The 72,089-nt window shown below is 41.8% G+C and overlaps 1 protein-coding gene across 2 annotated transcripts; it reads right to left on the reverse strand.

Moving 5' to 3' along the window:
* Positions 1 to 3,306: 3,306 nt before the first annotated feature.
* Positions 3,307 to 48,255, reverse strand: LOC119559654 (programmed cell death protein 6). Of its 2 annotated transcripts, none has more exons than XM_037872701.1 (3): positions 48,108 to 48,254; positions 47,679 to 48,054; positions 3,307 to 3,485 (listed from the first exon to the last, which is right to left on the reverse strand). In XM_037872701.1, the coding sequence occupies exons 1-3, from the start codon at positions 48,164 to 48,166 to the stop codon at positions 3,384 to 3,386; spliced, it is 537 nt and encodes a 178-aa protein (XP_037728629.1). In that variant the 5' UTR covers positions 48,167 to 48,254; the 3' UTR covers positions 3,307 to 3,383. The 2 variants fall into 2 exon arrangements, with proteins under 2 accessions (XP_037728629.1, XP_037728630.1); XM_037872702.1 differs by lacking the exon at positions 3,307 to 3,485 and adding an exon at positions 45,555 to 45,876 and having other exon boundaries at positions 48,108 to 48,255.
* Positions 48,256 to 72,089: the final 23,834 nt, after the last annotated feature.

Below are 72,089 nucleotides of genomic sequence, written 5' to 3' on the forward strand. Positions count from 1 at the left end.
TTTGTAAGGAAAGTTGTCAAGAAAGGTCAAGTTTTGTTAAAGTATAAATGTACTAATGAAATGATTGCTGATATTTTGACCAAAAATCTCCCAAAGAAGTAACATGTAGAATTTACTGAGATGTTACATTTAAATTAGATTTTCATATTTTGTAAACATGCAAGCATTGAGGAAGGGTGTAGAAAATAAAATGCGTTTTTAGAACTCTGGCAATGCTGGCATGTACTCTAGTGTCATCTCGCTCTTACGAAGATGGAGCATCGACAATGTATGATAATTGTATTCTCCTTTTATGTTAGTTGCAAATAAACTCTTCATGTGAACGCACGCACGGCGGCTTCAATTATAAGATTTGCCAGCTCAATAGATACCAAGCTTACAATTTACAAACTTTAAAGTTTTAAAGTCATCTTTTTTTACAAGTTTTACACAAGTGAAAGAATTAGCATCCACCTTAAGCTTGGTGGACAAATATTTTAAAACAGCATTCGGGTCTGTATCTGTTGCAAACTTTCCGACATGCAAAAATTTCTTGGTCGGCAAGACAAGAAGATCTTCGGCATTAGGAGCCACTCCAACAACATGTTTATTGGGCTTGTTGTTGTTCCTTCTCTTCTTATTTCGGACTTGTATAAAATTTCCTCTCTCAATATCCAGAGCATGATTAGAAGGGTCAATGACCTCGGAAGACGTAGCAGCAGCAGCCGCGTATGACTGGGGAGCTGCAGCTACGTTGGTAGGCCTCGGTAGACGATTTTTGGAATTTAATTTTAAGTTTTGAGACAATGTATCATCTTTAGGGTTGAAAGCCTCCAAGAATTTGTTATGAAGGCCCTGATATAAGCGCTCCAGGGCTTTCAATTTATCATCGAATTCATCAATTTTAGATTGCGAATCATTCGCAACCACACAGCTATCACATTGCCACAGTATGTTTGGATTTAATAAAAGTTTGAGCACATCGTCCGGTAGGGCTACGCAAGAAGTATGATAGGCGCGACGGCACAAAGAAGAACAGCGAACAGCATCCAAAGCGCGAAGCTGGGACAATGTAATATCGGTATTGCACTCGGGACAGCGGGGAAGTAACATAGCGAGAATTTTAAGCACGTCTGAACGCAAAGAAAGCTAAATAACGACTTTCTTTTACAAACCGAAGACCTTTTTTTTGGTCACATTTTAAATTGCATGAAATTTTTTTTTACGTATACTATCCGATAGAAAATGAAACACGTGTATCATGATTTGGCTGAAAAAAATTATTTTTTGTTAGAATTTCTTAAAGTTTGCAAAAATCCCCAAACGCATTGTGCGCTCGTAGCATAAATCACAAGTCTTGTTAGAAACAATTCAATATCTTTAAAACGAACAAGGAAGAACCCTGTAGTAGAGCACCTCGACTATCAGATACCTGTTACTCAGCTAAAGGGACCAAAGGGAAATGGAGATATGCAAGCAGTAAAGCGATATTGAAATGCGCCACCTACCCGCGATCTCAATATATGGTTAAGTGGGCGGTAGACAGATTTAAGCGTTATAGGCGTTAGAGTGGGCGTGGCAAACTTTTTTGGGGTCAATCGATAGGTATTGACGGGACTAATACAAATCAGTTATAATAAATTGTGGGCGCCACAGATTTGGGCGGTTTTTGGGCGTTAGAGTGGGCGTGGGACATTCGCGTAACAAACTTGCGCTGCGTACAAGGCTACGGAATCTAAACTGAAATCCCAATTCTCTACCTTTAATAGTTTCCGAGGTATCCGCGTTCATACTTACGATTTTTTGAAGTTTGTGGGCGTTAAAGTGGGCGCGGCAAACTTTTTTTGGGTCAATCGATAGGTATTGATGTTATCAATGCATCAAAACTGTTGGAGCCACAGTCTTGTGGGCGTTAGAGTGGAAACAAACTTGCGCTGCGCAAGAAGCTCAGAAATCTGCATGCCAAAGTCCCAATAGCCTAGCTCTTATAGTTTCCGAGATCTCAGTGTTCATGTGGACAGACGGAAGTGGCTAGATCGACTCGGCTAGAGATCCTGATCAAGAATATGTATACTTTATGGGGTCGGAAACGTTTCCTTCTGCCTGTTACATACTTTCCGACGAATCTAGTATACTCTACGAGTAACGGGTATAAAAATTAAGTCAACTGCAGCAGGATATACAGATTTCAAAATGAGAAACTTTTTGAAATTTGGAGTTTTTCTTTAATTTTATACAATTCTAGTTAAAAAAAAATATTTCACTTATTTGCGTAAAAAAAGTTTCAGAAAATCAAAAATGTGAAAAATTAGTTTTTGCAAAATCTGTTCGGTTTGTAAACGAACAGCCCATTTAGTATCTAGGGTTGGAAAAGCTTCCTTCTAAATTTAAATACATTTTAGCGAACCGAGTTCAGAATAAGATAAATAAGCAAGCAGCGCTTAGGGGGCGCCGGAAACTTTCATACGGTCAGACGGATAAAAGGTTTCGGACGGTTTGTGGGTAATTCACTTTTTAGATCAATCTATTTAGGAATCCGACACATTTTCAGTGAAAAATTTTGTATTTTCACTTTAGAAATTCGAAATCGCTCCCTTTTTCTTGTTTCTTACTTTTCCCCAAGTACAATATACCCTATTCTTTTAACGGGTATTTACATTTAACGGGTGTAATAAAATAGAATAAGGCACTTAATATAATTTGATTCGGGCCTCGCGCTAGCTTAACCCGGCCCTGACCGCCCGCCTATTAAGTAACTTTTGTGCGACTTTGTTATTGATAAATACATTTATTATGCATTTATAGGCACAAGATGTCATTAAGCCGGGCAGTTGGGGGGTCCATTTAAGAGTTATAAGCCAAATAATTGATCTTAACAGTCACTTTATCTTTTCAAAAAATATTTACTGCTAGTCGTATAATAAAAGTATATATTTAACTTGTATTTCAGAACATTTATTTTGGTATTTATATTTGCTTTATTGAATCGCTTCTTTTTTCTTGTTGCTTACTTTTCCCCGAGTACAATATACCATTTTTTTCCGGGTATTTAATTTTAACGGGTATAATAAAATAGAATAAGGCACTTAATAGAATTTGATTCGGGCCTCGCGCTAGCTTAATCCGGCCCTGACCCCCCGCCTATTAAGTATCTTTTGTGCGACTTTGTTATTATATTATTATATTATAAATACATTTATTATGCATTTATAGGCACAAGATGTCATTAAGCCGGGCAGTTGGGGGGTCCAGTTAAGAGTTACCTACCATATAAGCCAACTAATTGATCTTAACAGTCACTTTATCTTTTCAATAAATATTTACTGCTAATTGTATAATAATAGTATATTTTTAGCTTGTATTTCAGAACATTTATTTTGGTATTTATATTTGCTTTGTTGAATCTATATTTTTAAAGAAAAAACCATGCTTAAAAATTGTTCATAATGTATGGTTATGATCCCATCCAAATCAGTGTCGTGCTGCCGGAATGCAGTTGTTAACGTCTGCAATAGAAATTTGTGATTACATTAAAAGACAATAATGATTATATTATTTTATTTTATATTATATTATTTTTTATTTATATATTTATATTCAAAGGGATAGGATTTTTTTCTCTGCCGGCACTCTGCCGACATACACAGCAGTAATAAACGGTCACAACTAACTAATATGCATGAGGCTAAGCTAAATAATCAAAAATATATGTTTTACTGCTTGTGGAAGGTGGTGTATTCAGGCCGCTTATCTAGCCAATTACCAAACACTTTTCTGTGTATGTTAAGCCAAATTTTTTTTTGCCCTAATTCTAATAAAACAAAGTTGAGTTGCGCAGAATTTCAGCTTTCAGGCCATGCCTAAGGAAAACTGCTGTAGTGGCGTAGAATCGCAAAAAAATAAAATCATAATCATATTTGCGGTTCTACAGTACACAACCACTCTAAATTAAAACAAGGAAGAACGCTATAGTCGAATACCTCGACTATCAGATACCCGTTACTCAGCTAAAGGGACCAAAGGGAAACGGAGATATGCAAGCAGAAAAGCGACATTGAAATGCGCCACCTACCGGCGGTAGACAGATTTAAGCGTTATGAGCGTAAGAGTGGGCGTGGCAAATTTTTTTTGGATCAATCAATAGGTAATTGACGAGACCAATACATTTCAGTTTTTTTTTGTATCTAGCATGAAAATTGTGGGCGCCACAGGCTTGTGCGGTTTGTGGGCGTTAGAGTGGGCGTGGCATATTCGCGTTACAAACTTGCGCTGCGTACAAGACAACGGAATCTAAATCTGAGGTCCCAATTCTCTATCCTTGATAGTTTCCGAGATATCCACGTTCATATTTACGATTTTTTGAAGTTTGTGGGCGTAAAAGTGGGCGTGGCAAACTTTTTTTTTTATCAATCGATAGGTATTGATGAGAACAATACATTTCAGTTAATATTTTTCATTCTAGCATCAAAACTGTAGGAGCCACAGTTTTGGGCGGTTTATGGGCGTTAGAGTGGGGGTGGAACCCTGCTGAAACAAACTTGCGCTGCGCAAGAAGCTCAGGAATCTGCATGCCAAGTCCCAATAGCCTACCTCTAATAGTTTGCGAGATCTCAGCGTTCATCCGGACAGACGGACAGACAGAAATGGCTACATCGACTCGGTTAGTGATCCTGATCAAGATTATATATACTTTATGGGGTCCGAAACGCTTCCTTCTACCTGTTACATACTTTCCGACGAATCTAGTAAAACCTTTTACTCTACGAGTAACGGGTATAAAAAATGTAAGGGGTCATAATTTCATAAAAATAAAACAAGATAGAGCTCTACCCGTCACTCAGCCAACGGAGGGAGATAGAGATATGAAATTCGCGAAGCTACTGTTCCCAAGATTGCACACTTTATTGATTATAACTATTAACCTAGTGGTCGGATTTGAAAATTTTTTGGGATTTCTATCTTTAAAAGTTTGAGATCTCAGCCTTTATACGGACGGACATTCAGACGGGCTAGATTGACTCGGCTAGTGGGCTTATAGGGTTGGAAAACTTGGACTGAGGAACTTGTGAGATGGTTCCAAAACCGCCTAGCTGAGGCAACCGAGCGAGTCACAGGCTGCGAATAGCGGCCGACCTCTCTCGAGGCCAACTGTAAATAAGCTGGTGGGGGAAGTCAAACACGAAGTCGTGGACGGAAACCCCAGTAAATAAACAGTCCCGGACTGCCAGCGGGTATCCTGCAACGAATCAATACCGACTATGCAAATTGTTCAGCCACATCTAAATAGTTGCTTTACACAAACCCATACCCAACATATCACAGACCAACCTCCCCTCCCAAAACAACAGCTCACTCCGGGCCGGATCAAAAAGTATCCCAGTCTCGAACGGTGTATTCAGGAATATGGCGACCCCCTGTTCTAACTATCGCCTTACCCGCGCATCGCGGATCTCTGCGCGGGCACACCTTTCTCCTTCTCCGCAACTCGTGGGACCAAATATGGACAAAAAAATTAACCAAAAACAAAATACAGAGACGGGAACTTTCAAAACACCCACGGAAATGCTGAACACTGGTTCCAACATCCGCACCAGCACGGCTTTCCCTCATATGCCTGTGCATGGTGCGAGAAAAGCCAGGTTCGTCGCCCTGCTGCATGGACGCGGGCTGGTACCAGGGCAGCGTCAAAGTGATGGCCTGTGATAGTCACCGGTCGGCTGACCTATACAATCAGGCGAGGTCTACGAAGGGGCAAACATTGTCGCACTAGACTGGTGTGACGTCCTCAGTAGGGCCCGAGATCGGAAAAAATATACAAGGGCGATTCCAACGCTGCTGGAAGCTCTGCCGGCAACCCAGCCGAGCAGGTAATATTCGAACCTGCATATTAGCCAAAAGTCATCTTAGTATATTTCTGCTTCGCAATGACAGCAACGGAGATAACACCACATAAGGATACTATCGGCCTACTTGGCCTTTGAAATGGAAAGCCCCCCAGATGCGCTGGTCAGAGGACTGTCAGATTAAAACTTGGACTGAGAATCGCGGATCTCTGCCCGGGCAGACCTTTCCCCTTCTAAAGAAGGTAGAATGCGCAAGGAAGGTGCTTCATAACTACGGGCAGGATAAGCTTACCCAAGAAGGGGCTCAGGCGAAAAGGCAGCGATCCCTAGATCTTACCGGACCATCGGCGAAGAGATCCAAGATCCAGCCATCGGTCTCTTTCGCCGAGATAACCAAGGACAAAATATACAAGGGCGACTCCAACGCTGCTGGAAGCTCTGCCGGCAACCCAGCCGAGCAGGTGCTTGCTGAGGAGTTGAAGACACCCGGTGGGCCGGAGGACGGCTACTCCACCGATTCTTCGCTAAGCAGAGAGATGCGAGCGCTTGGACCGGCAATCGAGGACGTGAACCTGATACAGAGGAGGTCGACGTCACTGTGGTGGAGGTTGCAGCTGTAGATGTCGATAAGACTTCTGCAAATCGACCTTCACCACAGTGAAGCAGCTTTTGCTTCGCAATTACAGCAGCGGTGATAACACCACATAAGGATACTATCGGCCTACTTGGCCTTTGGAAAACCCCCCGATGCGCTGCACTATGGGGAATTTGACCATTTTTTTTTGGCCAAAACCCATTTTTTAAAAGTCGTTAAAAATTAGTTTTCTTTATCAGAATGCATCAAGATATCATCAATATCTAATTTTATTAAGTTATCAGCTGTTAAGGCCTGTTTTTATTTCAACGAGGTGGCAGCGCTGGCAAAGCGCCTATTATTCTTAATAGTTTAAATTATCAAAAAGTGTAAAACTAAACAAAGCACTGAAGTTTTTGAAATACCATCCTATCAGAGGAACTTGTAACTTGTGTTTGTGACCTTGATATTGTACTTATTGATTGTTGTGCTCGTATATTCGGGTTCTAGTTCTAACCTCAAAAAAAAACAAAATCTTTAAGTTAATTTGTATTTTTAAATGGAGCTACAAAGTGATTCCAGCTGTTTCCGCCTCTGAAACCTTTTTTATCTTGTAGAGTTTGTTACGTACGCCCTCCCCCATACCAAGATTATCCCCGGCAAAACAACTGCCATAAGTTGAGGGTAGGGGCCCCTAATGACTAACGCTCCGATTGATAAGGGAAAAAGCAAAAACAATTCGACAACTCATGGGTGTCGCGTGGCCAGAACAACGACCACGATCGACCTGCTCGTAACCGTACTCCAGTAAGGTGGCAAAGTGCACCCGCCGGCCGTTGACTCCTAAAATAGGGGAAATAGAGAAACAGTACCCCTAGGTGGGAACACCTAGTTAACTCATCCAATATGGGGGGCTAGCGAAAGCTCTAGTCCGGTATAAAAGACCCCAGCCAAATAGAGAAGTAAGACAGAAATTGTTCTGATCTCTCCCTGACAGTCGTCTAGAAGTACAACTTCCATCAACACAGACCACGACTAGAAGAAGGCTGGTGTCCAGAAGGATGTCTTGACGTTTTTTTTTGTTTTTTTTTTTTTTTTTGAGGGCGATTTATACTTGATTTCGGATAGTATTTTTTGGGCTTGTTTATTTATTTATTTGTTTATATCCTAGCGCTACAAGTGCACACTTATAATTATCGCGCTAGTCACATTGAGTTGATATTTTATATTATTATTATTTTTAAATCATTTAAACAATTTCTCTCGCTCTCTTAATTAATATTAATGACTAACATCAAATTTTCTTAGTTACTATTGTTATTGTTTTTAATATATTTTTTTATTTTTTTTTATTTTATTTCATTTCATTTAATTTTTATACTTATCTGTACTGGTATTTTAAAAGATCTTTAACTTTATTGTAAAATTGAGTTGCGCTCCTAATTTTTTTGTATTGGTGCGGTAGATTGTTCCATAACCGGATACCATTTATTAAAAATTGCCTTCTGGAACACAGTGTTTGTATTCGAGGGCATATGTAATTTTTGGTTCTTACAGATGTGGCTGGGGTAAGTTTATTGAAAAGATATTTTGGTTCTCCACTCGTGACTATTTTGTGAAAGAAGATTAAAATTCTGAGATCGATCCAGGAGGTCAAGTTAAGGTCAAGTATTTTATATGTCAGTTCTGATACATGGTCAAAACGTCTTAAGTTAAACACATAACGGACAATTGAATTGAAAGCTACAGTTAATGTGCGCAAATCCCGCGCATCACAATTTCCAAAAATTTCTATGCCGTAAAAGAGAGTGGGCAGGAGGATAACTTTGGCGATTAATAGTCTAACTTCCTCAGTTAGGAACGATTTAGAGAATGAAAATTTTCTTAACAGAGCATAGGTACGCCCTGTCGCTTTGACTATATGGTTGCTCCATGATAAAGTATTGTTAAATGTTATCCCTAGATTAACTGCATTCACTTCATAGCTTATCGGCGTATGGTTTATATATAATTTTTGGAGTGAAAGTGTTGAAAGTTGCTTTTTACCAATTACCAAGCACTTTGATTTTTTAGGATTTATACCCAAGCCATTTTCCTTTGCCCATTTTTCAATTAGCCACAACATTTTATTACTTATTCTAACACAGGCATGTATTTCAGTTACGGGTCTACTAACATATATTTGGACATCATCAGCATATAAATGTACTTCACACTCAGACAGGATACTAGGGAGATCATTGACATATATAGAAAACAATAAAGGGCCTAGCACAGATCCCTGTGGCACTCCCCTGGATAAATTCCGGAGAGAAGAAACTTGCGTCCCAGAGACGACAGCTTGATATCTATTCGTTAAGTACGACCTAATAAGTTTCGTCGCATTAGTTGAGAAATTAAAAATATTCCTAAGCTTGGTACAGAGAATGTTATGATTCACAGAATCAAAAGCCTTACTGTGGTCAAGTAGCGTCAAAAACGTTACGCAGTTACTGTCCAGTTTTTGTCTTATATCCTCAACAATATTAGTGATTGCAGTAATACAACTCCTTTTCTTACGGAATCCGGATTGTCTTTCATCAAGTAGAGAATTGTTAGCTAAGTATAGTTGAATCTGTGAGGACATAAGGTTTTCAAAGACTTTTGATAGAAAAGGTAATATTGAAATAGGTCTATAGTCATTGTTTAGCTTAGGAATTGGAAAAATTTTGGCGTTTTTCCATATTGTCGGAAATGAAGACGTTGTAATAGCCGTGTTAAAAATATATGTAACATGGGGAGCAAAAGCTTAACAAATTTGGGACTCATATTATCGAGACCAACAGCATAGGACTTGACATGCAGAATACTAGCTAGGACAGCACTTTGGTTTATACATATAAAGCTAAAACTATTATCACAGAGGGGTTGAGTATTCAGGTACGGATTGCATGTTGCTTCAGGTACATCAATTTCCAAAAACTTTTTGTTTAACAATTCGACATCCACCTCAGACTCTGTCTGTTGCTTACATTTTCCAATACCTAACCGTTTTAGCTTGTTCCATCTGTTTTTTGAGTTAACACAGTTATTAAATTGTATGTTATAATGCTCTTTCTTTGCAGATTTTATCTTTACGTTTACTTTTACCCTAGCCTCTTTGTATTGTTTTCGTATTTCATCAGTTTTGTATCGCTTCCACCGGAGGTAAGCTACATCTCGCTGACGGGTTAGGTTTTTGATTTCACTACTGAACCATGGATTTTGCATTGGCTTAATCACCTTGGTCCTTAGGGGCACAAACTTGTTGAACAAATACTGGACATTGTTGGTTAAAACCTCTAATTGACAATCTACATGACGAAGGTGGTAAATACGTGACCAGTCACAACACAAAAATTCCGTTTTTAATTCATTATAGTTTATATTTTTATAATCTCTATACGTAAAAGAATTGATTTTGCTGTCAAAGGTCAAGTCGTATGTTAAAAATATTAAGTCATGTCTGGAGAAGGCTGGTACAGAAACCTGGTCATAATGTATGATTTTGCTAGGGTCATTGATAAGAAATAAGTCAAGTAATGTATCACAGTGGCTGCTATAGTGCGTGGGGATCGTTTCGTTTACGGAAAACAAACCTAGGGATTTAAAGTTATCTACGAGATGGCTTTCTGACAATAGGTTGCTGTTAAAATCTCCTGCCAATATGATGTCAGTGTATTCCAACGGAATGTCTGAAACAACATTAAGTAATGACCCGTAGTCAATTGTCCGATTCGGTCTATAAATGCAACCTAGAAGGGTTCTTCCATGGGATTTATTGGGAAGTTCTAATAGAATGTATTCAATAGTACTGTCACTTGGCTGTTTAAGTACCACCTTACATTTCAGCTTCACATTCACGTATATAGCCACACCTCCTGCATGACCAGTACGATCGGACCGATAAACATTGAAGCCCTCACAAACAATAGACGAATCACATAGATCATTTACAAACCACGTCTCAGACACACATATCACATCGACATTAGACTGAGTGAAAAGGAATCTAAACTCGTCAATCTTCTTTAGCAAACTTTGTGCATTTAAGTGAACGATTCTGAGACCATTTTTATAACTACTTATAGTTTTTATCATGGCACTAGCTATGGAACAAACTTCCTCATCCTGCATTGTTGTTATCAATGATTATTAGGGGCGCAATCTCAATATTCAATGCGTATCTTATACATTTCTTAAAGTAAACTAGTTTTAAACCTATCTTAATTAAGAGGATACGATTTATACGCCTAAGAACGAAAGCTACCAGCTTCAGGTCCAGCCGAAGCGTTAGTGAGAGATGTAGAAAGTGGATCGGGCGAATGATTAATGGACGAAAGTTCCTCCATACTGTTGATGCAACATACACCCTCTCTTCGAGCGCAGCGCACGTGCACAAGGCCGCGTCGTGTAAAGACAGCCGTAAGGATTTTATGTTTTTTCATACGCATAGCCTCTTTAAAGATGAGATAATGCTCTTTTAACAATTGCTTTTATATAAATTATCGCTTCTGAATTGAAACCCAGAAACTGCAAGCTGAGTTGTTTCTTGTGCTCGCGCCTGTACATTCCGACTTGACCAAGCAGCTTGATCTTTTCGCGTGGGTTTATCATTTTAATTATTATCACTGGATTCACATGTGTTTGTTGTGATTTCCTTGCTCGGAAGATATCGCAGACTTTTGGTGGTGGAGTCAGCTGGAGATTGAAGCATAGCTTGTGATAGAGAGCTCTGAGATCTTCACCTTCGACATAGGGAACTCCATGAACTCTCAGATCACACGAGCTAGTCTCCCTGCATTGCGTTGCCAGCCTGGCCTCCAGTGCACCCACCCTCTCACCTGCTGCTTGTAGATTTTCTACCTCCCGGTTCAGCGTCTCAACGCGCTCACCCATTCGGTCCCTCATGTAGCGAAGATCGGCAACCTCGCGCTCCAACGTCAGGACACGAGCATCCATTTGCTTTACTTCCCCGGCGATTATATCCAAGCGATCCATAAGGCTTCTGAGCATTCGCTGTTCAGCTTCCCGAACGGCCGACTCAATTTTCTCGGTTTGTTCCTCGAAGCGAGTCTTTAGGAGCTCCAGAAGCTGAGGCGAATTTACATCCGAGATGCGTTCGCTGGCAGTTCCAGCATTGTTGCGGGTACGTTTTGTGGGTGGAGCAGAAGAACCCATGACTTTTTTAAAAGTATTTATTGTTTGATTTGATTAAAGTTAGGTGTATTTGTCGGTTGTGTTTGTATTGTATCTTTCGGATTTAATCTTTAAGTTTCAGTTGTAGCTTAGCTTGCAACCACTCACTGCTTTACCGACAAACTGCCTTATCGACAATAGTGAATAGCTGCCTTATCGGCGATAGCGTAGCTGATAGGGCAACCTTTTTCTCTCTTGCACTCCGAAGATGCTGCCGCACCGATTGTCTCTCACTGAAGGTGCACGCACAACCGCACTTGTTGTTTAGCAAGAATTTATTTTCTGGTTTATAGTGTCAACTTTGTTTATTAGCACTATGTTGTGTTGTTCGCGGATAGAGCTGGTGGTATATTAGGCGGTTATAGACTTTCTTCGCGACGATCCATTGGCACACGAACGTGTGAAGGGGAGGGAATATGGCCAAAACATAGCCCGATCGTATTGCGATCAAGCGACAGCTAAGCTTATAGGGCTGTGTGGACTGACGACTGACGAACTTTATGAACTAATATTATTTTCCAGGCACTTTTTAATATTTATTTCCGTTATGTTGGAGAGGAGAGAGGCTTACCAAGATCCCACGACCCGAATACGACGTAGCTTATGCCGGCAGTCCCTGTCAGGACTCGGGCACTAATATGCCCACGTAACAAGTATTTCATTCTCATTGAGCTCGGTTAGTTTAAAAGTGCACTTTTGTGCACTTTCTCTAAAATGTAGCTTTAAAGGCCTCTACCTAATATGGTATATTCTCGCATTTTTGTCTGGTAAATGCCAGTTTCGATGTTATCTTAAGAGAAACAGTGTACAATTATAATTCTTATTAGATAACTATTATTTTAAAATTATTTTACATCATTTCACTTACTTAACGTTGATATAAAGGATTTTAGTATTTTTGTTAAGAATAATAGTGATAACAAACAAAAAAATTAAAATTTTACTTAAAAAATGTGTGTGTTTGCCCAAACAATAACGACAGAGGTGAGTCTTTATTTGATTTTGTTCTAAATTCGAACCTATTCTTATGCAATAGGGGCATTGTCCCTACCTTAATAACCAAAACCTGTCAAACGATCATAGATCTAACGTTGGTATCAGATTAACACGTAGGCGCAGTCAAAAACTGGGCAGTCTCTGACGAGCATTTTTTTTCAGACCATAGATTCATAGAAACAATATTGTCCCTTGATTCGCCCTTGCCGGTCAGTTTCGCTAACCCCAGACGAGCCGACTGGCACAGGTACAAAGAAGTTCTAACGAATATCCTCCCCATGGAACCGCCAGAAAGCATTACAGGACCCACAGGAGCTGGATAGAACCGTAGATAAATTCACAGGAGCATGCAACACTGCCTTCAAAGTTGCATGCTCAGCTTCCAAATCAATGTGTATTATATGTGGCGTTGCGAAGCAAGCTTAAAAACTTTGTCTTTTTCCTTCTCTTATTTCGCTTCTGCCGGTTTTAGGGATGGTTCTTAGAAGGATAAATGAGGTCGATATTTCTTATATCGGTACCTCGAGAGTTATCGAGTGCTTATATATAACATAAGAAATTAAAAATTAAATTTAAAGTATGGCGGCAACATTCCTCCTCCTGTAATTGATCCTAGGCGGTCAGTTACCATCTTCTAAGCCGAAATCTAAGACCGCAATCTAGGTGGCTGGTCGATCGAGGACCCCATGTTGCGTTTCAATAGTGGCTCGACGAACTTGTCCGTCCTTGGCGGGGATAGTGTTGGTCACGCGGCCCTTAAGCCATAAATTTCTAGGCAAGTTTCCGTCGACGAAAACGCTACGATTCCGACTGATATAGGTAACATCTTTCGAACCACTTTGTCCGTCACCCAGCGTTGACAAAAGCGATGTCCAAAAAGTTTTTCCTCTTTCCAATGACGTCTTAAATTAATCTTCTCTTCCTTGATTGGTTTGTACCTATTCGATGAACCCATTAGCAGGTGGTTTGGAGTCAGCGCGGAGTCGTCCCCGGCGTCTAGGCTGACGAAAGTTAACGGACGTGAGTTTATGATGAACTGTGCATTCATTAGAGCACACCTCAGGCTTTCGTCGTTGAATGAGTAATTCGGGCAGATGCTTTTTAGGACTGTTTTGGTTATGCGGACTAATCTTTCCCAAGCACCGCCCATATGAGGTGCTCCTGGAGGGTTAAATTGCCATTTAATGCCGTCGAACTTGATTGCAATTTTATCGAAGTCAACCTTGATCATCTCCTCTCGTAATGCCTTCACTGTAGCCTTAAAATAAGTGCCATTATCGGGATAAATTTATCTTGGTGTCCCACGAAGTGCCATGAAATTCGTGTGGGCGATCTCGAAGTGGACTACATGCAGGGTTAAGCAGGTAAACAGCGCAACCCAAACAACAGCGGCCCAAAATAATCAACGTGCACCGGCACGTGAATGGTTTTTCGAAACTGGTAGTCCTAGCTTTTGGAACCGGGGTCAATTGTGGCATTGCGAAACGAATTTTACATAACTGGCAGGATTACGGATTTGTGCAGTACTCTTAGGCGCAGAATATAAAATTTGGATTTTATATCATTTATCACGGTTTCGTGAGCGAGGTGATGATATTTTTCGTGATAGAACTGGACTAATAAGAATGTTCCTCGGCTCTCTGGGGGCAATATTATCGCGTCCATAGTATATCCGACTGCGCTCACTCGACCTTTAGTGCGAAGGATTCCGTTGTCGTCCAGATATGCGTTTAATCCAGTCAATCTACTTTTTGCGCTTATTGGTTTTTTATTCATCAATGAATGGATTTTATCCTTGAACTCAAGCCTCTGTGCTTCTTTGTATAGTACGCTTACTTGACGTGAAATTCGATCACTGCATGTCATTCCCTTTTTTTTTTTTAATGCTTTGCAATTTATTTATTTATTGAAACTTCTCCTTTTGGATACTAACAATAAGTGTATCAAATCTTAAACTAATTAATCTAACTAACAGTCATATGACTGATATTGTACTAAAGGGGGCCCGAAAGTTATTGCTGGCTTGGCTGGTCGTTGCGTTGTAGACGGGATCGGCTGGAAACCCTAGTCAAGCCTCTTGCGAGGCGATTGGGGTGCATAGAGAGTCTTTCATTGTAGGACTCTTTTTGTTTGTCTATTTCATCTTTTACGGTAAGAATGCCTAGGTCCCTGTGGATGTTTTGCCCCAGTGATAGTTCGCAGGATTTTCGATTGAACGCGATGTATAATGTCTATATTGCTGCTGCTGGCGTTCCCCCACATCTGGGAGCCATATGTCCAGGTGGGCCTGAGAGTGGAGTTGTAGAGCAAAACCTTGTAGTCCAGACGCAGGGGCGAACGAGCGTTAAGAATCCAGTGGAAGCTGGTGGCTTTTAGTTTTAGATGTACTTTCTTGCGTTCGATGTGTCTTCTCCAGGTTAGTCGTCTGTCAAGGTGGACGCCGAGATATGTTACATCGTTGACTTGGGGAATCTGCGTATTATTCAATGATAGTGGAGGGCATGTTTGCCTGTTGGGAGTAAACGTTGTGTTTACATTTTTGTTCATTTATTTTAATCCGCCAATCAGATAGTCACCTCTCTACTACGAGGAGGTGGTTTGCTAGCTGTGTTGTGGCTCGGCCAGGGCACCTCGAGCGACTCAGCGAACGTTGTTAGCTGCTCGTTCGTGGGAATATCCGCTGTGTATAGGAGGAACAAAGAAGGCCCTAGCGCGCTTCCTTGCGGGACTCCAGCATTGATAATGTAGTCGTCGGATGTTGTTGTGTTACACCTTACTGCGAAGGTTCTGTTGTATAGATATGACTCAAGAAGCTTGTGAGTGTAATCAGGCAAGTGTGTTTTGATTTTGTGCATGAGGCCATCTAGCCATACTCGATCGAAGGCTTGAGATACATCGAGGAATATTGCGCTGCAGTATTCCCGATGCTCAAAGGCTGTGCGTATTTCTGATGTTATTCTGTTAACTTGTTTGATTGTTCCATGGTTATTGTGTGCTCCTAGATATTAAGCGAGTTAGAAGGCATTTTTCGAACAACTTAGACAGACACGATAATAAACTAATTGGTATGATGACGGAATTGTGTGGTCTTCTCCGCGCTTCGGTATCATAATGATAATAGATTTTTTCAATTTTTTCGGATAGTAGCCGAGAGTTATGATCCCATTGAAGAGCTTACAAATAACCTCAATGGCAGAGTTTGGAGGTTCAATTAACATTTTTGGGGTTATTTGGTCACCGCCAGGGGCCTTTTTCGGTTTCAGTTCCCCAATGACTTTCGAAATCTTCGTTTGGCTGAAGCAATGGTGATAAGGAACCAGTGGCAGGGTTCACCTGAAAGAAGTTTATGAGATGTAAAGCAAAAGTTTCGGTTCTATCTTCGTCGCTGCGGACCCAGCAGCCAGATGAATTTCTTATCGGAGTGCCTGCTTCGATTGGAGAGCTCAGATTTGAGTGGGCCCTCCGCAGAGGATGTTTTGTACTGGTTGGCGAAAGTTTTTTAATGCACCGCAGCTGTGTATTTTCTGTTTCTTGCTTTAGAGCTCGTTTTAGTGTGCGAGTGGCTTCCTTAAGACGTTGTTTTGATGACGGCGATCTGTTGGTTTGCCAGGCTCGTCGCAGGTGCCTCTTTTCTAGGACTAGCCGTTCAATTTGCAGATTAGTTTTGAAGTGGTTGGTTTGCACGTCCCTGCCTTGTGGTGTTGAGATAGTGGCTGCCTCCACGAATACTTCTTCAGGAGCATCGGTAGAGCAGTCGATGTCCGCTTCGATGTTGAAATGAGGGGTTAATTTGATGTGTGAGCCAACATACTTTTTATATTTTAACCAGTTTATTCTGTGCAACGTCAGCCTGAGGGGGTGATCTGTGGTTTTTCTGCTTTGAAGAAGAGTTATTAGCACTGGCGAATGGTTTGACGACAGGTCCGAAAGCGCTTTGGCGCTTATTATATTGCGGAGAATGTTTTTTTTTACCGCAAAGTCTATTGGGGATGCCAGGGGAAACATAGTCTAATTTGTTGTTCGGTTAAATGATTGCATTGTATAATTGCCTTCCTTTGGGAGTCACAGGGCGTGATTCCCAGTGCGTGTGTTTGGCGTTATAGTCCCCTGCAGCTATAAAGCGATCTCCAAGCAAGTTGTAGAAGTCCATGAATTGTCCTTCAGAAATTGTAAAGCGAGGCGGGCAGTAGACAGCGGCTATGGTGAGGTTTCCGTTGCCTGACTGCACTTTGATAGACGTGGCTTTCAAGTAATTTGTTGCAAACCTTTGCTGAAAGTGGTGCTTGATGCGTTCCCTGATTAGGATTCCGGTTCCGCCGTGGGCTTTACCATCTGGATGGCCTGTGCGGTAGAAAGTGTAGTCTCTTCTTTGGAAGTTGTATTTGTTTGTGAGGTGCGTCTCTACCAGTAGCATAATGTCGATATGATTATCATTCAGGAACTGTGTAACTTCAAGGCTGTGCCGTGAAACGCCATTGGCGTTCCACATTGTTATTCGTAGACTTGCAATTTGTTATTTGGACTGGTTAACTGCAAGTAGCTGTAGCACCATGTTCTGGTTTTGAACCAGTGTTTGCATGGTCGTTGTCATGAATGACATGAATTCCATCATATTTTATTGCATGGTGACCATCATAGATTTCAGAGTGCTTTGTGACTGTATTTGGATCTGCTGAGCGTTTTCTAGATTAGACTGGAGTGGATTTTCCTGCCCTGATCGAAGGGCATCGGCGTATGAGAAGTCCTTCTGGGGATTTAGTTGACCAAATGAGGTTATTTCAGCCGTGCCGAAAAATTTGTCCGGCGTCGTACGCGAGTAAGTGTACGCATTTTGAGTATTCTGATGACGCGTTGCTGTCACTTATCGCATGCGGTCCTTCATCTCCTTGTAGATCGGACAGCCCCTGTACTTTGCCGTGTGGTTACCTTGGCAGCTAACGCATTTTTTTTTTGGGATCTTCTTTGTTGGCAGGGCAGATAGCCGAAATGTGGAAGTCTCCACAAGCTACACAGACTGTTCGAAGTGAACAGTATGCCCTGGTGTGTCCATACTCCTGACAATTTGTGCATTGCACTGGGCCGTTCCTTTTATGTGGCTCTTCCACGTTAATTATTCGGTGCAATAAGTATTGCAGGTTATAAACGGGGTGCACTTCATTTTTCTTCAAGACTCTGCTGTCTGGCTCCAGCTCGACCCTGAAGAGTGGTTGCGGCTCTTTTTTCCTGGTTATTATGTTACTGACGTTCTTTGCAGAAAACCCTTTTTCCTTGAGAGCATCGATAACGTCCTTGGCGGTTACGTCGGGCTCGATTCCTTTTAGTATCACTTGCAGGCCCTTGCTGCTTTTTAGTTGGTACGTGTAGTAGCTTTTCCTAGCTTCCTCCAGGTATTTGGACACTGCTCGGAAATGTTCTTCAGATTTGGTCTGAAACTTGGTTTCATGGATATCCCCTTTTGTGACCGGAATAACATGAAAGTTTCCGTCCCCGGTCAGCGCAACAATTTTGTTGACCATGGCGTTCGAGATTTTCTCCCTAATGTAAATTGGTGGGGGCTTAGGTTTCGGTTGGGTCTCCTGAGCCAGTTGTGGTTCATTTTCTGCTAGAAGCGCAAATCTATTGCTGCTGGATCTCCCGGGTAATTTATCTTCTATTTGGATACGGTTTGTTTTTGACTTATTACGCTTGACAGGGATGTACCGATCTAGTCCGGTCTGTATGGCCGGACCCGCTTACTGAATTTTGTTTTGGTTTTGATTTGTTGTCGTGGTTTTTGTTGCCGTTGTATTTAGAGCTGCGGTTGCAGTCGATTCCGAAATAATAGCTGTAGTTGTGGTTTTTGTTGGTTTTTTTGCCGTAGCTGTAGTTGTTGCTGACGAATTTAGTGCGGATGCAGAAGTTTTACCGTTGCATGTTGTTGGTGCGCCAGGGGTCGAAACTGATGGTGGGGGGTTTTGCATTGTTGACTCCACGCCGTCGGAGTAGGGGTAGCCGTAAGTAAGCATGGTGAGCAAGATCGTGCTATTTGGCTATCGACCGACAGAGGGTCGTTTTTTGCACTTCGCTATCACGCGTTGAGACATACGAAAAGTAGCCGTCTCTTTCGCGGAGCTGTGTCGCTCTTTATTTTGTTCGTAGCTCATTGAGCTTTTATTAGCGTGGCACTTATTTATTATTATAAGATGACAAATTTTATGTGCTAGTTAAAGACATTTCACCGATTTTGTGAGTTTGAAACCTAAATTATTTTGGGACTAAGCGTCTTTTCGCTTATTAGAAATTAACCAGTTTAGTTTTTGTGTTTTGTTTGCATTTAATTTATCAACTTTCTTGCACTTTTCGCGGAGCTCGCACAAGACACGTCCGCTCTCTTCAGCGGTCGCGGTGTATCATTCCTTTGGCATTTAGCTTGAAGTCGTTGGATATATAGAGACATGTTTGCGACGGCTCTGTATAGGCGCCGCCAATAGGAAAAATATTCCACGTCGAGTAAGACTTTATTCGCACTACGAGTTGTGAAGACGTGTCTGCGTAGTTCGGTCGTATCGATCTCCGTTGCTCGTAATGGAACTGTTGGCAACTTACTGGGTTCGCTTTTCAAAAACTCTGGCCCATAAAGTCATGTGTCCACACAAGGGTTTTTGATAACCTTCGTTGCCCCGTCTGCGTCGTTGAGCTTTGATGGGATCCATCGCCATTGATCCACCCGAGTGGTCTCCAGGACTTCGCCGATTCTGTGCATCACGAATTGTTGAAAGTTGCGAGGATCCATCACCAGCCATTGTAGAACGGTTCGTGAATCCGACCAAAACGTAAGACAATTTTGTTTGCTAAACGTGAGCCCTTCACGGCGGCTTGTACCTCCATACGCGGAATAGAAAGTGGCTTTAGTGGCGCCACTTTGCTTTTCGCGGCTACTAGCATATCGGCTACTAGCATATCGTCCACCTCGTCTTTTTGTGACACTCGCAGGGTAGCAAACAGCGGAATAAGCATGCTCGCTAGCGTCCACGAACGTGTGCATGCCGATTCGGATTCCAACAGACATCCTTGGGGAGAAGCATCTCGGAATATTAAATGTTGCCACTTAAGGCAGCAACAGCTTCCATTGATTCCAGTCCTCCAACAGTGATTCTGGCAGCTCTTGGTCCCAGCTGATGTTTGCTCGCCAGATTTTCTGCATCGTATGACACGACAGTAGGCCCAAGAGGTCGAAAATCGACATGAGAACCTGAAGGACTTCTTTTTTCGTTGGGACTGCAGGATCGGTAAGGACGTCTCGCTTAAGTCTTGAGAATCAGCAAACAAACTTAAATACATCTTTATGTGGGTCCCAATTAATACCCAAAACCTTTTCTGTAGCGCCGAACTGCACTGGCTCCTGTTTTTTCGCGTCTCCATCGTTCTTAAGATACGAGAGAACTGTACTGGAATTTGACGCCCAGTTTCGAATTTCGAATCCTCCTCTGGAATGGACCTCTCTTACTTGGCTGGATATTTCTATGCCTTTTTGTTCATCACTCATACTGTCGATGAAGTCATCGACATAGTGCGCACGCTGAATCGCATCCAAGGCTAACGGGAATCGCTGCTGGTGGACTTCGCGCACGTAGTGGGCTATGAATGGTGCACAACTGATACCAAAGGTCATGGCACGCATGTCGTAAATGTTTATCTTATTTCGGTTGACATTATACCAAAGAAAGCGCTCAGAATGCATGTCTTCGTGGCGAATGTTAATCCTGTCAAACATTTCGGCGATGTCGCCGCTTACGGCGACTTTTCCGACTCTAAAGGCTAGGAGAACGTCGATGAGTGGGTTTAAGCAGTCCGGTCCGCTTAACAGAAAGTCGTTGAGGAATACTCCGTTTGTTTTTGCTGCCGCATCCCAAACCAGCCTTATCTTTCCATGCTTATTCGGATTTAGAGCTATAAATATGGGTAAGTACCAAGTGCGAGTTTCTTCTTTCTTCGCCTCCTCGTCAGATAGTTGCTTGGCGTATCCTTTGGCAAGAGGGTTTTTGATTTGGTCGTCGATTTTTGTAAACAGATCCGGTTCGCTCAGAATTCTGGTTCTCATGCATTATAGGCGCTTTAGAGCTGTAGTGCGACTCTCGGGAAGTTTATGAAGATGAATCCGCCAAAGAAACCCAACTTCGTATTTGCCACATTTGTTTTGGCAAGTCTGCTCTAGGATTTCGACTGCTCGTTTGTCCTCGCTTGAAAGCAGTTTTTTAAGCGAAATTGACTCGAGGTTGAATTGTTCTTTGACTTCATCGTGAAGCTCTTGCCAGTTGCAATCGCAGTGGTGCATAGATACGTGACGGTTTGAGTTTGCTGATGCCTGGATAGTCCACCTTAACATGCACTTTGAGGCTATTGGGTCGTTCCATTTGCTTTCGCGGATCCTGCGAGGAACGGCTATTTTCCAATTGTTGGTTCCAATTAATAACATTGGCTGCGTGGAGTAGGTCTCTAATGGCAGGTCCTTTAGATAGCTGTACTTACTGCGCAACTCATCCCTATCTACAGTTTGCTTTGGGAGTGCAATGTTTTTTACAGTCTGAACGTTGTTGAGCTAACGCCTGAAATTTGGATTGATGCTCGCACGGAAGTATTTTCAAACCGAATTGTTTCTCCAGCCTATTGTAAACACATCGGTGAAGGTGTACCTTTTATACTGAGCTTGTCAAAAAATGATGCGTCTATAAGGGTCACAGATGATCCTTCATCCAGGAAAGCTAAGACTTCGACTTTTTTGTCATCATAGTGTAGAGTTACGGGTACGATTCGGAAGAACTGGTTTCCTTCTATTACGCCTTGGTGTGTGCTTACATGTCATTGATTTCCCGTTTCGTTGGCTAAACACATGGGAACATTTTCCGAGTGGAGTAGAGGGTGATGCTTTCTTGCACAACCGTTTACTCCGCAATCCTTTGGTCGACAATTGTTTCGATGAACCTTCAAGCATCGAAAGCAGGCCTTTCCGGCTTTAGCGACTTGCCATCTCTGTTCTACGGCACTGGATTTAAGTTTTTCGCTTTGTGTTAACCAATGATTTGTGGATTCGCATGCAATGCACTTTGGATTAGCCTGTTGCTGGGCTGTGTATGTAGACTGTCGCAGATCTCTTCACGAGATGGCTAGTCAGTTTACTATCAGCCTAATATGGGTTCCGGGTCACCGGGATATCATATGCAACTGCACAGCGGACGAGCTACCCAGGCAGACCACCATCATGCCTCTCCTTCCAAAAAAGGAGAATGTCGGCATGCTCATGGCAACTTGCAAGCTGAAAATAAAAAACTATTTTAACAAACTAGCAAACACATATTGGCAAAACGCACCACAGTGTCGTATCTCTCACCAGACATGGCCTGTGATAAACAGTAAAAAAGAACTTCGGAACTACTCAAATTCAGCCGCACAGAGCTTGGGATGCTAGTTCGAGCTCTTACAGGCCACTGGCTCGTTGGCACACATGCCTGCAGGCTAAAAGCCCCAAAAAATGACTTCTGTACAGGCTGCTGAAGTGTGTCAGACTATAGTCCGATAGCCGCTCTAACCTAACCTAACCTAGGGTCGGAAAAGCTTCCTTCGGCCTGTTACATACTTTCCGACGAATCTAGTATATCCTTTTATTTGTTCAGAGCCAAGATAATTCTATATTTGATAAGTAGCAAAAAAGTTTTTCCGGAATCGTGTCCATCGCAAAACCATTCAAAAGGGAACACCAAGTTTGCTGCTAAGGAGTGTTGAATATTGTTAAAACTGTATCCTTAAAGAAAATGGTAAAATCAAATCGCATTTTCTACAACAAGTAGACAAGTGTACAAGTGTATATGACTTCATAATTTAAATAAGATAGAACGCTATAGTTGACTGTCAGATACCCGTTACTCAGCTAACCAGCTTAAAACCAAGAAACGGTGTTATGTCTATTGACCAATTTAAAAAAAATTCTATTGCATATATTATTATTATTATACCCGTTACTCGTAGAGTAAAAGGGTATACTAGATTCGTCGGAAAGTATGTAACAGGCAAAAGGAAGCGTTTCCGACCCCATAAAGTATATATATTCTTGATCAGGATCACTAGCCGAGTCGATCTAGCCATGTCCGTCTGTCTGTCCGTCCGGATGAACGCTGAGATCTCGGAAACTATGAGAGCTAGGCTATTGAGATTTGGCGTGCAGATTCCTGAGCTTCTTACGCAGCGCAAGTTTGCTTCAGTAGAGTGTCACGCCCACTCTAACGCCCACAAACCGCCCAAAACTGTGGCTCCTACAGTTTTGATGCTAGAATAAAAATTTTAACTGAAATGTGTTGTTCTTATCTATACCTATCGATTGACCCAAAAAAAAGTTTGCCACGCCCACTTTAACGCCCACAAACCGCCCACAAACTTCAAAAAATCGTAAGTATGAACGTGGATATCTCGGAAACCATCAAAGATAGAGAATCGGGATCTCAGATTTAGATTCCGTAGCCTTGTGCGCAGCGCCATTTTGTCACGCGAATATGCCACGCCCACTATAACGCCCACAAACCGCCCAAACCTGTGGCACCCACAATTGTTATGCTAGATGAAAAATTTTAACTGAAATGTATTGATCTCGTCAATACCTATCGATTGATCCAAAAACAAATTTGCCACGCCTACTCTAACGCCCAGAACGCTTAAATCTGTCTACCGCCGGTAGGTGGCGTATTTAAATCTCGCTTTGCTGCTTGCATATCTCCATTTCCCTTTGGTCCCTTATGCTGAGTAACGGGTATCTGATAGTCGAGGTACTCGACTATAGCGTTCTTCCTTGTTTTTATATTGCATCAGCAAATGGCAAAGTATTTTTGACATAACAGTTTAATAAGATAAAGAAATACAAATATGGTTAATATTATTAATAGAAGTGTGTCCCTTCCCCAAGTGAGTTGGACAGCTTCCACGCATTTATTATTCAGTCGGGTTTGCAAGCCCCTGTTGGCGCTGCCACAATATGAGGTCGCCAGTGAGTACCTCACGAATCTTCGTTCAAAAATTGGACTCGACTTTCGTATGTCCTGGTGTTTCTAGGGGTAACGTCGTCTGAATTCAACGGTCATCATTTACTATAAATGCTGGTTTGAAGTTGAAGATACTCCAGTCTCATGACCATTGATTCTTATGGTGAAAATCGATTTCCCGCCTGACAATCTGTACGCGTACATTTATCGATTTCTTTTAATAAGAACATCTTCTGTTTGGTATGATGTACAGTTTTGGTCGGTCGCACTTTCTTCAGACGAATACTAATTTTATATACCATTTCTACCGCGGAAAATTGGATGTCCACTTTGAAGCAGGTACGAACTCAAAGCAAAGCTGTTGACAGTAACTGCGGCCACAGGTTACTGATCTTGCACATCAAAGATGACTGACTCTAATTGTGTTTCTTGATTCGACGTTATTTTTTTTAAAGAAAAAAATAAAGATATCCAGTTAGTCCACAACGCCAACGTTTTGGCAGAAACATTCAAGAGAGGTACAGCTTCCGGCCACCGCGTAAATCTATCAACCATCGTCAGACAGTTCCGATAGTTTATTTCGTTATGGCATAGCATCGATGTCTCTGGTGAGAGGTGGTTGTGTTAATGAATCTTAGAGCGCTGTCAAGGTAAACAAACTCTGCATTATCGAGGGCCACACGAACTTCAGGTGCACTTGACGCACTGTTGATCGACCACTAGGGATGAGACAAACTGTGAATGAATGTAAAAACAGCATTGCGTAAAGTTAGGGTATAAAAGGACGAACGCTTCCTGTAGATACATCGAACTCTTTGAAGTTTTAAAGATGCGGCTCCCAGCAAAAGGTGTAGCAGCTCTGGGCTTAACGCTTGATCCTCTTTAATTTGCGAAAATTTTATGGTTGTCGGCATTGTTATAGAGCATAATCTTGAAAGCTGCTTTGCGACTGCATTTTCTGATCCATTCACAAAATAGTAGTACAGAATTGGTAAATGTAAGCCAAATGTCGTAGATATCTTAGTGATGCTTTCTCTGATCGCTGCTGAAATGTGTAACCAGCGGCTTGTGATCCGTTCTGATGACAAAAATGAGTCCGTCAACAAGGTGTTTGAAATATTTAATGGATTCGCATATAGCGAGTAATTCTAGGTCGTTCTTCGAGTAATTTTTCTCCGTTGTGCTCAGATTATTCCATCAATTTTCGTCTGTGCACTGCTCTAAAACTGCAAAAATTGCGAAATCGGAAACATACAAGCTAACAACCAGCACCCAGCGTAGGCAAAGCAGGCCAATCTTATATTTTACCCATTCCATTTTATATCTTTTCACTAAGGCATGACTCCTGCAATTTGTGCGTGGTCAGCGGACTGCCGGGCATCCGGCCATGCGTTTGACTTTTTTTTAACTTTAAGTTTTAGTTTCTCATTTGTTTTGATTGAATAAAGAGCTTACGCTCCAATTGATTTAACTCCGGCAATTGCCGTTAACATTTTATTATTTCACACTGTCCGAGTCTCTAGGCCAGCGGTTTATGAAGGGCAGTCACTTTTCCATCCTAATCAACATAATTCAGCATTGGGAGATCTGCGGCCAACCGACCACCAACACCAACTGGACCACCGATGTCCAGACACACTTATATAACGACAGCTGCGCGGGACCACCCAAGGCGGAGGACGTTTCTCATCGTTATATTACACAACTGATAATTGGTGCCAAACTACTACCAAATAATACTAGATAATATTTACACTTCGAATTTCACCCCTGAGGAAAAATGTAAATGTATTCGCTAACGATAGCCTACAGGTCGAAATGTATAAATTAATTTTCCATACCCAATTAAAAAATTTGTATACAAATATTAAAAGTGCATTACAAGCCAATAAAATTAAAATCGTGCCAGAGCTAGCAATTTTGATGTTTAAAACATAAATACAACATATGCAGTTTTATAAAATTTATTTATTTGAGTGGTGCATACGCACGACAAAATTCGCCTCTCGTTTTCCCCTTGATTATTCTGTGAATTTATTGACGCCTGTGTTTATTTCAACATTTTTTAAATAATATATCCAGTGTATCTGTGTTGATTCCAAGCCTGCTGTTTCGCTCCACAACCATTTCACAACTAGAATTTTACTTGGGGAAAATAAATTCAACGTTTTTATTGTGAAATTTTTCTCGAATTTTTTGACTTTACCCACTGTGCATATATTATTTAATATTTTTGCCGTTAACTCTTTCAGCTCCCTCTAGCGGCTGATGAGTTGGCAATATAGGGATATTAAGCAAGAAATAGATAGTGACGTAGCGAAGAAATAGGATTTTGTCCCACGGCGAGACATCCAAACTCATCAGAGATAAACGCGGAAATGGTCCAGGCGCTTATTACAAATGCCGTCGGCACCGGGCTCGACGAACAGGAACTGCGCTTGAGAAGCGCTTTCACCGCGGAACTCGAATCAGTTAGAACGCAGGTTAGCGGGCTAACGGTAGAAGCGCCCCAGGTAAAAGTTTATCAAAGGGCGGTACCGAACCCTGAAATAAAATGCGATGTCAAGTTAGACATTGTAAAATCGCATCCAACATTTAATGGGAGCCACTATGAGTACGTATCGTGGGGGCAGGCCGCACCAGACGTGTATGAGTTATTTAAAAGATAAGTCGGCAGCGTAGCCCACTACGAGGCCGTAGTTATTATAAAAAACAAAATTTGTGGTCCCGCTCGATCACTTCTTACGTCCCACAACATCGTATTAAATTTCGATGCAATTCTGGCCAGGCTAGATTGCACATATGCGGACAAAACGTCCTTACGGGTGCTACGTCAAAATTTGGAAATGGTTCGGCAAGGAGATGCCGACCTTATGGCGAAGTCGAGAGGAAACTCACGGTCGTCACTAACAAAATCGTTATGTCGCATAATACGGAAACGGCAAGCATCCTGAATAAAGAGGTTAGGGATGACGCCCTCCATGCTTTTATTGCAGGGCTCACTGGTGCTGCCAGCGCAACCCAAAGACCTCCCGTTCGCGCTAGCGCTAGCGAAGGAGGTCGAAAACAGCATTGAAAGAAGTGCGTCAGCGGCATCTTATGCAAAAGTTATAGAAGACAAGTCCCTTCTTAGTGAGGGCAATAAACGCAGCAATAAGTTTCAGGGAAAACAATGGAAAGGTGAGGATAAAAATCCGCACTTTATTCCGAAGCAGGGTCTAGGCAAGCCTCAAGAGGACAACCCCTGGCCAAAGCGTAGGGATCCTGAAACCGTAGGCCAGAATAAAGTACAAACGTCATTTCACCAAAATTGACGACATAGTGGTGCCAAGTTCGGCAAAAGCCGAATTCCAAAATATCATTCTGAAAAGAATTAAAGAATTAACGAGGTACTTACCTTTAACACCTCGGTCATCGCTACCATTCGAACTACGAGTGACGAACCCGTTTACTCCAAGATATACCCCTACCATATGGGGGCAGCAGACTTTGTGAACAAAGAAATTAAAGAACTGTTGAATAATGGCATAATTAGGCCATCCAGATCCTCATATAACAGCCCTACTTGGGTGGTTGACAAAAAAGGGACTGATGATAATGGCATCAGGAAGAAGCGATTGCTGATCGACTTCAGAAAACTGAACGAGCGAACAATCGCCGATCGCTATCCCATGCCAAGTATACCCATGATTCTAGCGAACTTGGGAAAATTCTTTACCACCCTAGATTTAAAGTCAGGTTATCATCAAATATACTTGGCCGAAAAAGGCCGAGAAAAAACCTCGTTCGCAGGTAGTATTTTCCAAAGAGCCATCGATGATATGCTGCAGGAAAAAATTGACAAAATATGTTACGTCTACGTTAATGACGTTATATTTTCTGAAAGCGAAACCGAACATGTTAAGCACATTGACGTACAAGGTGAGTTCCAAAGTAAGCAGGACTTTAAAAAAAAAAGGGAGAACAAATAGTTTTTTCGGCAAAATCAATTTATTTTATTCAAAATAGTCTCCTTCTGCTTTAATACAGCGTTTTGCACGGTCCAAAAGTACTATTATTGAACTAAATACTAAGGGATGAAAGGTAATTGTAAAGGGTTTTTTTAATTAATTCTCTGGGGGAGCATGGGTTGAGCCGCATGTGAGATGGAAGTTTGTTCCAGTAGAATGAGGCTCTACACAGAGGCTCATTTAAAGCATAATTTGCTCTATAGGCGGGATTAAAAAAAGATTCAAATGACCTTAAAGACCTACCAGGCACGGAAAAGCTTGTGCTGCTCAGCAATGCATTACTGTCTATTTTGGAGGACAGCAGGTCACAAATAAAAACAAGGGAGAACGCTATAGTCGAGTACCTCGACTATCAGATACCCGTTACTCAGCTTAAGGGACCAAAGGGAAATGGAGATATGCAAGCAGCAAAGCGAGATTTAAATGCGCCACCTACCGGCGGAAGACTGATTAAAGCGTTGTGGGCGTTAGGGTAGGCGTGAAAAATGCATTATTCAATAGAATAAGTTAGCCGCGCACTTTTTTTCTTTGCCGCTAAGTTCGGCCGGCAACTATTTACATACACACACATACATTTCGCATTGTCTGGCTCTGACGTCATAGCTTTTTTTTCTTGGGAGGTTTGTGGGCGTTAGAGTGGGCGTAGCAAAATTTTTTTTGGGTCAATCGGTAGGTATTGACAAGACTAATACATTTCAGTTATTATTATTATTATATTATATAATATAATATAATAATAATAATAACTGAAATGTATTAGTCTTGTCAATACCTACCGATTGACCCAAAAAAAATTATATAATATAATAATAATAATAATAATATATATTATATTATTATATTATATATTATATATTATATATTATTTTCTATCTAGCATCAAAACTGTAGGAGCCACAGTTTTGGGCGGTTTGTGGGCGTTAGAGTGGGCGTGGCACTCTACTGAAACAAACTTGCGCTGCGTAAGAAGCTCAGGAATCTGCACGCCAAATCTCAATAGCCTAGCTCTAATAGTTTCCGAGATCTCAGCGTTCATCCGGACGGACAGACAGACGGACAGACGGACAGACGGACATGGCTAGATCGACTCGGCTAGTGATCCTGATCAAGAATATATATACTTTATGGGGTCGGAAACGCTTCCTTCTGCCTGTTACATACTTTCCGACGAATCTAGTATACCCTTTTACTCTACGAGTAACGGGTATAACTAGTGCGCTAGTTGTTCTACGATCTTGTAGGGAAGAAAGGTGCACAAGACGACATTTCGCAGAGTAAGAGGGGACCGGGTCATTAAAGTTTAAAGACAGAAGGGCAAAAGGTAGGAATTTTTTTTGAACACGCTCAATACGATTGATTTGTGTAGAACAGTCGGACTCCAGACAAACGAAGCACAATCCAATCTGGACCTTATGAACGAAGAAAATTGGCTTAGTTTCGTGTACGGATCTTTAAATTGTGTGGGATTTCGTTTTACAAACCCATACATAGCGTATGCCTTTGGAATTATGTAATTTATGTGATCAATGAAAGTAAATTTGGTATCAAACATAACTCCTAGGTAATTCATTTCTTAAGGAAAGAATATGGGAACTAATGGAATACGAACTGAGGACATTAATTAATCGTTTGCTGTACCTAACGTATAAACTTTTTGACAAGTTCAGAGGTAACTGATTACGAGAGCACCAATTTCACACTTTTACTAGGTCATTTTGAAGAAGTTCACTATCGGAGATTGAATTCACAGACCTAAATATTTTAAGATCGACGGCAAGCAACAGGAATTCAGAATTTTTTGTGCAATAGCGTAAATCATTAATGAAGATGATGAAAAGAAACGGACCCAATACACTTCCCTGAGGAAGCCAGAAGTTGAAACAATATTTTTGTAACCAGACTTGAATATAGGAGAAATTGTGGCAAGTTTCCATCTATGCGCAAATACGCCAGTGGAAAGAGACTTGTTGAAGATCATTTTTAGGGGCTCACAAAGAACACCTATACAGTTTTTCAAAATAAATGGAGAAAGGCCATCGCAGTCAAATTTTCCTGAGTCGTTAAAACTCTCAGCCGCCATATGACAGTCCAAATCAGTTACATCTAAGCACCCAATATTTAGCATCGTGGCAATGGCACTGAGTGAATCATCGTTATTCCACAGCAAGCTCGGTTCAAAGTTAGATGCAAAGTACTTAGCAAATAGATTAGCGACCCCAATGTCTGAAGAAGCTGAAAGACTTTCATATGACATATGGGAAGGAAAGCAGGACGTTGTTCGTTTAGAATTGACAAAGTGCCAGAATGATTTAGGATTGGTAATTAGTTTACACTCTATATCAGCAATATATTGGCTGTATAAGAATTTATTGAGGAACTCAAACTCACGCTTATGCTGTTTGTACCGATCAAAGTCAGCAGCTTTCTATGTAGCGCTTATAGAAATTATTTCGGAGATTTTTATATTTTTTTTAGTCCTTGTGGCTTATAAGAACTTTGAACTCTATTTTTAGCGTATCTGCCTACAACAGTAGAGAGAAAAGATATAAAAATTTCATAGGTTGTATTCACAGCTGCATGCAAGAGGACTTCCGCCCATCTAATATTAGAAATATCACTACGGATAGAATCTAAACTGCTAGAATTAATATAAGTAAGAGGCAAGCGAGAATTATTTGGTGAGAAAATATAACAAGTAATTAAGATTAATAGGGGCTTGTAATGAGCATCACACGCGGCTAAAGGATTATCGCTACAACATAAAGTAAGGCATAAATAAGGGTGTACAAAAATTAGATCTAGAAGCTTATTTAAGTTATTAAATACATGGTTAATCTGAACTAATCCCATACTAAGAAGCTCATCGATGACTAAGATTTCGTGGGGAAGATGCAAATTACTGGGAACCATTGCTGAAGACTCAAGATCATGAGCCCACACGAGCGAAGATAGGTTGAAGTCGCTCAAAACACATATATACTGGCCATCTTCAAACTCCTGGTATAGGTGGGCAATGTTGTCCACATGCGCTTTATATAAATCAAAACTGCTGCTTGGTGGTATGTATGATACTGTCACGAAAATTGTGTCAGTAGGACCAAAAGATACACAAAATTGATCGAGGAGAGAATCCTCGTTCTGGAGACGAATAGCAGTGCAACGCAGCTCATGCCGCACAGCAATTAAAACGCCGCCACCTCTAGAGCATCGTGTTTTAACGGAATCTCAATCTTTACGGAACACATGGTAAGGATTCGTATCGAATAATTCATTATCAAAGAAATCCATGTTGAGCCAGGTTTCAACATAAATGATGACGTCGTGATCACCATGAGACGTTGCCTGGAAAATGGATTGAGCTTTCGTACGCATACCACCGACATTTTGAAAATAAATATTGAAATTTGTATTGTTTGCGCATATCCGGTCATCCGTGGTCATGCTATCCCTAATTGGTCCAATGGCCCGAATCCGGCTGATGTTGTTGATGGTGCGTCAGGAGAGAGACAGAAGATCATGAGAGCGCAGTGAGAAAGGCAAGCAGCTAGGAGTTTTTTGATGGATGACTTGATGTTGAAGTTTGGCCAGGCTCCGGCAAATTGAATAAGATTCCATCCCCTACCACAATGCCCCGTTCTCTATGAATAAATCTTTTGACCTTAACTGAGTTCGTCCAGAAATCGTTTTTGAAGACTGAATTGTAAAGCTGATCGGGGATACCAAGCTTGAAATTCACAAACTTTAAAATTGTAACGTCAACATCTTTTTTTACAAGCTTTACACAAGTGAAAGAATTAGCATCCACCTTAAGCTTGGTGGACACATATTTTAAAACACCATTCGGGTCTGTATCTGTTGCAAACATTCCGACATGCAAAAATTTCTTGGTCGGCAAACATGAAGATCTTCGGCATTAGGAGCCATTCCAACAAAATTTCTATTGGGCTTGTTGGTGTTCCTTCTCTTCTTATTTTGAACTTGTATGAAATTTCCTCTCTCAATATCCAGAGCATGATTAAAAGGGTCAACGACCGCGGAAGACGTAGCAGCAGCAGCCGCCTATGACTGGGGAGCTGCAGTTACGTTGGCAGGCCTCGGTAGATTTACATTTAAATTTTGAGTCAATGCATCATCTTTATTATGAAGGTCCTGATATAAGGGCTCCAGGGCTTTCAATTTATCATCGAATTCATCAATTTTAGAATGCGAATCATTCGCAACCACACAGCTGTCACATTGCCACATATGTTTGGATTTAATAAAAGTTTGAGCACATTGTCCGGTGGGGCTACGCAAGAAGTATGAAAAGCGCGACGGCACAAAGAACAGCGAACAGCATACGAAGCGCGAAGCTGGGCCAATGTTATGGGGTCGGAGACGTCTTTTTCACTGCGTTGCAAACTTCTGACTGAAATCATTATACCCTCTGCATGGGTATAAAAACGTTTTTTGGGGGCAAGCCCAAAAAGCGTGAAGATTGGACACAGACAGTATACAGAGAACCTTCAGAGAGAATATTCCATGGAGATCTGTAGGGCTTTCGCTGGAAGCCGAAAATCAAGTAAAATGGCAGAATACTGAATGTCAGCAAGTAATTCCAGTGGCCAATCAATCTTTGATTGATATTCTATATTCAGTTACGAAATTGTCGCAGCGAAGCGCAACCTATGAGACCACATCTGAACTTCAGCTTTACTACAAACTCAGTACTCCATAAATGCAGATTAGGGATAACTTGGATGACCCTTTTTAGCGGCGGGTGCAGTACTTTTCTTTGAGTTCAAGAAACAGGCAGTCCAGCACTTTCGACGGATCCAAGGAAGCGACGTATCTCTGCTAACTGATAGACGAAATGGGCATAGGATGTGGCGAAATCAACCAGAGTGCTCAACAACTAGTAAATATTCCATGCTCGTATTCCACATATACATCTTTAATACCATCATGTGAGGAATGCATACAAAAGCAATCGAAGCAAATGGGATTATTGTATAAAAATGATAAGAACAGACATAATGCTTTTAGAATAAATGTTGAAGAATAGTTATAATGTATTGTTAACATTATAGCCACCAACACATTCTGTAAGAGCCGATACAATTATAATACTAAATCTGTAGGGGAGAGTGGAGTACAGATGGTAGGAAAAGGTTTGTTGGACAAAGCAACTATAAATAATAAGTGAATGAATGTTGTATAATTAAAAGGCCTCTTCTTTTGGCAATATCTTTTTTCTACACCACTTCAACCTTTCTTCATTACGTAATTATACCCGTTACTCGTAGAGTAAAAGGGTACACTAGATTCGTCGGAAAGTATGTAACAAGAAGAACGAAGCGTTTCCGACCCCAGAAAGTATTTATATTCTTGATTAGGATCACTAGGCGAGTCGATCTAGCCGTGTCAGTCTGTCTGTATGAACGCTGAGATCTCGGAAACTACTCAAACTGCAATACTGAGATTAGACATGCAGATTCTAGAGATTACTGAGAAGCGCAAGTTTGTTTCGTCAGAGTGCCACCCCCACTCTAACGCCCACAAACCGTTCAAAACTGTGGCTCCTACAGTTTTAATGCTAGAATAAATATTTTAACTAAACGTATTGTTCTCATCGATACCTATCGGTTGACCAAAACAAAATTTGCCACGCCCACCTCAACGCCCACAAACCACCCACAAACTTCAAAATATCGTAAATATGAACGCGGATATATCGAAAATTATCAAAGATAGAGAATTGGGATTTGGATTCCGTAGCTTTGTACGCAGCGCATGTTTGTTACGCGAATATGTCACGCACACATTTTAACGCCCACAAACCGCCAAACCTGTGACGCCCACAATTTTCATGCTAGATAAGAAATCAAACTAAAACACCTCTTAACGAGGTAGAAAGTAGTGGCGAACGGGCCTTTAACAAAAATTTCTGATATCAACAATTGTGACGAAAAATGATATTACATTCGATAAAATAAATAAACTATATTAAATTTATGATTTCGGCCCGCAACAGTACATATTTATTTACCTACGTGTACATTTTCTGTTGTAATATAGTTTATTTATTTTATCGTATGTAATATCATTTTTCGTCACAATTGTTGATATCAACAATTTTTGTTAAAGGCGCGTTCGCCACTACCCCAATACCATGACTAGGAGTCGTCCCCATATGGCTTGGCTATTGAAAAACCAAACACACAGATTCGACCCCTAATCTTAGCTGAACGCCACCTTAAATTAGGCACAACAAGTTTTATCGCTACAATTACCTATTTTAATAGCACAAGTTTGGAATCTCAAGGGCTGTATAGTTTCAGATTCCAAGAGAAATCTGTCGTTTCTTACATTTCCCGCCGAACTAGCGGGTTTTTCCAAAGTGGTAGAACAAATAGATCAAGTTTCCTATTTCGATTAGCTTCTTGCAAGTAAAGGACCCTAAAACCATAACAGATTTTCCGTTTGAAAAAATCTAATAAGAATTTTTTCATCAAAATGGTGTTTTTTCTTGTTTACTCAAATAAGTATGAAATATTACGTATACGTAGCTGAAACGAGTTGCACTTTTTATCGCTTAATATCTTCCAAACGGTAATTTTTAGGGCAAAAAGTGTTATAGATCAAAAAATGAGGAATCTCAAGGGCTGTATGATTTAAAATTTAAAAAGAAATCGTTCGACTCAATTTTGAGAAAATAGTCAAAAAGTGGTTTTAAAAAATAACTTTTTATCATAACTCTAAATCTATTACATTCAGACAATTTTACTGTATGAAGACTATTTAGCAAATTAAATTATCTTTTCAGAGATATATGTAGCATTAGTTGTTTAGATACTATAAGCATTTTAAATCTGTCTTTTTTTTTTGATTTTCCGCTAAACTAGCGGGTTTTTCCAAAAGTCGTAGAACAAACGTTTTCTATTTCAAGCTGCTTTATACACCCATAGGGTTTTCAAAACCCTAAAACTAAGATGGGATGCATACAAACCCACAAACAAAGGGACAAACATTTTCATTTTGGGAAGAAAATCTTGTTTTTGAATTACTTTTGAACGGAACATCGGATTTCAACAAATGAGGTGTCATTCGACGCGTATTCTCGGTAAGAATAAAACTAGCTAAACAGCCGGGGGCTTTTATCCCCACCGTATCCAGCAGCTCCAATTTTCTATATTTTTACTTTTACACTTTCACAGCTTTTTCTCCCAAACAAATCTATATTTCGAAAGTCTTGGTATGCAATGTTCTTAATTGCAGATTTTCAATTCTGCGGCTATATATAGTAGTTGTCTTCGCACGCTCTCTTGCGCGCTTCGCCACTACGTGTACTGCCATCCACAGTGATTATAACTGAAATGTATTAAACTCGTCATTACCTATTTATTGACATAAAAATAAGCTTGCCACGCCCACTCTAACGTCCACAAACCGCCCAAGCCTGTGGCGGCAACAACTTTTATGCTAGATAAAAACTTTTAACTGAAATGTATTAGTCTCGTCAATACCTATCGATTGCCACGCCCATAACGCTTAAATCTGTCTGCCGCCCATATAACCATATATTGAGATCACGGGTTGGTGGCGCATTACAATATAGCTTTGCTGCTTGCATATCGCCATCTCCCTTTGGTCCCTTTAGCTGAGTAAAGGGTATCTGATAGTCGGCGTTCTTCCTTGTTTTTTTTTTATGCAGACTATTATTATCCCCCGAAAATATTACGGAGTCACCTTTTATGGACTTTTTGGAACTCGTGCGGTTCGTTCAAGTATCCAATTGTCTGAAGAGTGCCATCGTTTTAATCTTCTTCGTTTATCATATGGCTTAATGTTTTGGTTTGCCAGGATTCAATACTTTTTTAGACGTGCTGTATGTAGTGCCCCAGATGTGTATACCCCAATGTAGACTAGGCATTAAAATAGCTTTGAAAAGCCGAGTTTTTGCCGACAGTCCGGACGAAGGAGCCATCTGATTTTCCTCGCCTTTTGACTTGTGGAAGCACAGGTAGCCATAATGTGCTGCTTCCAGGTAAGCCGCCTGACTAAAGTAAGCCCAAGTCACTCAACCGTGTCGAAGTGCTTTATAAGAGTCCCGTCCAGGGTGAGGTCTCAACTCATTTAACATGTCCTGCACCATATCTGTCGCCTCTCTTCGCAGAGCACCGTTAGAACATTTCCGCTTCTGGAATAAAGAAGGTGCGAGGTGAACATGGTATATAAATATACATACTCCAGCAAATATAGGCCTTGAAGCACACTTATATCCTCGAACATTTACCTGGAAGATTCCGCCAATAAGAAATGTGCACAGGAGATAAAGTGTGTCGGGAAAAGGATGGATTTAAGCTTTTGAGACGAAATAGTTGCCAATGGCAATAATGTCAAGCCCAGGGGCCTTGCTCGGCTTTAGTCGCTTAATTTGGTCTTTAACTTCTACTGCATCAATAGGCAGAACTTGAGAAGGAGGACCAAAAGCTACTGTAACAGCAGTCTCTTCATTTGTGACCAATTCAAAGGTCTTCAATCTTTCTTCCAAAGAATCAGCGAATTCCTTTGCTATTTCATCATCTTAATTTGCCCAAGTACAGTCCGATCGAAGCAAAGGAATCTTCTGGAGAGGCTGTCGCTTAGCCCGCACGTGCATTTCCACAGCTCGAAGCCATGATCAGCATCCGGATCGATAGCACTGAACTTACGGAGGAAAAGACAAAGCACGATAAAGAGCTTTTCTTAATAATGAATCAGCCCTTCTAAAGATAGCTATGACGCGTTTGCATCCAGCGTCGCCGTAGTGATATCTTCTGTCTAGCCAGAGTCGTTACTTTAGGATTTAGAAGTGCATTATTTAGCTGTGGAACATAAGAGTGATTACCGTTAGTGGATGCAGCAGCGGCATACTGAATCTTAAGAGTCAGACCATTAACGGCAGCATCGAGTGGACAACTCAGATCAGCAGATTCATCATTCTCAATAAGGATTGTAAGATGATTCCTTAAACGTCCAATGTTAGTCCGACAAGACAGCAGACATTGTGTTGTAAGTTAAGGTGAAGCAGCAGCGCATAAAAGTATTGCAAGCGAAATGTGATCGGAACTAAGATCATGTGATTCATGTACAGTTAGAAAGTTGGACGAAATATCCATATAGATACCCAAATCAATTGCCGTTGGATTCATCCTTGCATTAGAAGGAAATTGCATGGTCCTCTTGTAGCTAGGACTTGCAGACTTTAAGACGTAATATGATCTAAGATATAGACGCACCAGATGGCAAACTGCCGGTTCATAAGCTCAAAAATTTTCATCATCATTGACATTACCTGGTCAATACGGGAGATAAGTACTTGAAAGCCAGCACTAGACGGAGGAGCCACAAGTAAGCTCTGCGTTAAATTGAAAGTGCTAGAACCAGAAGACAGGGAGTGTATAGCTGGGCCCCAAGCATTCTGAGCATAAAGACGGGCAGGTACATATTTAATTGATCGTTGTTTTTTGGATGTTCCAGATTTGTGACGATCAGAAAAGCTTCTAAAAATCATTTTGGTTGGATCCTCAGTTAATGCACTTAAATTAATCCTGAGACCTAGCGGGGCAAAAAGGGTCTCGAGATTCATGATCACCACCACGTTTAGCGCATTTGGGAGGCTAAAACAGTATGTTTTTGTGTGTCCAATATCCTGGCAATTATAACACCTGACAACTTCATTTCGGCGTTCAGGAGGGACATTATTTGGCGACGACTCTAGCTCAACAAAAAAATTAATAAAAACTATACATATACTTCATAAAAAATCGTATTATCATATATAACCTTCAACTATCCTTGCCCCACAAGTTGTCTTTTCAGTTGTTGCGAAATATCTCCAAGAATGAAATGAACAAACAAAATTATAACAAGGAATTTCGCTTCAGAATATATTTACATTACAAAAATCTCGCGAGCGAACAATGTCCAAAAAAGTGTTTCGAGCTGAATGGAAATATTTTATCAAATCTGACATAGCCAGAAATTAATTCATGACTTTTTCAACTGAGTGCGTTTAAGCAATTTTTATGGTCGCCCCTAGTTTTCTAAGGTACTTTCATAAAAAGCAAGTCATATTTTAAGGTAGCTATTTAGTCGCTAGGGCCACAAACAGACCCTTACCCCATTCTTCTCTATACTTGACACATCTCTATGTTATGGCTGCGAACAATATTTTCTGTTAGGTCGGATTAACATACGAACTCCTCGAACATAAATAAACAAAACAAGGAAGAACGCTATAGTCGAGTACCTCGACTATCAGATACCCGTTACTCAGGTAAAGGGACCAATGGAGATATGCAAGCAGCAAATGCGCCACCTACCGGCGGTAGACAGATTTAAGCGTTGTGGGCGTTAGAGTGGGCGTGGCAAAGTTTTTTTTAAATCAATCGATAGGTATTGACGAGACCAATACACTTCAGTTAAAATTTTTTATCTAGCATGAAAATTGTGGGCGCCACAGATTTGGGCGGTTTGTGGGCGTTAGAGTGGGCGTGGCAAACTTTTTTTAGGTCAATCGGTAGGTATTGATGAGAACAACACATTTCAGTTAAAATTTTTGTTCTAGCATCAAAACTGTAGGAGCCACAGTTTTGGGCGGTTTGTGGGCGTTAGAGTGGGCGTGGCACTCTTCTGAAACAAACTTGCGCTGCGCAGGAATCTCAGGAATCTGCATGCCTAATCCCAGTATTGTAGCTCTTATAGTTTCCGAGATCTCAGCGTTCATACGGACAGACGGACATGGCTAGATCGACTCGGCTAGTGATCCTGATCAAGAATATATATACTTTATGGGGTCGGAAACGCTTCCTTCTGCCTGTTACATACTTTTCGACGAATCTAGTATACCCTTTTACTCTACGAGTAACGGGTATAACAATATCTAATTTAACAAGAAAGGAAGTTAACTTCGGCAAGCCTAAGTTTTTATACCCTTGCAGTTATAATTATTAAATTTAAAAATACAAAAAATGATATTCCCAATAGTATAAGATAATATGTCAAAAAACATCGAAGCTTTAATTTGTTTCATATTTTTTCCCACCAATTTTCCGATCGTTCCTATGGCAGCTATATGATAAAGTCGTCCGATTTTGATAAAATTAAATTCGAAATTCAGAACTAATTAAAAAATGTTATTTCCAAGCGTAGTAGGTTATATGTTAAAAAGCACCAAAGCTATAATTTGTTTCATATTATTTTCCCACCAATTTTCCGATCGTTCCTATGGCAGCTATATGATATAGTCGTCCGATATTAATAAAATTAAATTCGAAATTCAAAACTAATTAAAAAATGTTATTTTCAAGCTTAGGAGGTTATATGTCAAAAAGCACCAAAGATATTATTGAATATGCACTAGAATATCCCCATTAAAATTTAGAATATAACAAAAACAGCATTATAACATTATCGATATCTGGTAACACTAAAGTGTAAGCTACGCTGATAATCCCCTCTCTTACTTTCGTGATCTCTAAATCTGTGGTTGGTTGTGCTGTGCTAAATAAAGAATAAAATAATTAAAACTAAATAACATCGATTGAACTTATTTAAACGTAGAATCCCAACAGGTTATGGGCCCAGACTACGCCCAATATATTTAGATAAGTGAAAATTTAGTTAACTTGTGAGATTGCTTTGATTTGCGCAACGTTGTGAAATTGTGTCTCACATACATTAATATAGCTGAGTGTGTGTGTGTGTAAATTACCATGGAAACGCAACATTAAGCCTTTTGACGGGGAAAAATATGCGGTATGCAAATTTAGAATCATAGCCCTATTCGCGAGAGTTGGATGTGTTAAAAGTTATAGACGAGACCATTCCTGAAAAACCTGACGATTCCTGGAAAAAGGCAGAGCGTTGTGCAAAAAGCACTCTGATAGAATACCTCAGTGACTCTTTCTTAAACTTTGCGACATGCGACAACACGGCGCGACATTTATGAAGGCAAGAGTCTCGCGTCGCAGTTAGCTGTTCGAAAAAGATTGCTGTCGCTGAAGTTGCAGAGTGAGACAGCACTATTATGTCATTTTAATATTTTCGATGAATTGATGAGTGAGTTCTTAGCCTCAGGGGCGAAAATCGACGAAATGGACAAAGTGTCGCACTTGCTATTGACCTTGCCATCGTCATATAATGGGGTAATAACTGCGATTGAGACCCTAGCTGAGGAAAATCTTACTTTAGCCTTTGTAAAGAACAGAATACTCGATCACGAGATAAAAATTAAAAACGATAGCAGTGATGCAAGTAGGAAAGTTATGAAGGCAGCGGAAAGGGAAAATTTAATATCAAGTGTCATCACTGTGGCAAAGAAGGGCATATTAAAAAAGATTGTTATGCGTTCAAAAGAATTATAAATGATAAAAATAAATAAAATAACAAAGAAGCACAAATAGCATCAACACAACCCGGCTTCGCGTTTATGTTAAATCGTTTTGATAAAAATAAGTCCAAAATTGACAATGAGAACGTTAAATTTATATTGTATTCTGGTGCTACAGACCATCTCGTAAATGACGAGAAACTTTTTGTGGATTACATCGACCTGGAGTCTCCTATAAAAATTGCTGTTGCCAAGCATGGCGAATTTATTTTTGCAACGAAGCGCGGAATTGTCAGACTGAACAATGGAAACCAAATCACGCTTGAGGATGTGCTTTATTGCCAGAATCTTGCAGAAAATTTAATTTCTGTCAAGCGACTGCAGGAGGCCGGTATGACCGTTATGTTTGGCAGTAACGGCGTAAAGATATTCAAGAATGGGTCTGTGGTTGCTGAGAATTCAGGTATGTTCAATACACCAATTCTTGAATTTAAAGCCTATATATCAAATGTGGAAAAGAATAATAATGAATATCGGTTATGGCATGAGAGATTAGGTCACATTAGTAAAGGGAAATTGCTAGAAATTAAAAGAAATAATTTATTTAGTGACAATAATCTTCTAGACAACGTTAATCCAGTTGATGAGATGTTTAAATGGCAAACATGCCAGATTGAGTTTTGAAAAACATAAAAATAAACAATATATAAGTAGACCCCTATTTGTAATCCATTCCGATGTTTGCGGGCCAATAACACCTGTTTCAATTGACGACAAAAACTACTATGTTATTTTTGTGGATCAATACACATATTATTGTGTAACGTATTTAATGAAACATAAATCAGAAGTTTTTACAATGTTTAAGGATTTTTAAGCGAAAAGTGAGGCCCATTTCAACCTTAAAATTGTAAATCTCTATATAGACAATGGTAGGGAATATCTATCCAGTGACATGCGTGATTATTGTGTACAGAAAAGGATAAGTTACCATTTGACTGTGCCATATACACCGCAATAAATCGGCGTATCAGAAAGGATGACCAGAACGATTACTGAAAAAGCTCGAAGTATGGTAAAAGCTACTGGGGTGAAGCTGTTCTGACAGCAACTTATTTAGTTAACAGGATTCCGACTAGGGCGCTCGATGATAGTTCAAAAACTCCATATGAGGCTTGGCACAATAGAAAGCCTGATCTAAAATATTTGCAAATATTTGGTTCAACAGTGTATGTCCATATTAAAAACAGAAAAAGAAAATTCGATGAAAAATCATTTAAAACAATTTTAGTTGGCTATGAACCAAATGGTTTAAAACTATGGGATATAAATATTGAAAAATTTATTGTTGCAAGAGACGTAATCGTAGATGAAACAAATATGATTAATTCTAGAGCTGTGAATAAAATTGAGTTCCTGAATGAGAGTAAGGAGATTAATAATACAAACTTCCTGAATGAGAGTAAGGAAAATGATATATTAAATATCCTGAATGAATTAATACAAAATTCCTGAATGAGAGTAAGGAAAGTGATGTAATAAATATCCCGAATGAGAGTAAGGAAAGTGATAAAGATTGTATCCTGAATGAGAGTAAGGATAGTGACACAGTTCGTAGCCTGAATGAGAGTAAGGAATATAATAATATTAATATCCAGAATGACAGTATGGAGAAAAGATTTGACTTAAAACAGCCTATTGAAAGTAATGAATGTACTTCAAGAAGAAGTGATAGGATAAGGAACAGGCCACAAATATCATACAAGGAAGAAGAAATCGATTACAATAAATATATTTTAAACGCTCATACAATCTTCAGTGATATTCCAAGTTCGTTCGAAGAAATACAAAGTAGGAGTGACAAATCTTTATGGGAGGCTGCTATTAAAAGTGAACTGGATGCCCATCAGTTTAACAATACCTGGTCGATAGTTAGGAAGCCTGAGAATATAAATATTGTTGACAGCAAATGGGTTTTTAACTTAAAATCTGACGAGTTTGGAAATCCAAAAAGATACAAAGCTAGGTTAGTGGCGCGTGGGTTCACGCAGAAATATCTTATTGATTATGAAGAAACATTTGCTCCTGTGGCTAGAATATCAAGTTTTCGTTTCTTATTATCCATTTCAATCCAATATGATTTAAAAGTACACCACATGAATGTAAAAAGTGCATTTCTTAATGGAAAATTAAAAGAAGAAATATATATGAGAGTGCCTCAAGGTGTGTTATGCAGTGCTAATAGTGTATGTAAATTGAATAAAGCAATTTACGGTCTCAAACAAGCAGCAAGATACTGGTTTGAGGTATTTGAGCATGCACTAAAAGAGTGTGGATTTCTAAATTCTCCAGTTGACCGATGTATTTATGTTCTGGATAAGGGTGATGTAAAAAGTAATATATATTTACTTCTTTATGTAGATGATTTGGTTATTGCCACAGCAGACATAGAAAAGATGAAATGTTTCAAATCATATTTAATGAACAAGTTCAGAATGACTGATTTGGAAGAAATTCGATATTTTATTGGAATAAGAATAGAAATTGGTGGTGGAAAAATTCTTTTAAGCCAATCTGCTTACGTTAAAAAGATTTTGAATAATTTCAAAATGAGTGATTGCAAATCAGTCAGTACTCCCCTAGCCACCAAGCTTATTTATGATTTATTAAATTCAGATGAATGGTATGATGCGCCTTGTCATAACTTAGTTGGTTATCTTATGTATGTAATGTTATGTACACGTCCAGACTTGGCCACTGCTGTTAATATTTTAAGTCGATATATGAATAAAAATAATGCAGAGTTATGGATATGTTTGAAAAGGATTCTTAGATATCTAAAAGGAAATATAGACATGAAACTAGAATTTAAGAAAAATTTGAGTTTTGAAAATATATTTGTCGGATACGCAGACTCTGACTGGGGAGGAAATGAAATTGACAGGAAGAGTACAACGGGGTTTCTATTCAAAATGTTTAACCAAAATCTTATATGCTGGAATACAAAAAGGAAGAATTCAGTGGCTGCTTCATCGACCGAGGCCGAATACATGGCCTTGTTCGAAGCTGTAAGAGAAGCCTTGTGGTTGAAATCCCTATTAGAAAGTGTTCATATCCAATTTGAAAGACCTATAAAGTTATATGAAGATAATCAGGGATGTATTAGTATAGCTAATAATCCCTCATGCCATAAAAGATCTAAACATATTGATATCAAATATCATTTTACAAGAGAGCAAATAGAAAATAATGTTATTTGTATCGAGTATATTTCCACAGAGAACCAACTTGCTGACATTCTAACGAAGCCGTTGCCTGCTCCACGCTTTATGGATTTACGTGAAAAATGGGACTGGATGGAGAAGCCAAACTACACGAATAATTTGCTTCATTTTGTTAAATTTTTTCTATAACTATAACTATTTAGTTTTTAAGAGTGATCTGATTGGGTTTTTTTTTGGGTTTTCCCAATCCTAGCAGCAAATGCTGGATCACTGTATTGTATGTTCCCAATAGAAAAGAAAATAAGATAAGCAAGCACAAGCCACATAGATTAAGTTGAAAACATGTAATTTTAGTTTTAATTTTGATTTCATTTATAATGCAATTTTTGAGGGGGCGTATTGAATATGCACTAGAATATCCCCATTATAATTTAGAATATAACAAAAGCAGCATTATAACATTATCGATATCTGGTAACACTAAAGTGTAAGCCACGCGGATAATCCCCTCTCTTACTTTCCTGATCTCTAAATCTGTGGTTGGTTGTGCTGTGCTAAATAAAGAATAATATAATTAAAACTAAATAAAATCGATTGAACTTATTTAAACGTAGAGTCCCAACAGATATAATTTAAAAAAAAGTTTTTCCGATTATTCCTATGGGAGCTATTAGATATAGTTGTCCGGCTGGTTCCGACTTATATACTACCTGCAAAAGAAAGATAGCTTTAAAACTGAGAGACTAGTTTGCGTAGAAACGGACGGACAGACGGACATGGCTAGATCGACTCGTCTAGTCATGCTGATCAAGAATATATATACTTTATGGGGTCGGAAACGTCTCCTTCTCTGCGTTGCAAACATCTGACTGAAATCAATATACCCCCTGCAAGGGTATAAAAACCTTTATACTTATGGGCGCTAGGCGGATTGCGAGCAATTTTGTAAAGTAAAACAAGGATGAACGCTATAGTCGAGTACCTCGACTATCAGATACCCGTTACTCAGGTAAAGGGACCAAAGGGAAATGGAGATATGCAAGCAGCAAAGCGAGATTGAATTGCGCCACCTATCGGCGGTAGACAGATTTAAGCGTTATGGGCGTTAGAGTGGGCGTGGCAAATTTTTTTTTGGGTCAATCGGTATAGGTATAGGTATTGACGAGACCAATACAGTTCAGTTAAAATTTTGTATCTAGCATGAAAATTGTGGGCGCCACAGGCTTGGGCGGTTTGTGGGCGTGGCATATTTCCGTAACAAACTTGCGCTGCGCACAAAGCTACGGAATCTAAGTCTGAGATCCCAATTCTCTATCCTTGATAGTTTCCGAGATATCCACGTTCATATTTACGATTTTTTGAAGTTTGTGGGCGGTTTGTGGGCGTGGCAAACTTTTTTTATCAATCGATAGGTATTGATGAGAACAATACATTTCAGTTAAAATTTTTATTCTAGCATGAAAACTGTAGGAGCCACAGTTTTGGGCGGTTTGTGGGCGTGGCACTCTACTGAAACAAACTTGCGCTGCGTAAGAAGCTCAGAAATCTGCACGCCAAATCTCAATAGCCTAGCTCTCATAGTTTCTGAGATCTCAGCGTTCATCCGGACAGACAGACAGACGGACATGGCTAGATCGACTCGGCTAGTGATCCTGATCAAGAATATATTTACTTTATGGGGTCGGAAACGCTTCCTTCTGCCTGTTACATACTTTCCGACGAATCTAGTATACCCTTTTACTCTACGAGTAACGGGTATAACAAGGAAGAACCCGTTACTCAGCTAAAGGGACCAAAGGGAAATGGAGATATGCAAGCAGCAAAGCGAGATTGAAATGCGCCACCTACTGGCGGTGGACAGATTTAAGCATTATTTGCGTTAGAGTGGGCTCGGCAAATTTTTTTTTTTTTTGATCAATCGATAGGTATTGACGAGACCAATACATTTCAGTTAAAATTTTTTATCTAGAATAAAAATCGTGGGCGCCACAGGCTTGGGCGGTTTGTGGGCGTTAGAGTGGGCGTGTCATATTCGCGTAACAAACTTGCGCTGCGTACAAGGCTACGGAATCTAAATTTGAGATCCCAATTCTCTATCTTTGATAGTTTCCCAGATATCCACGTTCATATTTAAGATTTCTTGAAGTTTGTGGGCGTTGAAGTGGGCGTGGAAAACTTTTTTTTGGGTCAATCGATAGGTATTGATGAGAACAATACATTTCAGATAAAATTTTTATTTAAGCATCAAAACTGTAGGAGCAACAGTTTTGGGCAGTTTTATCGAAATTCAATATTGAATTGAAACTATGGTTTATTTGTATTTTTACCTAAAAAAAATAAAAAAATTGTATATACAAAAATCACATTTATTTATAAATAACAGGACACTAAAAAATATTATAACCAATAAGGCAAAACACACACAAAAATGTTTACGATTTTCAAGAAACAACAATTAACTAGTTGTTTCAAACCCATCCGTAAAATCAGAAAGCAAATTGATTTCAAACAGACAATACTCATAACTTTCACACACATCTTGTTGTGATTAATACCATGGTTGTGATATGAAGTATGTATCTCCTAATTACAGACTTCCACATATGCTATTAATAAAAGATTTGACGCTCAGATCAGACCCTCCAGCTCGGCTGATGAGAAAGGCTGACAACCTGTCGAAATATGCAAGTCACAAGAAGTCAAAGATTAACTCCGTGAATGCAGTGTGTTGAAATGCTAAATAGTTGTGCTTAAGAAATAAATGTAATGTAAATGTAAATGCGCTAACTCAAAAAAATGCTTTTGAATGAAACTTAGCTAAGTAAATAATTTCTACACTTTATAGCATCATTAAGTGCATACTTTTAGCTTTGACGCTACATATTGGTGGATTTAACTTTTTATTATTTATTTTACATTTTCTGTATTTCAAAGATCTGCGGTGATGAATAGGAAAGATTTAATACAAATATGAGGTTTGGTAGTGCATGAACGTGGTATCCTGCCAAACTACCCAGTAGTATTAGATTGGGCCCCTACGCCGACTCTTACTTTTGGAAAAATATTTTTAGTCTTCTTCATTATTGAAGAATCATCAAAATACTATATAAATATTATGTTTTGATGGAAAACTAAATTTTAAATTTGTAACATCTTAGAGTAATCAAGAGAAACCGCTATAGTCGACGTCCTCGACTATTAGGTACAGAAATCTGCTGTATTCACTTACGTACACACCTAGCCTACAGCGCCACCAAGCCTACAGCGCTACCTAGCCCATAACGCCTCCTAGCCTTTAGCGCCAACCAGCCTTTAGCGCCAACCAGCCTATAGCGCCCCTAGTGGTTTGGTGGTGTGTTAGTGATCTCGGTTGAATTTGCCAAATAATCTCTTTTTTTTGGATATAACTTTTTAATGACTGGACGGGCATGTAGATAGGTATTGATAATAAGAACGGGCAGTTCGGCTGGTGATCCTGATCAAGAATATAAATACTTTATTCGGTTGAATTTGCAAAATATTCATTATTATTTGGATATAACTTTTTAATGACTGGACAGGCATATAGATAGGTATTGATAATAAGAAAGAAAGGGCAGACGAACATGGCTAGATCGCCTCGGCTTGTGATCCTGATCAAGAATATATATACTTTATTGGGTCGGCTGCTGACCCAGTCGGAAATGACTGCATTCCAAAACCCGTTCCTTAGTTATGAAATGGTCATTAAAAACCTGTGCCGATAGTGATGAACCTTCCAATTCTATTTACACGGGTGCGGTACAAAAAAGAAGGTATCTGTTGCATGCACCTACATATATGCATATATTTGGATTGCGCCTATATAAACCAACTAAACGCATTCTTGTGCGCATTTAATTAGAATGTGCCCATAAGCTGTACCCAGGATGCACCTGTATGCACCAAATATATTTTTTAGAATGCGCCTGTAAATTGTGTCCTGGAAGGGACATATACGCTTTCAAAAAAGAAATATCAGTTAGCTTCCAAAGGAATACATTTAACACAATTCCAATTTTATAATTTTTTTTATTTTCATTTGATCTATCTAATCTGAATCTGAGTCATATTTTTTAGACCATACGCATAAGCCCGGATGCATCATATTTAAGCACATGTAGAAGGCACCGCAATGCACTGCACCTAGTACGCACATTTGCCTTGGAAAATTTTCATGCGAGTCGCTTTGTGTAAAAAAAATGCCACCTAAAACGAGAGAATGCGTTCCCGAACTTACGACTGGGGAAGCCACACAAGCTTTTACACTGTAAACTTTACAGTGTCGGTGTAAGCAGAGCGAGAAATTCTGAAGACTCGCGAGTCAGGTCAGTGGACACCGCTGTTTTAAATCCACCGTTATCTAGCGTCAAATTTATAAGTAGCCACTGCATAATTTAGACTGTACCTTCTAAAAGGTTTGCATGTCTAAGAAATAATTTAAAAGTATACTTACATATAGCACAATACAACATTGAATAAAATCATCAAAAAGAATTGTACCATGTCCAAAGCGATCAAACTTGCGAAGCAAAACCTCAATTAATTGGTCGGATAAACGATATCCGAATGATGTCAGTGCTGTTTTCAGCTCAGTTTTGTCTATGTTTCCCGAACCGTCACGATCGAATGATCGAAAGCAATTTTGCCAATCCGTCACATATTTCCATAATGCTCCGAAATCTTGGAAAGATACGGTACCAGTACTTTCGCGATCAAACATTCCTATCATCAAACGGATCGTTTCGGGATTAAATGCAGACCATGTACCATTCGAAAGAGCCACTTGTAGCTCATCCGCAGATATATGACCGCTTCTATCTTTGTCCACTCTGAAAGCAATTCCGTATTACCCAATTCTAAACGTTTCATATTTGACGCTTGCCTTTGAAAAACATCCCAAAGAAATTGTTGATCTGGCATTCCGCCATTGTTATATGCCATATTTGCTAATTTCTACTTATTAATTTACGACTTAATCTACTCAACTAGAGGTGAAGAAATTTCGATATAAACATCGATGCATCGATGTTTTTAAAAATTTTAAAATCATCGACGTTTCATGGCGACGACCGATGCTTTCGTCACATCACTAATGTAATTCTATTCACACAGAGAAGCTTTCCGCTTATGCAACTTTTTCGTCCATCTTAAAGCATAGTACTCACATCGACGAAAACAGCGAGCTTACCATAGGAGTGAGCGAGAGGCAGATACGCGGCTAACGCTTTTCGTCCGGTCTGTTTTTCAGCGCGGTACTCAGATGAGCTAAAGAAATACCAGAAAAAATACCAGATTTAGCGAGTGAATTTCGATGAACGCCGTTAAGCCTAGTACTCAGATCGGCTAAGAGTTTCACTAGTCGAAAAATCTTATTCTTTGTAGTGTGACCGAAGTTTTCAAAGTTCACCCGCAATGCATGTAGCATGGTCTTACTGACAAGCAGCTGGGTTTGTTGCCAAACGGAAAACAAACCAATTGGAGAAATTTAAAAAGGAGGAGTCTGCTGGTACACAAAGAAGTTAAATTAAAAATAGATGGAATGTTCAACGAATGTTTTTATTTATGTAAATTAGTTGTTTAAAGCATCCTTTTCGTCCCACGGATGCTTCGACATCTTTCCCGCTCCACCGCAGTCCAGCTCCGAGTCCCAATAGGCATATTGGACCTTGAGGAAATGGGAGCCGGATTGGGAACAGGGTTGATCCGCTGATGCTGCAGGAAGTCGCCCAGCGGGCGCCCTATTTTGCTCCTCCCTGTAGAAGGCAGCGCGTCCTCCAGCTCCGCTTAAACTGCCAAGTAGCTGGTGGTTATGGTGTACGGAGTCCTAATGGAGAGGTCTTCGGAGATCATATTACTGGTGGTTCTGCTGAAAAGATACTTCTATTAGTAAAACGCAACCAAATTATTTTGGCTAGATCTTACTTTCTTTGCCAGGACACGCCCGGCAGGATGTCCATGTAGAGAGCGAAGTCCCACTCGGCATGTTCCTTCCCACTGGGATTCTCTAGTGGATCTCCTCCAGCACTTCAACTATTCTGCGGACTTGCCCCTGTTGTGGTATTGCTTCCTGTCGGTCAAATCCCACAATAATGGGCGACAGCTTGGATTAGGCGTCCTTTTTCATCTGCACTGACCTCCTTTAACCGTTTTTGGGGTTTTTGTTCCATTTAAAATTTTTTAATTCCCCACCGCTTCTGCACGAACACCGCCAAAGATTAAATTTCTTATTCTTTGGGCCGCGGCTAACGGCGTTCATCGAAAATTCACTCCCGAAATCAGGTATTTTTTCTGGTATTTCCTTAGCTCATCTGAGTACCACGCTGAAAAACAGACCCGACGAAAACCTTTAGCCGCCTGTTTGCCTCTCGCTCACTCCTATGGTTAGCTCGAGGTTTTCGTCGATGTGAGTACTAGGCTTTAGCCTCGACCCAAAGAATTAGAAATTTAACTTTTTGGCGGTGTTCGTGCAAAAGCGGTGTTGAACTTAAAATTTAAAAATGGAAGGAAAACTCAAAAAACGCCTAAAGGAGGTCAGTGCAGATGAAAAAGGAAGCCTAATTCAATCTGTTGCCCATTATTGTGCGATTTCACCGACAGGAAGCAATACCACAACAGGGCAAATCCGTAGAATAGTTGAGCTCCTGAAGCAGATCCACTAGAGAATCGCAGTGGGAAGAAACATGCCAAGTGCGACTTCGCTCGATCTCGGTTGGCAGCTAAAGCGGAGATGGAGGACGTACCGGCTTCTAAAGGGAGACGGAAATAAGGTCGCCCGCTTACGGACAGCTGGAGGAGCCATTACCAGCCATTCATGCAGCATCAGATAGAACAACCACATTCCCAGTCCGGCTCCCACTTCCCCAAGGTCTAATATGCCCATTGGGATTTTGAGCTGGACTGCAGATGGCGCGGAAAAGATGGCAAAGCATCCGTAAGTCGAGAAAAAAGCTTTAAACTACTAATTTACATAAATAATACATTCTATAAACATTCCATTTACTTGTATGTTAATTTCTTTGTGCACCAGCAGACTTTTTGAAATTGCTCCAGTTGATTTGTTTTCCTTTTGCCAACAAACACAGTTGCTTGAAAGTAAGACCATACAACATGCATTGCGGGTGAACTTTGAAAACTTCGGTCACACCACAAAGAATAAGATTTTTCGACTAGTGAAACTCTTAGCCGATCTGAGTACTAGGCTTAACTAAGTATAAAAAGTACCCCCAAAGAAATGGCAAACAGCTCGTGCAGCCTTGACATAAAAATCAAAAATAAAATCAGAAAAAACTAATGGAAAATGAAATAATGAAAACATGATATGCGTGCGTCTGTGTGTGTATATTTGCATTCTTAGCTGACGGAGAAAATGAGATTCGCTTAAATACAAATTCATCATAATACCCACTAATATCCTTTTGATAAGAAAATTTCTTTTGCAAACTTAAACAGCTTTGGCACATATCCTTCAAAGCCAAAACTATTACAAACTAATTTTTTATTTTGCAAACTAATTTTGTCATTGTCATTCACGGCTTTCCCTCACACATTTTCGGTACATTATTATTAATACGTATTAATACTTACTTCCGATGGAGTCCATCCGTTCGAAACGGTTGGGATTTTTGACAAATGAGAAACTCCGATTCCCACTGGGCACATCTACTATCTACCATCCGATGACAGCTGATCTAATGACCTGTTGCTAATCAAACGAAGCCTGTTGATCCTGCGCCTGCCATTTTTAAATGTGAAACTCCGATTCCCACAGACCACATCCACCATCTACCATCCGATAACAGCTGATCTGGCTTATCGAACCAAGCCTGTTGCTTCTGCGCTTTCTATTTTCAATTGTTCCCTGTCATTATTGTTTACGTTTGCGTAGTGAATGTTTCAATTTCTACTGTCAAGAAGAAGACCTCAGAGTTGCACCGAACAAACATCCCCTTACTATCGCATAAAGGAGTCTGTCAAAATTGGAATCGTAAATATCGTTTCTTGGAAATTCTTCCAGAAATTGTACAATTAAGATATTAAGAGATAAGAATTCAATAATATATTGATCACTTTTTTCGGAAAGACCCAATTTGCATGTCCTCTCCTTCGGATACGGTTTTCTTATGCCGAACAGCTGATCGCTATAGCGACTCTCTAATTAATCAAGCATCCGCTCAAAAGTGCAAAAGCCATTTAAAGCTATATGCAGAGGCTATGCGCAAGTATGTTCATAAAAAAATCTTTTTTATAATTGATACCCTCTGCACACTGCAACAATTTCATATGCAGATCAGCTATTCTCTATTCGAACAAGAATCCCCTTAAGAGCAATCTTAATAGCAATCTTAAACGGCTGTGTACAGAACCTATGAGAGAAACGGTGCGCAAGGTATGTTCATTAGGGCGGTGCAAAAAATGAAATCTTGTTCTCACCCCATCACATGGTTGATGGTTGTGCAAGAAATGTATTCAAAAACTAAAATTTTTTGGTTGGGTGTTAGACCTTTCTAAACGTCCTCAAAATTTCATTAAGAATTACTCATACGACATGTACACCAGAAATAACTTTTTTAAAAGAGATCAATATCCTTTCCCCAACTTTGTCAACTTTCATATCTCAGACAATTTGATTTTAAAAAATTGACGACAAATACCGAAATGTTTTTGCTCACATTCTACACAACGGAATTTCCATCCACCTCAGGGCCACCTACATATATGAAAACAAGGAAAAACGCTATAGTCGAGTACTTCGACTATCTGTAAGTCGTTACTCAGCTAAAGGGGCAACAGGGAAATGGAGATATGCAAGCAGCAAAGCGAGACTGAAATGCGCCACCTACCCCTGATCACAATATATGGTTATGTGGGCGGTAGACCGATTTAAGCGTTATAGGCGTTAGAGTGGGCGTGTCAAACTTTTTTTTGGATCTATCGATAGGTACTGACCAGACTAATACATTTCAGTTAAAATCAGTTTTTATCTACCATACAAATTGTGGGCGCCACAGGCTTGGGCGGCTTGTGGGCGTTAGAGTGGGCGTGACAAACAAACTTGCGCTGCGTAAGGAGCTCAGGAATCTGCATACTAAATTCCAATAGCCTAGCTCTTATAGTTTCCGAGATCTCAGCGTTCATCCGGACGGACGGACAGACGGACATGGCTAGATCGACTCGGCTAGTGATCCTGATCAAGAATATATATACTTTATGGGGTCGGAAACGCTTCCTTCTGCCTGTTACATACTTTCCGACGAATCTAGTATACCCTTTTACTCTACGAGTAACGGGTATAATAATATTTTTGATCAGCCTCAGTAGTGCGTATGAGTTATAAGCTTTGAAACCGTTTCCTAAGAACCGTTTTTGTAAAAACTTTCGTTTGGTATACCATAAATTGCTCAATGGGTACCTTATAGGCGGATGAAAGTAGGATCTTAAAAATTTGTATACAATTTGTAATGTTCATAAAAAAGAATTCCTCTGCAAAAAGCCGCTTAAAATTAATGTTGCACCTTTTTGCGGATTCCTGTTCACATAGAGATTCGCTGAAACGAACAGCTGCTCGGCATTATATTAAAATTAAAATTTTAAATTTACTTATTTTTATATGTATTGATTAAAAAATATGTAACAATTTTATAATATTTGTTTTGTCCCTAAAGATTTATAAATAGTAAGAGCGAAAATTCTGGCTAGAGCTTTCAAATTCCATTGTGGTCGGCCCACTAAGGTTCGACCTGTCCCCCCAGTGGCCACAAACAGCACAAAACACAATATTTACGAAGAAAAGATTGTTAGAATTTCGACATTTTTTGTTTACCAATATGTAGGCATTGAAAATGCTTAATTATATCTTAAAAATAAGTTTCGAAATCCCCATAGCTTGGGGGATACATTTAAAATTAACTTTACGACTTAAAAAATTTAACAGCTGCTTCGATTAAAATGATTTTTGGACCAACGACAAATTATGTTAAATTTTTTTAATGAATAGTTCAAATAAATACATACAAAATAGATATGAATTTCCTTTCAGCCAATGCAAAATGTTTCTAAGTTATTTGTCAAGTTTAAAATTAATAATCATCGCTTAAATGTGGAACCATTAAAAAGAAAGAAACTTCTCTACCTTCTTATGGAATGCAAATCTTTACGTGTATGTACTTATGTACAATGTACATTGTACATATGTTTCAATTTGATTACAAAAAATTAAAAAAAATATTTATTAGTAACAAATAGAAATGTGTACATACATATATAAAATGAAAATACATATTTAGACATACATTTTTACGTATTACCGATTTTTACGAAACTAAGAAATAATTTCAGATATATCTAGCGTATATGTTTTAATTATTTATTTTCAGATCCTTTCTATGCTATAGTGGTCTAATTTATGTTAAACTAAATTCTTAATTGTGGAATATAAAAAGAAGTGCGTACGCCTTAGTGGATGCCCTTTACTGCCAAATACCCGGTGCGAGGGAGATGGAACTGAAATTTGCGTCCAAGTTAGTTTTAAATCAAAAAAGATGGTTAGCTTGCTGTTTCAATATTATATAAAATTAATTTTTGTGTGTATTTTAATCTACGAGTAACGGGTATAAAAATGCTATGTACCGGAGTAGAAGAGAATATGATGACAAATAACAAAGCTTTGATTATTTTCCCATAGATAATCCGATCGTTCATATGGCAGCTAAATCATTTCTTTATTGGTCTTCAAAAAAAAAAAAAACACAAAATTCCATATGCGTATAAAATGCTTAGCTCTGACGTATGCCTAATTTAATTTTGGTAAAAAGGGATCATTTTTTATGAGTAAAGCTTCATATATCGTCCTATAATTTAAATATTTATAAGACATTGATTACTAGCCATGGTTAATACCAAACAAAAACACATCTTAACAAGGCAAGAATAGTGACGATCGCACCTTCAACATACACAAGTTCTAAAATCAACTTTCGTGACGAAAAATGAATTTTATATCTAAAACAGTGGTCGGCAGCGGCCTATCTAGTGAGCATAGGATAGTGTTCTGCCCATCCTCTGCTCGCTCACGTATAACGTAGATGTTCGTATGACTTCGGCATGAGTCTTCGGGTCTTTTTTTTCTCAGCTTCGGCGTGTTTTTTTGCTTCTGCGGCAGAGAATTTCAGTGCAAAACAGAGAAACGTCAGGCGTCAGAGCGCTGCGCGCCAACTTCGTGTTTTTTACACTTACACTAATGCAAGGCAAACTGTGATGGTATGTGTGTGCCGACCACTGATCTAAAATTATAGACGTATCAATTTCTTCAGATTCACATTGCAAATATATGTTGTGTTTTGGTCGTGCATAGTAACACGAGATCTTAAAGAATCACTGTCGAGGATATTTAATTCGCAGCTATAATAACAATTACAGATTTTTGTCAAATTTTTAAAAATGATTATTTAACAACGTATGGAATGTTCAAAAAATTTTTATAGAACAACACTTAAAATCGTAGAAAGGCTACTTTGTTTTAAAATTCAATCACAAGAGAACTATGCATTTTCGCGGAACAACATTTGCACCTAAATTCCTAGGATTTTGGGGGGCACATTCCTTTGCTCTAGACTTTTACCAAACACTTTTTTACTTGGCATAAAATAGATTTTTTTACAAATTTTAAATGGCTCTAAGTGTAAGGTAACGACTTTTTTTCAATCCTCAATATGCGACATACACCCTGAGTGAGGACTCGTTAGTAATTAGATCTAACTATGACTTGCATGAACCTTTCTGATGTCCTGACTATAACAGACTTAACCCTATTGGTCTTTTATACAACCGTTTGGACCTTTTTAAGTATTTATAACACCTTTCTCGCATAGTGTTCTTTGATTTTTTAAAGCATTCATTTCGGGATCCTTAATTATACTATTGAACGATTTGGTTCAACAGGTGCAAAGTCTTGCCAAGAAGAAATTAAGCTGGAGGTTGGACATTTATTAAGCATTATTTCTTTTCAAGATGAGATCAGTTGCTGGGTTCCGCGATGGTGGAAGGCTCCTTGGGCCTCAACCTGCATAAATTCCATATAACGGCACCATTGCAGTTCAAATGCATTTTCTCCTCAATAAAATCCGGAAACGCCAAGTCCAAAAATCACCTAACCTCATTAAAAAGTACTGTCTCTTACCACGCTGAAAAAACAGACCCGACGATAGCCACGAGCCATAGGAGTGAGCGAGAGGCAAATAGGCGGCTAACGATTTTCGTCGAGTGTGGTTTTAGCGCGAAACTGAGATAAGCTAAGGAAATACCAGCAAAACTAACAGATTTAGCGTTTGAATTTCGATAAGCGCGGTTAGACGCAGCGCAAAGAATAATAAATGTTAGAATGTAAGAAGCGTAAAATAAATGTAAGCGAAAAATTAAAAATTGAATGCAAAACCCCAAAAGTCTGCAGGAGGTCAGTGCAGAAAAAAAGCGACGAGAAGGAAGCTTTTACCTACTTATTTACATAAATTAAATCATCTATTGAACATTCCATTAATCGTAGAGTATAGGGTATACTATATTAGCCGGAAAGTATGTAACAGGTAGAAGGAAGCGTTTCCGACCCCATAAACGCCGACGATTGTTATGTGCTTAACGACAAAAGGATACAGAAACAAGGGAGAACGCTATAGTCGAGTACCTCGACTATCAGATACCCGTTACTCAGCTTAAGCGACCAAAGGGAAATGGAGATATGCAAGCAGCAAAGCGAGATTTAAATGCGCCACCTACCGGCGGAAGACAGATTTAAGCGTTGTGTGCGTTAGGGTAGGCGTGACAAATTCATTGTTCAATAGAATAAGTTAGCCGCGCACTTTGCTCTCTCTGAGCGCCGGCAGTGCTTTTCTCTTTGCCGCTAAGTTCGGCCGGCAACTATTTACATACACACACATACACGCGTAAAAACATTTCGCACTGTCTGGCTCTGACGTCATAGCTTTTTTTCTTGGGAGGTTTGAGGGCGTTAGAGTGGGCGTAGAAAAATTTTTTTTGGGTCAATCGATAGGTATGGACAAGACTAATACATTTCAGTTAAAATTTTCTATCTAACATCAAAACTGTAGGAGCCACAGTTTTGGGCGGTTTGTGGGCGTTAGAGTGGGCGTGGCACTCTACTGAAACAAACTTGCGCTGCATAAGAAGCTCAGGAATCTGCTCGCCAAATCTCAATAGCCTAGCTCTCATAGTTTCCGAGATCTCAGCGTTCATCCGGACAGACGGACAGACGGACAGACGGACATGGCTAGATCGACTCGGCTAGTGATCCTGATCAAGAATATATATACTTTATGGGGTCGGAAACGCTTCCTTCTGCCTGTTACATACTTGTTGTTGTTCCCGAAGACTGCGAGCGGCAAAAAAAGCAAGCCGAAAATTAAAACAAAAGCGAGACTGATAATATATTTAATTATGTAACCCGACCAAACTAATTTATTCCAACTTATATCTATTCAAATTATTTATTTACTTAACCTATTTATTTACGCAAAATAAAAACTATTGCAATATTATTTATTGTTATTTATTTATTTATTTATATATATGTGTTCCATGTAAAAGTTCGGTACCGTAGGTAGGCTTATTAAATGTTAGAATTTAAGAGAAAGTTTTGAATTATAATGTGAAAACGAAATGAATTGGTGTGAATAGAAATTCGTGTTGGGGGGTGAGATGGTGTAGGCGAGGTAGCACGACCCACAAGGCAGAATTGGGAGATGTGTCCAAAAGAATGTTGAAGGATGCACTCATGGTTTGGAGGGACTCCAGGACCACGATAGGAGCTGTGTTGTCCAGTCCAGATGTTCAAAAAAAAATACGTCGTAAGATTGCCGTTGTACGAGTTTGAATTTCCGTTTTGTTTTTGTTGTTGGTTGTTCCCCTCCCTGGTACATTCCATGACTAGCCGGCATCTACACTGCGAGAAAAGCAGGACACGACACGATCTAGCCTTGTTCGTTTGTCAGTCTGTCCGTATGAACGCTGCGATCTCGGAATCTACAAAAGCTAGACATTCGGGATAAGGCATGCAGATTCTAGGGATTATTACGCAGCGCAAGTTTTTTTCCGCAAGGTGCCACGCCAACAAACGCCCATAGCGGTAGAGCCCGTCTCGCACCCTTTTTGTTATTGTCTTTTTTTATTATCAATACCCATCTACATGCCAACAATTACACCAGTTTACAAAAAAAATCGACGAAAAATGCATTGATTACGAAAAGGGCACTTAAAATTTTTTCTATGGTAATATCAAAAAATACCGATTTCGGTCATCAAAGATTCATTTTACAGGTAATAGAATGCCCTTTAACTTTCTTATACACAGCATTGAGTTCCATTCATTAGTTTAGAAGCTACACTTCGTCAAAGTTGAACTCTGTCAAAATTAGCTCTCACATAGTCATTCACCAGGTGATTCACGAGTGAAAAGAGAATTTTGGAACTGAAGGGCATCATAATTTCCTTTTTGCTTATTTCAGGGACTTCAAAGGGAATATGCGAGTCTCCGCCTTCGAAAGGCAATCAAGGCTCTAATAGGTGGAACAATTTTAAGAAAACGGATGATGTGACCAAGCCAAGATATACATATTGCTGATTTTGTTGTTAGGTCCCGTTTCCATTATGAGCGCGTCGCGTTTGCATCCACTTATTTAAGTGTTGCACTTTATTTTTACAATTTTTATTGAATGATTCTCTACGGAGCATATAGAAAAATGACTTGGTCTGAGGATGCCACCCAATTCCTGTCGGATTTGTGGTCAGAGAACATGGAAGGGCTTCGGGGTGTTCGAGTACCAAGAAACCGGAGGCATAAAAATGTATATAGGCGGCGTCATTTTTGCAAGCCTTCGGATCACAATTGAATTATAACGTAATATTAAAATACATTTTGTGGCTATATGGTAACTCTGTAAGCTGTAGCTAACGCGTTGCAACTTATGTTTCTAGTGTTTCAAAAACGCTGGCTTCTCAGCGCAACTACCGCAACTCTTACACCTTTTGCACTTGATTTTGGCACGCACCGAACGCGTCTTTTTCTAACAACAAATCTGCAAGCAAAATCAACCGTCTAAACTTTATTATTGTACTGCGCCCAGTGAACAGTAACAAGTTCGGCAGCGATCAAACATTTTGGCGACCGTGACAGGACGCAGTCAACAGTGGGATAGGATTAAGAAATTGGCTGTAGATTTCGATTAAGTGTCCATCGCATCGCTCCGGGAACCAACGGGCGAATTTAGCGGCAACCAAACATCGAAGAGGTACATCACCAAAGGAATCGACGGAGAGACATCAGTAGCATTGTCCGCCTGTTCGAGCACAGGTCAACCACATTACGGATCATCATCATACATCATCGTTCTGGACCACCAAAGCTCCTAGGATTACATAACTCCTCATCCCTCTCTCAATCAGCGATTTGCAACCAGGTGCCGTGGCCAACATACGCACAGCTAAGCGGACAAAGAACTCCGTTGCAGCGCGCACACACACGCACACGCGTGCTGTGAGTATACATACACACACTGCATACTCTTTATCTATCTCTGTCGCCTAATTCGCATACCGCTGAAAGTAATCTGTGCATGCATAAGCTATACCGCTGAAAATTGTGTCTACGCATTTGCCAATTTTCTAACGCCGAGCTGAACTTTAGGTTTTGATTCCCTCTAGCAGAACTGTTGTTTTTCGAACTGTAAGCATAAGGTATCCTCACGCTCAACGCCATGAGTCTGGACTGCAATGTGCAAATTCTTGAGTCAAACTTTCGGCAGCTATCTCAGCTGCAAACCTAAAATCGAAGAGTTAGATTTCGACGACGACGGACGCGCCGTAGGTGACGTCTTATTTGTAGAAACAAAAAGCAAATTAAATAAATTAGCTTCCGCGACTGTAGTTTTCTAACTACAAGCGCATACCACTCCCGACTGCTCCGTTTAAAATTGCCACACTTCGACGGTACCTACAGCAATTAATAACGTTTCGAGGGCGCATTCATAAATCTTGTACATAGTGATCAACTTATTCCTCAGATCGATAAATTCAATTATTTGTTAAATATTTTATCAGGACCAGAAATTGAAGTAGTAAAGGCGTATCAAGTAAAAGAAGATAACTACCCGAAGGCATTCGATCGACTGAAGGAGCCTTATGATAATAGCGAACTTATCTTTCTAGACTCCATTACTAAACTGTTTAGCCTACCAGCGATCGTCAGCGACTAATCGATACAACATCAGCTATTCGAGGGTCTCTCTTATCTTTGGGCAGTACAAATCATATTATGAATGCGATAATGATCACCCTGGTTCTCTCAAAGGTGGAAGCAGACACTCGACTGAGCTACGATGAGAAAGAATCTTTCGATCAGCTCCCTAATTGGGGCGACTTCTGCAAAACACTCACTCACCGATGACAGTTCTTAGAAGGTCGTCAACGTAGTTCAATCAAAAACCGCCAAGGTGATTCATATCAAAAGCCAACTTCGCTGTCAAAGTCATTTTTTACTACCCAGGCCAGCTGCGTTTACTGCAGTTCAGCTAATCATTACATATCTAACTGCAACTCCTTTGCTAAACTAAACCTAGCTCAACGCAAGGAACACGTAAAAAAGGCATCACTCTGCTTCAACTGTTCATGGTGCAGTGGAATTCAAGGTGCAGGGTATGCCAAACACCGCATCACACTCTTCTACATGAATTCTCAACACAACAAGATCATACGGCATCTATCGAAGGTCTTTCAACAGTTTCGCTTCAGAGTCAGGCAGTAGATCTTCAGCCAGGAGCCCCATAGGTTTCTCTTCTAGCACGTACCGCAAGAAAGAGTTTCATACCAACAGCGGTAGTCCAAATCAAGAATAGAAGCGGACAGTTTCAGATAGTACGAGCGTTTTTAGACTTAGGGTCGAAGTAAAACTTGATCACGGAGGAGACTGCCAAGCGTCTGCAGTTATCAAAATGCCGCGTCAGTCAAGCTACCAGTGGTATTTCGGACACTTCAAAGCAAATCAATTTTAACGTAAACACCACTCTCTAGTCACGAGCTTCGGATTTTTAGTGAAAACCGAATATCGCGGTGATCGCATCCATTTGTGCACAGCAACCTAGTAGCGGCCTTGATATCACCGAATGGAACATGCCAGAGCGGATCGTCCTAGCTGATCCAACATTCTATCAGCTGTAACGAACTGATTTTGTATGTCTGCTCGCTACGAGATTCGTGCGGCTAGCTCAGAAGATTGTGCGTTCGTCCCACTAAATTTATATGACGTGACTGCCCCGTAGATCAGTGAGAAAACAATGGGTTCAAATGGCAACAGTGGGATTTATTCTCGTGGTATTGGTACAGCGGGTGTGTGGCTATGCTGGCTTCTGTATCTCCTCGTTCTGGTTCCGTTGGCTGCTGGTGCTCCTCCTTCTGGCTTGTCGACGCGTTGACTCGGCTTCCGCTTGGCCCCTGGGTCTCGGGACGCTCGTAGTGGCCGCCTCTGCTCACTCGCCGACGCGCTGCCTCGGGGTCGCTTGTTGCGCCTTAGACTCGCAAAGAGCTCGGCCTTGTGGGCTTAGGGAAGCGTCACCGTTCTCAGACTAGGGTGAACAAGCCTTGCTCTCCAGACCGACGCCTTTCGAGGCAATACCTGTCCCTTGCTCTGTCCCGGACGGTCCCGCTAGGTTCTTGCTCAGATCGCGCTGACAGTCCAGGCTGTCGCCAGGAGGCTGCCTAGCAGTTCACTTCGCTTTAAGCCTAGCGCAGACGAACGTTCCACCCGGCTTCACCCTAACGCTTATCGTCCGTGACGCGCCTGCGCTCCCCAATGAGCTCCGCGCGGCGGTGGTAACGTGGCTGCCGGAAATGTCTGCTGGCGTCGCTGCCGATGTCTTCTGCGTTGTCTCCTGACCAGTAGCTTGTCGTTCTGGCACTCGGGGAGTTGGGTGGTTGCAGTTCAGGAACTTCGCCGGTAATCGCAGGGCTCTCCAGGCGCTCGCCTCTCGAAACCGCAAACCGATCTACCGCTCGTCCGTCACGCCAGGTCCTGCTTGGTCGGGCAAGGTACGCTGGGTCTCCGACAACTTTCCTCCCCGAACTGACGGTTCCTCGTCGTAGGACTCTTTCGCTTGTCTCTGACGGACCCGCCGGGCGACTCGCCAGGGTGTGGTCGCGACAAAGTTGGAAAACGAACGCCTTGACTTAGCCGTGTGTTGCCTTCCGGAACTCAGCCACTTGTGTCTCAATTCGGAGATTCCTGATGTCCCAATCCCGAACGTCTCGACGTGGCGATCTTGCTCCTTGTGTGCTTCCCACGGCGCTGCTTCCGACGACTTGCTTGGTTGTAGCTCCCTCGTAGATTGCTTGCTTGACTGACTGTTCACTTGGTACTTTGACTGATCTTGAAGGTTTGACTCCTCCTGATCGACTGATCCAGCTGCCAGCGCTCTGCGGCCTTATATAGGGCTTCCGGGAACCGTTATTCCCCTTTTGCGCACGGCACGCTGGATCTCTCCACTCCGGGTCCAAAGTCCGCGCCTCCTGGTTGACCCACTTGTCCTTCGCGTACCGCTCCAATCGATGTTCCGCCCACTGCTGCCGTCCCGCTGATTCACATGATGTTTGTGGCACGCCTGTGTGCCACTCCACTGCCGAGATGTGGCACTTCTTCTCCCGGTCCAAAGTTCACGGGAGAGTCCAAAGTCCGGTGCAGTTCCGTTATCCGCTTTTGCACACGGCACTCTTGCTCTGCCCGCCAAGTCTCCGTTCTCTCTCGATCTCCTTCGCTGGTCTCCAAACTCTCTCGATCTCCTCGCCGCGCCGTTACTACGCGAATTCGCCGCGTATCTGGTAAGCGGCCGGCCATCTGCTGCTGCTTCTATTTGTGGGGAGTTATTCAACTCCTCACATTCCCCCCTTACTTCGGGAAACATTTAAGACTGGTTCCTACTCTCCGGCGTGTCCTTGCTTATCCTAGCCTTTGAGTCCTTGTGATTCCCGCGGCGCTCCCTCGTTGCTCCCTCGTTGCTCCCTCGATGCTCCCTCGACGCTCTTAACTCCCTTGGGTTTCTACAGCGGGGTCATCCTCCTCGTAGCAACTTTAAATCTCCCGCGCCGATATTTCCTGTGTTCCCACTGGGACATCGATACTCGTGTGCTATCGATCCCCAGCTCGCTGCTCGTTGCTGCGTTCTACTCCTTTTATTCGCTTCCTCCGCCTGGTCACACCAATCGTGCGTGATCGATGTGCGTTATCGATATCGACGGTGCGGCGTTGCCACCTGCTCGTTGCGATATTTCCACCGTTGGCCGATATTACCATTTGACGTGTAACCATCGATCGCACTTTCATCTAATGCCAATCGATCGCCTATCGAGGCGCCCCCTTCCCTGGCGGAGGAAGCGATAAAAGGAAGGGAACGCAGCAATGAGCAGCGAGCTGGGGATCGATAGCCCAGGAGTATCGATGTCCCAGTGGGAACACAGGAAATATCGGCGCGGGAGATTTAAAGTTGCTACGAGGAGGATGACCCCCGCTGTAGAAACTCAAGGGAGTTAAGAGCGTCGAGGGAGCATCGAGGGAGCAACGAGGGAGCGCCGCGGGGATCACAAGGACTCAAAGGCTAGGATAAGCAAGGAAACGCCGGAGAGTAGGAACCAGTCTTAAATGTTTCCCGAAGTAAGGGGGGAATGTGAGGAGTAGAATAACTCCCCACAAATAGAAGCAGCAGCAGATGGCCGGCCGCTTACCAGATACGCGGCGAATTCGCGTAGTAACGGCGCGGCGAGGAGAACGAGAGAGTTTGGAGACTTGGATAGAGAACAAGAGAGTTTGGAGACTTGGATGGAGAACAGGAGAGTTTGGAGACTTGGATGGAGAACAGGAGAGTTTGGAGACTTGGGTGGAGAACGAGAGAGATTGGAGACCAAGGAGCGGAGAATGAGAGAATGGAGACTTGGCGGGCAGAGCAAGAGTGCCGTGTGCAAAAGCGGATAACGGAACTCCACCGGACTTTGGACTCTCCCGTGAACTTTGGACCGGGAGAAGAAGTGCCACATCTCGGCAGTGGAGTGCCACACAGGCGTGCCACAAACATCATGGGAATCAGCAGGACGGCAGCAGTGGGCGGAGCATCGATTGGAAGCGGTACGTGAAGGACAAGGGGGTCAACCAGGAGGCGCGGACTTTGGACCCGGAGTGGAGAGATCCAGCGTGCCGTGCGCAAAAGGGGAATAACGGCTCCCGGAAGCCCTATAAAAGGCCGCAGAGCGCTGGCAGCTGGATCAGTCGATCACGAGGAGTCAAACCTTCAAGATCAGTCAAAAGTACCAAGTGAACAACCAGTCAAGCAAGTAGTCTACGAGGGAGCTACAACCAAGCGTGTCATCGGAAGCAGCGCCGTGGGAAGCACACAAGGAGCGAGATCGCCACGTCGAGACGTTCGGGATTGGGACATCATGAATCTCCGAATTGAGACACAAGTGGCTGAGTTCCGGAAGGCATCACACGGTAAAGTCAAGGCGTTCGTTTTCCAACTTTGTCACGACCACACCCTGGCGAGTCGCCCGGCGGGTCTGTCAGAGACAAGCGAAAGAGTCCTACGACGAGGAACCGTCAGTTTGGGGAGGAAAGTTGCCTGAGACCCAGCGTACCTTGCCCGACCGAGCAGGACCTGGCGTGACGGACGAGCGGTAGATCGATTGCGGTTTCAAGAGGCGAACGCCTGGAGAGCCCCGCGATTACCGGCGAAGTTCCTGAACAGCAACCGCCCAACTCCCCGAGTGCCAGAACGACGAGCTACTGGTCAGGAGACAACGCAGAAGACATCGGCAGCGACGCCAGCAGACATTTCCAGCCACGTTACCATCGCCGCGCGGAGCTCATTGGGGAGCGCAGGCGCGTCGCGGACGATAAGCATTAGGGTGAAGCCGGGTGGAACGTTCGTCTGCGCTAGGCGTAAAGCAAAGTGAACTGCTAGGCAGCCTCCTGGCGACAGCCTGGACTGTCAGCGCGATCTGAGCAAGAACCTAGCGGGACCGTCCGGGACAGAGCAAGGGACAGGTTTTGCCTCGAAAGGCGTCGGCCTGGAGAGCAAGGCTTGTTCACCCTAGTCTGAGAAAGGTGACGCTTCCCTAAGCCCACAAGGCCGAACTCTTTGCGAGTCTTAGGCGCAACAAGCGACCCCGAGGCAGCGCGTCGGCGAGTGAGCAGAGGCGGCCACTACGAGCGTCCAGAGACCCAGGAGCCAAGCAGAACCCGAGTCAACGCGTCGACAAGCCAGAAGGAGGAGCACCAGCAGCCGGCGGAGCCAGAGCAAGGAGATACAGGAGCCAGCACAGCCACACACCCGCTGTACCAATACCACGAGAATAAATCCCACTGTTGCCATTTGAACCTTTTGTTTTCTCACTGATCTACGGGGCAGTCACGTCATATAAATTTGGTGGGACGAACACACAATCTTCTGAGCTAGCCGCACGAATCTCGTAGCGAGCAGACATACAAAAATCAGTTCGTTACATCTGGCGCCCAACGTGGGGCCTTATATAGGGCTTCCGGGAGCCGTTATTCCCCTTTTGCGCACGGCACGCTGGATCTCTCCACTCCGGGTCCAAAGTCCGCGCCTCCTGGTTGACCCCCTTGTCCTTCACGTACCGCTTCCAATCGATGAAGCAGCAGCAGATGGCCGGCCGCTTACCAGATACGCGGCGAATTCGCGTAGTAACGGCGCGGCGAGGAGATCGAGAGAGTTTGGAGACCAGCGAAGGAGATCGAGAGAGAACGGAGACTTGGCGGGCAGAGCAAGAGTGCCGTGTGCAAAAGCGAATAACGGAACTGCACCGGACTTTGGACTCTCCCGTGAACTTTGGACCGGGAGAAGAAGTGCCACATCTCGGCAGTGGAGTGGCACACAGGCGTGCCACAAACATCATGTGAATCAGCGGGACGGCAGCAGTGGGCGGAACATCGATTGGAGCGGTACGCGAAGGACAAGTGGGTCAACCAGGAGGCGCGGACTTTGGACCCGGAGTGGAGAGATCCAGCGTGCCGTGCGCAAAAGGGGAATAACGGTTTCCGGAAGCCCTATATAAGGCCGCAGAGCGCTGGCAGCTGGATCAGTCGATCACGAGGAGTCAAACCTTCAAGATCAGTCAAAGTACCAAGTGAACAGTCAGTCAAGCAAGCAATCTACGAGGGAGCTACAGCCAAGCAAGTCGTCGGAAGCAGCGCCGTGGGAAGCACACAAGGAGCAAGATCGCCACGTCGAGACGTTCGGGATTGGGACATCAGGAATCTCCGAATTGAGACACAAGTGGCTGAGTTCCGGAAGGCAACACACGGCTAAGTCAAGGCGTTCGTTTTCCAACTTTGTCACGACCACACCCTGGCGAGTCGCCCGGCGGGTCTGTCAGAGACAAGCGGAAGAGTCCTACGACGAGGAACCGTCAGTTTGGGGAGGAAAGTTGCCTGAGACCCAGCGTACCTTGCCCGACCGAGCAGGACCTGGCGTGACGGACGAGCGGTAGATCGATTGCGGTTTCAAGAGGCGAACGCCTGGAGAGCCCCGCGATTACCGGCGAAGTTCCTGAACAGCAACCGCCCAACTCCCCGAGTGCCAGAACGACGAGCTACTGGTCAGGAGACAACGCAGAAGACATCGGCAGCGACGCCAGCAGACATTTCCGGCAGCCACGTTACCATCGCCGACGCGCTGCCTCGGGGTCGCTTGTTGCGCCTTAGACTCGCAGAGAGTTCGGCCTTGTGGGCTTAGGGAAGCGTCACCGTTCTCAGACTAGGGTGAACAAGCCTTGCTCTCCAGGCCGACGCCTTTCGAGGCAAAACCTGTCCCTTGCTCTGTCCCGGACGGTCCCGCTAGGTTCTTGCTCAGATCGCGCTAACAGTCCAGGCTGTCGCCAGGAGGCTGCCTAGCAGTTCACTTCGCTTTAAGCCTAGCGCAGACGAACGTTCCACCCGGCTTCACCCTAACGCTTATCGTCCGTGACGCGCCTGCGCTCCCCAATGAGCTCCGCGCGGCGGTGGTAACGTGGCTGCCGGAAATGTCTGCTGGCGTCGCTGCCGATGTCTTCTGCGTTGTCTCCTGACCAGTAGCTTGTCGTTCTGGCACTCGGGGAGTTGGGTGGTTGCAGTTCAGGAACTTCGCCGGTAATCGCAGGGCTCTCCAGGCGCTCGCCTCTCGAAACCGCAAACCGATCTACCGCTCGTCCGTCACGCCAGGTCCTGCTTGGTCGGGCAAGGTACGCTGGGTCTCCGACAACTTTCCTCCCCGAACTGACGGTTCCTCGTCGTAGGACTCTTTCGCTTGTCTCTGACGGACCCGCCGGGCGACTCGCCAGGGTGTGGTCGCGACAAAGTTGGAAAACGAACGCCTTGACTTAGCCGTGTGTTGCCTTCCGGAACTCAGCCACTTGTGTCTCAATTCGGAGATTCCTGATGTCCCAATCCCGAACGTCTCGACGTGGCGATCTTGCTCCTTGTGTGCTTCCCACGGCGCTGCTTCCGACGACTTGCTTGGTTGTAGCTCCCTCGTAGATTGCTTGCTTGACTGACTGTTCACTTGGTACTTTGACTGATCTTGAAGGTTTGACTCCTCCTGATCGACTGATCCAGCTGCCAGCGCTCTGCGGCCTTATATAGGGCTTCCGGGAACCGTTATTCCCCTTTTGCGCACGGCACGCTGGATCTCTCCACTCCGGGTCCAAAGTCCGCGCCTCCTGGTTGACCCACTTGTCCTTCGCGTACCGCTCCAATCGATGTTCCGCCCACTGCTGCCGTCCCGCTGATTCACATGATGTTTGTGGCACGCCTGTGTGCCACTCCACTGCCGAGATGTGGCACTTCTTCTCCCGGTCCAAAGTTCACGGGAGAGTCCAAAGTCCGGTGCAGTTCCGTTATCCGCTTTTGCACACGGCACTCTTGCTCTGCCCGCCAAGTCTCCGTTCTCTCTAGATCTCCTTCGCTGGTCTCCAAACTCTCTCGATCTCCTCGCCGCGCCGTTACTACGCGAATTCGCCGCGTATCTGGTAAGCGGCCGGCCATCTGCTGCTGCTTCTATTTGTGGGGAGTTATTCAACTCCTCACACAGCCCAGCAAAATCGACATTCTGATTGGAATTGAAGGATTCTTCGAAGCCATCCGATTTGGAAAGTTCACGATGGGTGCAAACATGCCAACGCTCATCAATACGAGTTTTGGTTGGGTAATTGGGGGAAGTACGATGTTACCTACTGAGCCTAAGCGATAGAAATGCAATTTCGTTTGGAAGGTAGATGATTAACAAACTATCAACTCACACCAATACCAGAGTGAGCATCGCGGGCTTACAGATGTCTACAAAAGTGGATACGGATGTTGTCTTGATGTTCGCAGTGTAATCAATGGCTTCGTAACGACCAGCTTACTATTTGCAAGGTCATGAGTCGCTCCGATTCAATTCATGTCGATCGCAAAGCTGGAACTCTGTGCAGCGGTACTGCTTAACAGAACGTATTAAAAGATTAAACACAAACTCAAGCTTTATATCTCAAAGGTATATTTTTGGACCGACGCAAGGACCGTTCTGCAGTGGCTTGGAAAACATTCGTATCAATTGCCAACTTTCAAGTCTCAAGGACCTTCAGCACAACATGTGGTTCACTGGACCCGACTTTCTGAAAAGGTCTGAAAGCGAATGGCCATGCCTGCCATACGTCGAGGGGCAACTGAAATCTATGATAGTCAAACCTTCGATAGATGATCTTATCAACCGATTATCGTCATACTTTCGTATTTTGCATACCCTTTCCTTTGTTTATCAAGTATTTAACAGGGTCCCTGCAGCTAGAAATTCAACTGTTCGAGACGTAGTTCACGTGTCAGCGAACGAGCTTAGTCAGACTTTTTTGAGAATCGTAGCACAAATTCAGCAAACGGTATGTAGCAAGGAAATCGACTTATTATTAAAGAACCAGCCCTTAAAATCTGGCCTTCAAAGACTCACACCATTTTTAGACAACATCCACGTAAGCAATGCAATTCTGATCGTGGTGATATTAGGAGGAAGATTAGACAATTCGAAGCTACCATACAGCGCTAAACATCCAGTTATTCTACATAGGCGACATCGTTTTACCAGATTGTACGCCGAATTCATCCATCGTTCCAATTTACACGCAGGAGCGACGGTCTTGCTTTCGTTACTTTGCGAGAAGGGTAATCAACGGTAGAGCTCTTATGCGTCAAGTGGTACGGGAATGCACTCACTGCTTCCACTACAAGCCTCGGTTCATGTCACAAATCATGGGAAATCTCCCTCCGGATAGAATTTACGGCAAGCGCCCATTTTTGGTGTCAGGAGTTCACTTCTGCGGGCCCTTCCTGACCTCGTACAAAATTCGAAGGAAGTCACCCTATAAAACTTACTCCTCAATCTAAGTTTGCTTTGCGACGAAAGCTACCCACATCGATCTACAAGTAGTTTCTGAGCTAACAAGTAATGCTTTCTTGTCCTGCATTCGAAGGTTCATTGCCCGGCGTGGATTGCCACAACGCATCTACTGTGACAATGAAAAAAACTTCGTTGGAGCTGCCAACAAAATGAAAGAGTTCCAAAGTGCATTACTGGATCCCGAAGCCATCAACCTTCTGGAGTCGAACAGCGCTTGCAAGGGATATTCTTTCTGCTTCATTCCTCCCAGAGCCCCTTATTTTGGCGGCCTCTGGGAAGCGGCTGTTAAATCAGCTTAAACGCTTCTGCTCAAAAACATAACCCAAGCAAACTTTACAGACGAAGAACTACAGACCGTCCCCGCCTTGCCGTGTGGTAGCGGCGAAGATTACTGCCACAGCAATATGGCAATGGTTGCCCCATCCGAGCTTGTCGGAGCTGAAGGGGTGAGGCCTACCGAGCCTGTAATTTCGGTACCACGGGTTGAGCAACTCCAAGACCCCCTTGTGGGAGTATCGGCCCGCTTGTGGGAGTATCGTGGTGGCTGTGGTTGACACCTATATCGCGGGTAGAGTCTTCGGGCTCGACTCGGATGTTGCGTTATAGAACTTGGGTGCTGTGACCCCAAGAACGGTAGAGATTTTAGATAGATCTCGACCCGTGCATTATATACTCACTTGTGGGTATATTAGAATGCCGTGGCAGTAATCCCTTCAGTGCGGAACACGTCACGTTAAATAAGTTCGGAGGAATCCGAGACACACCTGACCGTCCTCGCAGAAGTCGAAGCTATTTTAAATTCTCGCCCCATCGCGCCAGTATCGGACGACCCAAATGATAAAGCTGCATTGTCGCCAGCCCATTTCCTTATTGGGTCACCTTTATTGTCTGCACCAGATGAATCTCTCCACAACCCAGCAGAGGAAGACGAAGACTCCAAGTTGCGCTACTTCACTAGATGGCAACGCGTGACATTCATCAAGCAACATTTCTGGCGCTGTTGGAGAAGGGACTACATCCATACTCTTCAAGCTCGTGGCAAGTGGACCAAGCCCCAAGCTAATATCCAAGTCGGTTAGCTCGTATTTGTACACTAAGACAATCTTTCTCCGCAATGCTGGAACTTAGCCAGAGTCACTGAAGTCATTCTTGGGCGAGACCAACGGGTTCGAGTCGTGGATCTGCATACCGCCAAGGGCCCTCTACGCAAGGCAATTCACAAATAAGCTCCTCTTCCTTTTGATTGTAACTGAAAGATCTGCGTACTTTCAACGAGGGGAGTATGTCGGAGCACAATTCAAAGCTAATAGGGTATTCCCACAGAGATCCATCCACCATATACCATCCGTTGAACGGATGGTCCATAAGGTTTTGCCGTTCCGAAAATTTTCCAGTTAGTTCCCCATCCAAATTTGACGGACTATTTTATGCGATAGTTAGGCGATAATTTTTGGTTGCAAACCCTAAACTCTTCTTCTTGAAAGTGGAAAGTGAAACATTCATTACGAAAACGTAAACAAGTGTGTGTCCCCACACTTATATCTTTGGTTTAAAATGATCTAATAGCTGTTGATGTAGACCCAGATGACAGGGAAGCTTCTTTCTGCAGCGGCAGTCAATGCTCAGGCAGCACTGCGCCCCCTGCTAAGCGCGCAAAGGTGGACCACAAGTCGGAGCTTGTGGAGATAGCTCTAGAAAAGCTGGAGGAGCAGCGACCGCAGACGGAAATATTGTCGAGAATGGCAGACAGCCAAGCTAATTTCCACTCGGATTTGTTGGAGCTGTTGAGAAAAGCAACGAGTTCCAAAAAATTTAGAATAAATAGACCAAAATAATAATTAATAAAAAACAAACCGATTTATAATTAATGAACTTTATTTGTTACCATTTAGAGAATATTGGGAAAAAGCTGCTCTTATTTTTTCTGCAGGCTGGCTAAAATCTGCAGTCATATTAGTCCGATTTGGTTGTTCGCGTAGGTCACTTGCAGCCTGTTGCCAAGTTTCATTTATAGCGCTGTTGTGCTCATTTAAAGTGTTGTGCAAAATGTAACAGGTTAAAATGACTGCATTATTATTCTTGTAGTGGCTGTCAAGACCATTCCCAACAAACCGCTGATGATCCCAAGGCTATAGCGATCCGCTTTTCCAGAGGAATGGCATTTCGCCAGTTCTTCCGCAAAACACCTAGTCGGTCCACCAAAAACGAAAAGGTCCTCTTCTCCATACGAAAGCTCCCTTTGAAGAACTCGTCGTTGTTTTGCGGTATATCCTTTTCCCAAAATGTCCCGTATCGCATCTGTTTAATATAGATTGGCTGCCAATAAAACTGATTCAACTTAAGATTTTTCTGTTGTACAACAGCCAAAATAGTTGGTAAATGTTTCATTTTGGTCTGGCAAAATCCACTTTAACAATTTTTGTTTGTGTTTTTATTAGCCACAGCTGATTTGAAAGTTGTTGTCGGATGGTAGATGTGCCCTGTGGGAATCGGAGTTTCACATTTGTCAAAAATCCCAACCGTTTCGAGCGGATGGACTCTATGGGAAGGGGGTACAACGTAATATTAAAAATACATTTTGTAACAATGTGGTAACTCTGCAATCTCTAGCGAACGCGTCTCAACTACTGTTTTCAAGTGTTGCAAAAAGGGTGGCTTATTAGCTGACCTACCGCAACTCTTGCACTTCTTGCACTTGATATTGGCACGCACCGAACGCGTCTTTTTCTAAATCTGCAACCAAATTCAACCGTCTAATCTTTATTCTTGTACTGCGGCCAGTGAACAATAACAAGTTTGGCAGCGATCGAACAGACACAAAAGATAACATAATGCCAGACGAGGTAGCTGCTCAAAGGGCATACATAAAAGACATTTCGAATGCCATTCTAGAATTCAATGGACAAAGGCAACACCTTCAAAGATTTGTAACAGCTTTGAAGTTAGTAAACTTAGCAAAATCCACATTCGAAGAGATAGCTGTTGAGTTTATAAAATCGAAAATAATAGGATCTACATTGTACAAGGTACAAAATGAAACAACAATTAATGCAATTATAAGAAGAAAGGAAGTTAACTTCGGCAAGTCGATGTTTGTATACCCTTGCAGTAATAATTATTAAATTTATTTCGAAATTCTTACAAATACAAATAATGATATTCCCAATAGTATAAGATAATATGTTAAAAAACACCGAAGCACCATCGTTCCTATGGCAGCTATATGATATGGTTCGACCGATTTTGATAAAATTTAATTCGGAATTCAAAACTAATTAAAAAATTTTATTTCCAAGCGTAGGGGGTTATATGTTTAAAAACACCAAAGATATAATAAAAAAAAAATTTTTTCGATTATTCCTATATACTTGTACTACCTGCAAAAGAATGAAAAC

Source organism: Drosophila subpulchrella, unplaced genomic scaffold (assembly GCF_014743375.2).
Source record: "Drosophila subpulchrella strain 33 F10 #4 breed RU33 unplaced genomic scaffold, RU_Dsub_v1.1 Primary Assembly Seq28, whole genome shotgun sequence".
In the NCBI taxonomy this organism is placed as follows: Eukaryota; Metazoa; Arthropoda; class Insecta; order Diptera; family Drosophilidae; genus Drosophila; species Drosophila subpulchrella.

Excerpts from the sequence above, each read along its gene's own strand:
- LOC119559654 (XM_037872701.1), bottom strand. The coding sequence starts at position 48,166 with ATGGCATATAACAATGGCGGAATGCCAGATCAACAATTTCTTTGGGAT. Across the intron at positions 48,055-48,107 it reads CTTTGGGATGTTTTTCAAAG|AGTGGACAAAGATAGAAGCG; the intron begins GCAAGCGTCAAA and ends AATTGCTTTCAG. Across the intron at positions 3,486-47,678 it reads AATGTTGTATTGTGCTATAT|ACGTTAACAACTGCATTCCG; the intron begins GTAAGTATACTT and ends TTTCTATTGCAG.